We start from the raw sequence: 65,116 nt of genomic DNA, 5'->3' as shown, positions 1-65,116 counted from the left end.
GTCTGTGTTGATGACTGGTAATGACTGGAAGTCTGTCTGAGTTGATGACTGGTAATGACAGGAAGTCAATCTGTTCTGTGTTGATGACTGGTAATGACAGGAAGTCTGTCTGTGTTGATGACTGGTAATGACAGGAAGTCAGTCTGTTCTGTGTTGATGACTGGTAATGACAGGAAGTCAGTCTGTGTTGATGACTGGTAATGTCAGGAAGTCCGTCTGTGTTGATGACTGGTAATGTCAGAAAGTCCGTCTGTGTTGATGACTGGTGATGACAGGAAGTCTGTCTGTGTTGATGACTGGTAATGACAGGAAGTCCATCTGTGTTGATGACTGGTAATGACAGGAAGTCAGTCTGTCTGTGTTGATGACTGGTAATGACAGGAAGTCAGTCTGTTCTGTGTTGATGACTGGTAATGACAGGAAGTCAGTCTGTGTTGATGACTGGTAATGACAGGAAGTCCGTCTGTGTTGATGACTGGTAATGACAGGAAGTCCGGCTGTGTTGATGACTGGTAATGACAGGAAGTCAGTCTGTGTTGATGACTGGTAATGACAGGAAGTCAGTCTGTGTTGATGACTGGTAATAACAGGAAGTCAGTCTGTTCTGTGTTGATGACTGGTAATGACAGGAAGTCAGTCTCTTCTGTGTTGATGACTGGTAATGACTGGAAGTCAGTCTGTGTTGATGACTGGTAATGACAGGAAGTCAGTCTGTGTTGATGACTGGTAATGACAGGAAGTCAGTCTGTTCTGTGTTGATGACTGGTAATGACAGGAAGTCAGTCTGTTCTGTGCTGATGACTGGTAATGACAGGACGTCTGTCTGTGTTGATGACTGGTAATGACTGGAAGTCTGTCTGTGTTGATGACTGGTAATGACAGGAAGTCTGTCTGTGTTGATGACTGGTAATGACTGGAAGTCTGTCTGTGTTGATGACTGGTAATGACAGGAAGTCAGTCTGTGTTGATGACTGGTAATGACAGGAAGTCAATCTGTTCTGTGTTGATGACTGGTAATGACAGGAAGTCAGTCTGTGTTGATGACTGGTAATGACAGGAAGTCAGTCTGTTCTGAGTTGATGACTGGTAATGACAGGAAGTCTATCTGTTTTGTGTTGATGACTGGTAATGACAGGAAGTCTGTCTGTGTTGATGACTGGTAATGACAGGAAGTCAGTCCGTCTGTGTTGATGACTGGTAATGACAGGAAGTCAGTCTGTTCTATGTTGATGACTGGTAATGACAGGAAGTCTGTCTGTGTTGATGACTAGTAATGACAGGAAGTCAGTCTATTCTGTGTTGATGACTGCTAATGACAGGAAGTCCGTCTGTGTTGATGACTGGTAATGACTGGAAGTCTGTCTGTGTTGATGACTGGTAATGACTGGAAGTCTGTCTGTGTTGATGACTGGTAATGACAGGAAGTCTGTCTGTGTTGATGACTCGTAATGACAGGAAGTCAGTCTATTCTGTGTTGATGACTGGTAATGACAGGAAGTCTGTCTGTGTTGATGACTGGTAATGACTGGAAGTATGTCTGTGTTGATGACTGGTAATGACAGGAAGTCTGTCTGTGTTGATGACTGGTAATGACAGGAAGTCCGTCTGTGTTGATGACTGGTAATGACAGGAAGTCCGTCTGTGTTGATGACTGATAATGACAGGAAGTCCGTCTGTGTTGATGACTGGTAATGACAGGAAGTCAGTTCTTTTCTGTGTTGATGACTGGTAATGACAGGAAGTCAGTCTGTTCTGTGTTGATGACTGGTAATGACAGGAAGTCAGTCTGTTATGTGTTGATGACTGGTAATGACTGGAAGTCAGTCTGTGTTGATGACTGGTAATGACAGGAAGTCTGTCTGTGTTGATGACTGGTAATGACAGGAAGTCAGTCTGTTCTGTGTTGATGACTGGTAATGACAGGAAGTCAGTCTGTTCTGTGTTGATGACTGGTAATGACTGGAAGTCTGTCTGTGTTGATGACTGGTAATGACAGGAAGTCTGTCTGTGTTGATGACTGGTAATGACAGGAAGTCAGTCTGTGTTGATGACTGGTAATGACAGGAAGTCAGTCTGTTCTGTGTTGATGACTGGTAATGACAGGAAGTCAGTCTGTTCTATGTTGATGACTGGTAATAACAGGAAGTCTGTCTGTGTTGATGACTGGTAATGACAGGAAGTCAGTCCGTCTGTGTTGATGACTGGTAATGACAGGAAGTCAGTCTGTGTTGATGACTGGTAATGACAGGAAGTCTGTCTGTGTTGATGACTGGTAATGACTGGAAGTCCGTCTGTGTTGATGACTGGTAATGACAGGAAGTCAGTCTGTGTTGATGACTGGTAATGACTGGAAGTCTGTCTGTGTTGATGACTGGTAATGACTGGAAGTCTGTCTGTGTTGATGACTGGTAATGACAGGAAGTCTGTCTGTGTTGATGACTAGTAATGACAGGAAGTCAGTCTATTCTGTGTTGATGACTGCTAATGACAGGAAGTCCGTCTGTGTTGATGACTGGTAATGTCAGGAAGTCAGTCTGTTCTGTGTTGATGACTGCTAATGACAGGAAGTCAGTCTGTTCTGTGTTGATGACTGGTAATGACAGGAAGTCCGTCTGTGTTGATGACTGGTAATGTCAGGAAGTCAGTCTGTTCTGTGTTGATGACTGGTAATGACAGGAAGTCAGTCTGTTCTGTGTTGATGACTGGTAATGACAGGAAGTCTGTCTGTGTTGATGACTGGTAATGACAGGAAGTCAGTCTGTTCTGTGTTGATGACTGGTAATGACAGGAAGTCAGTCTGTCTGTGTTGATGACTGGTAATGACTGGAAGTCTGTCTGTGTTGATGACTGGTAATGACTGGAAGTCTGTCTGTGTTGATGACTGGTAATGACAGGAAGTCTGTCTGTGTTGATGACTAGTAATGACAGGAAGTCAGTCTATTCTGTGTTGATGACTGCTAATGACAGGAAGTCCGTCTGTGTTGATGACTGGTAATGTCAGGAAGTCAGTCTGTTCTGTGTTGATGACTGCTAATGACAGGAAGTCAGTCTGTTCTGTGTTGATGACTGGTAATGACAGGAAGTCCGTCTGTGTTGATGACTGGTAATGTCAGGAAGTCAGTCTGTTCTGTGTTGATGACTGGTAATGACAGGAAGTCAGTCTGTTCTGTGTTGATGACTGGTAATGACAGGAAGTCTGTCTGTGTTGATGACTGGTAATGACAGGAAGTCAGTCTGTTCTGTGTTGATGACTGGTAATGACAGGAAGTCAGTCTGTTCTGTGTTGATGACTGGTAATGATAGGAAGTCAGTCTGTTTGTGTTGATGACTGGTAATGATAGGAAGTCAGTCTGTGTTGATGACTGGTAATGACAGGAAGTCAGTCTGTTCTGTGTTGATGACTGGTAATGACAGGAAGTCAGTCTGTTATGTGTTGATGACTGGTAATGACTGGAAGTCAGTCTGTGTTGATGACTGGTAATGACAGGAAGTCAGTCTGTTCTGTGTTGATGACTGGTAATGACAGGAAGTCAGTCTGTTCTGTGTTGATGACTGGTAATGACTGGAAGTCTGTCTGTGTTGATGACTGGTAATGACAGGAAGTCTGTCTGTGTTGATGACTGGTAATGACAGGAAGTCAGTCTGTTCTGTGTTGATGACTGGTAATGACAGGAAGTCAGTCTGTGTTGATGACTGGTAATGACAGGAAGTCAGTCTGTTCTGTGTTGATGACTGGTAATGACAGGAAGTCAGTCTGTTCTATGTTGATGACTGGTAATGACAGGAAGTCTGTCTGTGTTGATGACTGGTAATGACAGGAAGTCAGTCCGTCTGTGTTGATGACTGGTAATGACAGGAAGTCTGTCTGTGTTGATGACTGGTAATGACAGGAAGTCAGTCCGTCTGTGTTGATGACTGGTAATGACAGGAAGTCAGTCTGTGTTGATGACTGGTAATGACAGGAAGTCTGTCTGTGTTGATGACTGGTAATGACTGGAAGTCCGTCTGTGTTGATGACTGGTAATGACAGGAAGTCAGTCTGTGTTGATGACTGGTAATGACTGGAAGTCTGTCTGTGTTGATGACTGGTAATGACTGGAAGTCTGTCTGTGTTGATGACTGGTAATGACAGGAAGTCTGTCTGTGTTGATGACTAGTAATGACAGGAAGTCAGTCTATTCTGTGTTGATGACTGGTAATGACAGGAAGTCTGTGTTGATGACTGGTAATGACTGGAAGTATGTCTGTGTTGATGACTGGTAATGACAGGAAGTCTGTCTGTGTTGATGACTGGTAATGACAGGAAGTCCGTCTGTGTTGATGACTGGTAATGACAGGAAGTCCGTCTGTGTTGATGACTGATAATGACAGGAAGTCCGTCTGTGTTGATGACTGGTAATGACAGGAAGTCAGTTCTTTTCTGTGTTGATGACTGGTAATGACAGGAAGTCAGTCTGTTCTGTGTTGATGACTGGTAATGATAGGAAGTCAGTCTGTGTTGATGACTGGTAATGACAGGAAGTCAGTCTGTGTTGATGACTGGTAATGTCAGGAAGTCCGTCTGTGTTGATGACTGGTAATGTCAGGAAGTCAGTCTGTTCTGTGTTGATGACTGGTAATGACAGGAAGTCAGTCTGTTCTGTGTTGATGACTGGTAATGACAGGAAGTCCGTCTGTGTTGATGACTGGTAATGTCAGGAAGTCAGTCTGTTCTGTGTTGATGACTGGTAATGACAGGAAGTCAGTCTGTTCTGTGTTGATGACTGGTAATGACAGGAAGTCTGTCTGTGTTGATGACTGGTAATGACAGGAAGTCAGTCTGTTCTGTGTTGATGACTGGTAATGACAGGAAGTCAGTCTGTTCTGTGTTGATGACTGGTAATGACAGGAAGTCAGTCTGTTCTGTGTTGATGACTGGTAATGATAGGAAGTCAGTCTGTGTTGATGACTGGTAATGTCAGGAAGTCCGTCTGTGTTGATGACTGGTAATGTCAGGAAGTCTGTCTGTGTTGATGACTGGTAATAACAGGAAGTCCGTCTGTGTTGATGACTGGTAATAACAGGAAGTCCGTCTGTGTTGATGACTGGTAATGACAGGAAGTCCGTCTGTGTTGATGACTGGTAATGACAGGAAGTCAGTCTGTTCTGTGTTGATGACTGGTAATGACAGGAAGCCAGTCTGTCTGTGTTGATGACTGGTAATGTCAGGAAGTCAGTCTGTGTTGATGACTGGTAATGACAGGAAGTCAGTCTGTGTTGATGACTGGTAATGTCAGGAAGTCCGTCTGTGTTGATGACTGGTAATGTCAGGAAGTCTGTCTGTGTTGATGACTGGTAATAACAGGAAGTCCGTCTGTGTTGATGACTGGTAATGACAGGAAGTCCGTCTGTGTTGATGACTGGTAATGACAGGAAGTCAGTCTGTCTGTGTTGATGACTGGTAATGACAGGAACTCAGTCTGTTCTGTGTTGATGACTGGTAATGACAGGAAGTCTGTCTGTGTTGATGACTGGTAATGACAGGATGTCCGTCTGTTCTGTGTTGATGACTGGTAATGACAGGAAGTCCGTCTGTGTTGATGACTGGTAATGACAGGAAATCAGTCTGTGTTGATGACTGGTAATGACAGGAAGTCAGTCTGTTCTGTGTTGATGACTGGTAATGACAGGAAGTCAGTCTGTTCTGTGTTGATGACTGGAAATGACAGGAAGTCAGTCTGTGTTGATGACTGGTAATGACAGGAAGTCAGTCTGTTCTGTGTTGATGACTGGTAATGACAGGAAGTCCGTCTGTGTTGATGACTGGTAATGACAGGAAGTCTGTCTGTGTTGATGACTGGTAATGACAGAAAGTCAGTCTGTGTTGATGACTGGTAATGACAGGAAGTCAGTCTGTTCTGTGTTGATGACTGGTAATGACAGGAAGTCAGTCTGTTCTGTGTTGATGACTGGAAATGACAGGAAGTCAGTCTGTGTTGATGACTGGTAATGACAGGAAGTCAGTCTGTTCTGTGTTGATGACTGGTAATGACAGGAAGTCTGTCTGTGTTGATGACTGATAATGACAGGAAGTCCATCTGTGTTGATGACTGGTAATTACAGGAAGTCCGTCTGTGTTGATGACCGGTAATGACAGGAAGTCTGTCTGTGTTGATGACCGGTAATGACAGGAAGTCAGTCTGTGTTGATGACCGGTAATGACAGGAAGTCTGTCTGTGTTGTTGACCGGTAATGACAGGAAGTCAGTCTGTGTTGATGACCGGTAATGACAGGAAGTCAGTCTGTGTTGATGACCAGTAATGACAGGAAGTCCGTCTGTGTTGATGACTGGTAATGACAGGAAGTCCGTCTGTATTGATGATGACAGGAAGTTCGTCGCCGTAATGATGGCGGCTGTGTTTTCGATGGATAACAATGATAAGAGAAGGGTGACATTCATCAGTGATCACACATTGGAATTCTTTGAATAGCTCACCCACATCTAGATGTCAGGCTATACACATATTATTGATCTGGTTTTTCAGATAAATTAAAAAAACTAAATGTTGTTGTTTTTTTTTTCTCAGTCTGCAACATGGCGTTATCCGCAAAGGCCTTCGATAACCAAAGCAACGCATGCAGACGCTTCTTACAGTAAACACTAATACAGTGTTTGTACCTCGCGGAACAGATACGATTGTCAAGAAAACTTCCAGAGTTTCAAACTTCTGCTGTTATTTCATAATATCAGAATCAGACAGACTTTATTAAATTCAGTACAATCTGCCTCATGTAGAAACCTTCCCACTCCTGTATGAGTCAGGTCTTCATGGTCTTCATATGAACAGATATGAAGAAATACAAACAAACAGAGCTCTGGGTGGAGTTGTGGTATAGCTTGTTTATTAATGGTATATTTTTGCATAGGGAAACATACTCATTTCCAGTAATGAATGTACCAGCAGCTGCTGATAGTAATGGCTAAATATGGTTAAAATGACATATTAATATCCCCCACAGCAGATGAACAACATTAGGGCAGAAACACTCATTCAGACATCTCAAACAATGAGACATTCAAACAGGAACAGGAAGCCCACTTCAGAATCCAACAGCTCAACCCATGACGTCAGCGTATAGATCAAACTATGCAACATGTTGACATGATATCTTTCCCTGTCTAAGTGCAACACTTGAGAAATAGTTAACATCATGCAAAGAAAGGATGATTATTGAGATCTGTTTCAGCTGAAAAACATCCAAAAGAAAAAAGTACATCAAGCTCTTTGCTAAGCTGCTACAAACTACATCCAGTCCAGAGCTCCAGCCCTTTGCACAGTGAACACCTCAGGCCAAAGATCATCTGGAGCATCATATACATGAAGCACAACTTGATTCTAGCTCCCTGATATTTGGATAACAGGTTGTGCAGTATGTTGTGTCCTATACCTTTAAACAGATGTTTCTAAAAGGCTTTCTGTAGAAAATGACAAAGGTATGATGTTTCAGTTAGAAATGAATGAATTGATTCAGGGTTGTAATCCCATTCCTAAAAGATCGATGTAATGTGCTGATGAACACTGAGAGTGAAAAGGGCTGAGGTCTGTGTGGATCGTAGTCATGCAATAACTGTCGACAGCTGCTCATGCCTAAGCTCTCTCTGATGTAAGGGATATATATTCAGAAGTAAGCAAAGCAATCCTTAACAATAATATCTGAAAGGTTATGGCAAAAAATCTGCATTCAAATGTTGTCTCTCTCGTTCAAACTGTCCTCAGCACTAATAAGTACCCACAGAGACAGACTGGAATCAATATGGCGTCACCGTCACAGGAAAAAACTACAAAATCAGACGTAGGTTGCTAAGAAAGGATTTCAAACTGCGGTGAGTTACAGGGCCATAAAAGAAAACAGAATCCAAGTTACGGCGCACAAAAAACCCCTATTGGAGTCACAACGTTGTCAGGCAACAGAAGAGAGTTGAAGAACATGAAAAGTTTTTTAGAAAAGAGCCCTCTTAAAAAACCTTCTGGGGTAAACTCGCCTGAATGCCCCTTAGTGTTCAGCTCAAGTTATGACCTGACCGACTGCAGCTCTCCAGTCGTACCACAGAGAAAAGGAAAATCTAGATGGAAACTTTACACCAAAACCAACCCAATAAATAACATCATCTGAAAAGAGAGCACATTTTAAATCCAAACATGAACATTTACAGACGTGGACAAGTCTTTCGCTGCATATTTCCACAAAAGTGAGAAAGGTTTGAAACTTATTTCAACCTTTGATCATGTTAGGAAGCTTCAAATGAACTCTGAATCAGTGTTGTTATGTTAAAGTGCACTCTCCAAATAAATGTGTGGTAGAAACATTGAACCATAAAATATACAAAATAAAAGGATTTGATCCATCCCACCTGGTCAGATCCTAACGTCTGCTCTGACAGAAACCTATGAGGTCAGTGGGCTGAAAGGAACAGCTGATGTAGATCTGTAAGGATGTGATCAGGACTGCTGTTACTGCTTTGTGGTAACATTTCACAATATGGTGGACATGTAGTAAAGAGGTATCATTCTCTGGATAGAATGAAAAACATGTCGTCCTGTCTTTCTCCCTTCAACCTCTAAAGTAGGAAAAACACAGCTGTAATCCCTGAATATAATCCCACCTCACTTTCTCCCCTCAACAAACACAAAGGTTCACCGTGTTCCTCTAGATTTTCTTTTACTCTTTGGGTTTTTTTTTAGTTTTTTTTTTATGGCTTGTCATGTTCACCTTCCCAGCTCATCTCGACCATGTGCTGATGATGTGAACAATACTGAGCACCGGTCCCGGGCTGAGGGGCGTCACAAGCACCACCACGTTGTGTTTGTAAAGCCCTGCGTGCAAAAGAACTCTAAAGAAAGGAGCAGTGAACTCATAGGCGATGCTTGTTGAAGTCATTTTTGGTTGTTTCTTTAAGTCTCCGCGTTGTTGACCTGCTGGTTTATTTGAACACTTGAATACTGTAGATCAGTGTGATAGTAAATCTTAAAATGAGCAACTTGATCTCATTCTGACTTCTCTTAAAGGTGGTACTTCCAGACGACGTGTTAGAAGACTTCTGTGCTTTGAATGGTAACTGGGACGCCATGGGAAACTGTGTGATGTTTGAAATGGAGACCTGGGCAGCCAGCGCTCAATCTGCTTCACTTTGTTGAACACTACACAAGCTTTAGCAGAGGCAGGGCAGCTGTCAATCATTCAGAGCACATTCCTCCAATCGGCTGGATGATTGACGTGTCAGAGAGCTACTTGGTTTTCTTAGTGATGAAGAAAGAGTAGGGGGTAATACAGATGAAGAGAATTCCCACTGCATTTTATATTTATCAGAGACTCAGACCTTTCTGTAGAGCTCAGAGCCATCCACCCAAACTGGGAAAACACATCCATTAAACCATCTTCATTTAAATAGTGCAAGTGTCATTAGTACAGGTCAAGATTAAGAATTTAAAAGATGTTTTCTCTTCTGCTCGTCAATATGAAGCAATAGAAAGGACGATGTGCACAGTGATGCTGGTCACAAGGTCAGAGCAGTACTCTGGATCCACTCCATCAACACACACCAGCCCCGTTTACACCAAGCAGTCCGCTTCAGTTCAGTACGTCTAAAGTTGGGAATGGTACCAAAATAAGAGATTGATGTGTTGCTTTGTTTTGAACTAGTGGAGCACCTTGGTACTGCCAGAGGACCCTCTCTCTCTCTCTGTCTGTTTTGGTCGTTTCATACCATTATCAATTTGTTGTTTTAAAAGCATGCATTTTAAATCTCTCTGTTACGTTACTTTGACTGGTAAATTGAACAAATTCACCCATCACCCGCTGAATGCAGGTGATTTACTGCAGTGACGGGTGTTCATTTCCAGCCCTGGTAGGTTACTTATCTTCACCTTCAGGATTGTGTTCCTCTCTCCCACTACTATTTCCCTCACATCGCTGAACTTTAAACAAGCACACTGGTATTATTCCCATTTAATGGGCTACATTTCTCTGACGCTTGTCCATCTTCTTAAGACAAACACACAAACACATTCTGACTTTAGAAGTCCATCTTGTACATGTTTCTTTAAAGTGTACTAAAAGCAACCAGAGAATTACTCAAGAACATAATACAAAACAATAAGATTAAAGCATGCATATCAAATGAACTCTAAATATGGCCTCTTGTGATGTCATATGATTGGTCATGTGGTCATGGTCATCATACGAGCAAATGGACGGTGTTTTAACAGCCAATCAAAGAGCTGCTGAACCTCACACACATACATGATTCTATGACATGGCTAATGCTCGATCAAATATTACCAATAAAACAAATGTGCTAAAGTGCTGTGCTCATGGTGGATTCATGTCGGCTCTGTAATCTAACAAAGAGTCATCAGATCACATTTGTTGTGAATTGGTTCTATAGAAATAAAGATCAATTGACTGAAATGAACTTTCCTGCAGTAAATACTCAGTGGCTGTTCTAGACTCCATTAGGACCCCAGGGGCCCCTCTCACCATCATGTCTGCCAGTGTCCACATGCCTACTCCTCTGCTTTCTCTCCCAGACTGATAACTCCTCTTCAGTTTCCTTTCATTGACAAACTTTGGTTTTCACAGAAACAAAGCATGCAACACTTTGCAGAGCAAGGAGAGGGAGTGCTGTAAGATGGGGCCCCCTTTAGGGAGGTCTCCTACTATCAATGCAACATTTTGCACATTTTAAACCTTTGCTGTTAAGTTTGTCAGCCCACAGGGGGGCCCCTGTTGGCCTGGGGCCCCTATTGGGGGGCCTGGGGCACCGGGCAGCTGCCTTGCCTGTTGAGAAGCAGCGCCTCTGTAAATACTCTGAAATGACTTTGCATGTGTTTAACACTTGGTCTGAAAGCAGGACGTAGACCGAGCCGAGCGGACACTCTGAGGATGTTTTGGGATTTTATTCTGAACATTTAGGACTTTTGGATCCAAAGTAACCAAACTTTAACCAAACGCTAAGTTACAGTATCATTTACAATACATGGAAGTCCGGAGACAAACATCAGGGTTATTAACACTGTTATCCACACACCTCAAAGCAAACCCTTCAGCTCATGAAGAAGAGCCACTAAAGATCTCTGAGTGCAAACACCTGATTATACTGAATGATGCCGTTTAACATCCAAACATCAAGAAACAAGCCAACGATGAGGGAAGTGCTTCTCTTTTCTGTGCAGAATAAAACAACAACACACGGTATTCATGTGTACAGTTCATAGTTTGAGCACTACATCTATTTCCACGTCTGAACATGTTTTCTATATTATTTTTACTGAAATGATCCCAATGAGTGTTGAAGTGTCAGATCATCTCCACAGCAGGAGGTTACGAATAACCTCACTCTTACATGAGTCTGGATGACACACAAAGCGCCTCAGCGACTGCTTGAATGTTTCAGATGGGGATAAAAGCCGGCGGAAAAGTAAATAAGTGAAAGCGTTATATTCAGCAAACTGTCAGAGTGTTTCTCGTGTTCTGCCTTCAGTGAGTGGACTGACACTAAAGCCAGTTTCCCAGCTGGCAGCTTACTCACTTAACTATGTACCTACTCTGGTTAATGCCAAGCAATCACACATGCAGCTTTTTTTTGATTAGTTTTATCTGGTTTGAAGCTTCCAGCTGTACCATGAAAACATGATGACTGTTCTATACTGTATAATTGTTCTTTAACTAAAGGCAAGGCACATAATGTGTTTTATGAAATATCGTGCAAAATAGAAGTTTATCAACAGGGCTATTATTAAAATGTAAAGAAATAGACAACCCTTCCATCTACTACCCTCTGATGGAGTACAGAGTACAGAGGGAGGAAGGGGAGGAGGAGGAAGAGCAGGAAAGAGAGGAAGAGGTATCGTCAGTTTTTAGCCATGCATTCATTAGGTCAGCACAGCGACCAGGGCAGCACCATGCAGTATACATCAGCTTTAAGCTAACTTTAACAAAGCTTTAAACCTCAGCAAACCCAGCTCAATTCAGCACCTTCAGTACAAAATCTGAACCCACAGTAGGCAATGACAGCTGTATCCCCTAAAAGCCTGGAAACAAAGAGTAGAAGACTGACACCAAGAAGCATCTGCACAGCACACAGCGTAAAGAGGAACACAGGTGCTAATGCTAAAGGAGGTAAAAGCACATGATGCAAGTTTAAAATAATCCACACAAGAAATATTCCATAGCTGTTTCACTTTCAAATGTAAAACACAAAAAGACGACCGAGAAAACACTGACAGAAAAATTCAGACTGAATTAGATTTCCTTCTGAATTCCCGATCTTAGCTGTGGTAGTAAAAATCACTCATTCGTTCTCCACACACATGGCTGAGCTGGTGAGCTGGTACATTGTACTGGGTGTTTGGGTAGCCCATTTCAGACCTCACTGAGTCTCTGTGAACATGAAGGGTGAAGACAAACTGTGATCTTTTTCTGCAGCCTGCTGCATCTTCAGAGGAAATCTGAGAGATGTCTGATTTAAAACAGGGAAGAGTTAAACTAATGTAAGAATTCAGCATTTTCATTGGCCATGCCACGCTGCTTCATTCCTGGTTACTGGCATATTAGAGAGCATGGCTTTAATCTGATTCATTGATATTGGCTCCTACTATACTTTATTCTTCCAGGCAGAGAGGAGAAATGACTCCCATGATGAAGAAAAAAAAACACCTTTGACTTTCACCCTTCTGTTTGCACGGGGAACAAATCAACAAAGCAGTTCTGCAGATTTAAACCAGTTCAATAATGTCAAATGTGCTTTCTCATCTCACCTCAACACAGAAATATGCAAACGCTTCAGAACATTGAGGATGAAGAAATGCACACCCAGTCGTTTCATGTTTGAAGAGATGTTTCACAAACATTGAAAGGCCAAGGAGCAAAGGCTTTTACTACTGTTGCATTTGGAGTTTGATTTGAACTTCACGTTAATGTGGAAGTTGTAATCATCCTGACATCTTCACATTCATTGAGTTTCACTTTGAGATCTACAAACTCCCAGAATGTGATCATATGGCTTTTGACATGTTGCCATCTCTGCAGATGAAAATTCAGATTTGGACTTGATCAAATGCTTAACTTCAGGGCAGCTGTAGCTCGGGAGGTAGAGTGGGTCACCTCTCAACCGGCAGATCAAGGGTTCAAGCCCCAGCTCCTGCAGCTACATGTCTGATAGAGATAAGACACTTAACCCCAAGTTGCTCCTGCTGCTACTTTGAGTAGTCAGAAGAAAAGTCCATTTACCATTTAACTTGTCTCATGTTAAGCTTCAAATCAAAGTGAAAATGCAACATGTAGGATTTAAAAAATATTATTTTCTTTTCTTTTTCTTTTCTTTGGCTCCAAAAATCACTTTTTATACACAACATATTGTGTTTGCTGGGCCTTACAAAAAGATCTTTAAATGCTCGACTTCTTGCTTGTTGTCAGCGGTGAACCATCAACAACCCTTTAGGTCAGCACTGTGGATATCCTTCTGTTTCTGTTTGTATCTGTCCCCAGCTGCCTGATCACCCCCCCCCCCCCCCCGTTCCTCTACAGACTCTGGAGGGGGGGTTGAGCTACACGGTGCAGAACCTTACAGAACACCGTCAGATCAGTATTCACATCACCTACTATCAGAAATCAACAACTTCAAGAAAAAGAACAACACAGCCTGCCAGCTGACAAGCTGCATCACTTTCTCACTTTAAGCATAGTGCAACGTCTCTCTTTCTACATCCCTGATATCAAGTCAAAACCTTCAACAACAAACAATCTCCTCACAATGTCTCCTCCAAATAAAGCAGGGATGATATACATTCACACACACACACACACACACACACACACACACACACACACACACACACACACACACACACACACACACACACACACACACACACACAGCTCAACAGCTCCTCGGTGCTGCTGGCTGCAGGTTTCCATGTGTCTTTGCCTTCTCTCAGATCAACTGAGTGTTTCTATGTCTCTGTGTTACAAACTGAATGGTATCTGAAGGGAGAAGTCAGTCTCCTCTGCCTTCCTGATACCACTGGACCTGTTCTCACTGAAGTGAAGCATTGTCCCAGGAGGAGACATGAGTAGCTCTTGTATTCTACACAGTATTCTCATAAAAAGGAAACAGCCCTAAGAAGACGAGCAGAGCGAAATGATGGTGGATGATTGTCACTAAAAAGAAGAAGCCCCTGTCATTAAAGAGAAGATCAAAAATAATATGTTGCTCTAACCCTCAATTTTCTTCAACAACGTATCAAAAGGTGCAAAGAAAAACAAGATAATAATAGGAGGATATCTCTCTCTAGTCAGTCCGGAAGAAAGGGAGGCTTATTTGCATATATTATAAGCAGCACCTGCAGCGGAGAGGGGCATTCTGGGTGTTGAGGGGGGGTGAGGTCTACACCTGTCCCAGGAAGGAGGTCTTATACTAGATGTAGTGAAGAGACCCAGGATGCAGGAATAACAGGCCTCATCCTGGGGTCAGGGTCCAGGCTTCTTAAGATCTGTAGAGTTCTGGTTCTGCAGTTCATCTGAACAAAACAGAAATCTGCATCGCTTCAAAATCCCAGCTCACATCACTCGCCATTCTTGAGAGCCATTCAGCGTCACATGGCGTAGTTCATTCTGGGATATGGCTGAGAGGAAGCAGCATCCATCCAGGCTGGCTCTTCTTCTTGGTGCATACACACACATAAACATATGACTCTGTATATTTAGATGTGTGTATGGCCACGTGTCAGGCTTCTATAAAGCTGAATATATTTTCCCTCTGGCCATGTCTTGACAGTATTGTTTCCTTTCCTCCAGCACTGAAATGTCATGGTGATCACCTTTCCTCCAGAGGTCACTCAGTTCCCCAGATACCAAGACTGGAACAGAGACACACACAAGAGAGGGGGTTAAAATCTCACAGCTCATGATGAGTCATTAACATGACAACGCCTCATGGTTCAATGAAAACATTTATTGCCCCTATGGGAATTTACAGGAGAGCACATAAAACCCCACTAAAGGGACAGGACTGAATGAGGGATTTCAAGAGTTAAATAAAGGTCAGAGGTCATCCTGTATGATCAGAGCTGATTAAGAAGATGAATGATGTGTGGTACAAAGGAGGCCTCTTCTAGTCTTCATCCTGGTCATTCTGTACCTGCACCCTGAAGAGTTCAAACTCAGACCAAAGGGGGGTGCAGAGGGTCTGCTGTGGTCTTGTTGGATAAATTCAGTGTGTACCATCTGTCAGGTTAGAAATGCTGCTTCCCGGTTATCTTGCAGCCTAGTTTAACAACCTCGTCCAGTTTGTTCTTATTTTGTACGGACAATGCTCCTCCCCAAAACTGAAAGGTCAGCACACTTTGAATTAAACTCAGCATGGTGCTGTCCACATGAAAAGTGTCCTCACAACATGGAGGCGCTAAGAACAACCAACTCCCCACCGGATTGTTGATGGACGGTTTGCCTCCCCCCACCCCCTTGCTCTCTATCCCTCTTCCTGCATCTTATCCCATCTCTCCCCCTATCCCTTTCCAAGCCCGGCGCAGTCTAGGCCTGTGAAGACTGTTTCGTCATGAGCCGGGGATCCAGCCGAAGATTTCTGCCTTTTAATAAGGCAGTTTTTTCTTACCACTGTAACTTTTGATGCTTTGCTAAAGTGCTCATGATGGATAGGCTGGATCTTTGTAACATAGCAATAAGTAAGGTCCTTTACCTGCTTTTTGTAACATAAGAATGAGTAAGGTCTTTTTACCTGCTCTTTTGTAAAGTGTCTCGAGATAACACTTGTTATGAGTTGACGCTATACAAATAAAAATTGATTGATTGATTGATTGATTGATTGATTGACATGCTTTGCTGAGCTTGTGGCGAAAATAAAGTGTTCATCTCTTTGCTGATTTTTTTTTTGCTGCATGCGCAGCAGTTTCTGATGAAAAGTCTCATCATAGGACCCCCTTTGAAAATGAGATGATACATCTCTATCCTACTGAATACATTCAATTCAAAATTCAGTTCATGGTTTCCTTCAACCAACATTTCACTTGCCAGGAATCTTTGCAGTGGAACTTGTATTTCAAAAGCCTGAATCCTGAATCTCCTTTCCGCCCCCTGGTGGCAGCAGACATGTGACTACATAACAATCATTGATGTTGTCACTGATCGTCTCCTTTGCCTTTGTAGTTCATAGAGAGGCTCTTTTTAATTTACAGTAAAACAACATGACTCCTCACTGGAGCTAACCTTCAGTGTACTCTGTTTCATCAGTTTGCATTTAAACACGTTCCTATAAATAAACTTTCATGAATATCCCTAACAACCTCGTTGTCATGACAAACCACTTGAAATTATCTCTCCATGTACTTTGACAAACTAGAAACAGACTCTACATAAGGCTTCAGTCACATGAACCATACTGACCTGGGTTTGGTAGAGTCCACCCGGGTCTCGAGAAGTGACTCCAACGAAGGAGGTACGGTTGGCAGGGGGGGTACCAGGGGCCGAGTATGCTGAGGATGTTGGTTTTAACAACATCAGTCACATGTCTATGATAGTTGTAAAGTTGCATTATGCTTCACCTTCACAAAACCTCCAAATATCAAAAGAACTCCAAAATGAAAAAAGTCCCTGAGTCACCTCCTCTGTTCAAACTGTCTGTAAGGCGCCGTGTCCACCTGGCATTTTTTCAGGGCAGACAAGTGCTGGCTTACGCTGTTTGCATGCCCGTCCGTCCTGTCTCCATGACAACAGTCTGCTGACAACAACTGCTGTATATGACCGACACTGCTCTGTTACTTTTTACTGCATGTTTTATATTTGAGGTCGTTTATTTCCCGATCAGACACGGAGCAAAGAGGATGTGAGTACAAGACATGATCTGTAGGCGGAAAAACTACACAACTACTATATCAAACATTTGGAAAAGAACGCCGGTGACGTCAAGAGTGCCTTCCTGAAAAGTTGAAAGATTTTCGGAGCGGTCGCACAAAAACGTGAGAGTGCTCAGATGAAAGGAGGCTGGGCGCTCTGCAGGCGGCCGCTGTCTGCTGAGAACACTCTCTACTCAAACAAGTGGAAAAAAGGCTAGGTGGACACGGGGCCTATGATCACTAAGTTCACTTCACACTTGAACCTAATCTTTTCTCATTTTGCATAAAGGTCCATCTGATAGAAGCAGACGAGCCTCTGAACAGAGTGGTCTGTGTGTCACAGCTTTTAGAAACACAATAAAGAGATGGAGGAATGAAAAGCTGTTCATGTATGAATCTGTTGTCTGTCTCACTCTGTATCTCTAAAGGTTGCCACTAATAAATGCATTTCGAGATAAGTTCTTAGTGGCTTGTATTGACAATACAGTTGTTATTAAGATAATGGGATTATTTCGAATTGATTTATAGGAAAGATCTTATTCCATTCATAAGTTCATCATTATCAGAATAAGTGTTATCTTTAAATCACATACTTGGTGATGTGGGGGAATGTGCCCCCCCATCAGAGGAGGTGGTAGAGGCCTTCGACTCTGCAGGCAGCGTCGGCCGAGGGAGGGAGGATGGAGGCGGAGCCAGGGAGGATGCTGTTCCAGGAGGCGCCAACATCTGAGAGGAGATGTAGTGACTGGACACTTTCACCTGGTTGCTGCCGTTCAGCTGTGAATAATATAAACTCTTATTGAACATGGAAGACAAACGTGCACACACTTGGAAAAACAAACAAACAGAAAAATAGACGAAGCAGTAGAAACTTAAAGGTGTAAACATTTGAATGGCGCCTCAACAGCAGGGGCGTGTCCAGACTTTTTTAACTGGGGGGGGGGCCCACCTGGGACGCTGACTTATGCAGGGCTGGCCTGATGTTTGTGGGCACACGCCCTTTCTATCCCCACTAATGATCTGTACATGTAACAAACACAATTTGCCCAAAAATAAAAGTTCTTAGTTCGATTCTTTCAGAACTGAAAAACAAAGATGTGAAAAGTCACAAGTTTAAGTACTTTGCATTCAAACGCTGTCTGAATCTAAAAAATACATTGATTGGCCATTTGGGGCGGCACATGGTGTGGCAAATCAGATTTCAAGGGGGGTCCATGCCATCCCTGGTCACCCATCTTGACACGCCCCTGCTCAACAGTCACCAGTGTTAGGGTTACCAAAGCCAACGATCCTGAACACCTTCATATCTGCACCCATGGAGAACACTAAACATCAGGATGTTAGTAATCTGCAGCGAGGTGATACTACCACCTGACATCCCTGATGCAGCCCCCCCCTCAGCGGGGGAGGAAGTGTGGACAACAGGAACGAGAGGAATACAAAGGAGAAATCTTTCCTGCAGATTATCACATATACTCTTTAGTAAAGTGTCTCCAGATAACACTTGTTATGAACTGGCGCTTTACAAATAATGATTGATTGATTGATTGATTGATTGATTGATTGATTGATTGATTGATTGATTGATTGATTGATTGATTGATTGATTGATTGATTGATTGATTGATTGATTGATCAGAACGAATGTTCATGGATTCATTGATCTTGGTAATTTTGTGGATATATGATTTACATTTTTCAACCATCTCAGAGTAATTCTTCTTTTAGGTCTGTGAGGATGTAATACATATGTGTAAGAGACCTCACAGCAACAGAGTTATATTTGGATTGGAGCCAAGTGTCTGTCTGTTGTGAGCTGAAAAGGAAATGTGACTCTGAGACTGAAGAAATGTATATGTGTGACATTTACACGTGAAGGTAATGTCTTCTCTCTAAACTATTAGAAGTGTAACCACATGGAGAGGAGTTTATAGGCTGTACCTTCAAACAGAATATCAGTAACACTGTTAACATGAAAACTTTATCAGCCATGTGACTTCTGTTGTCTGACCACGGCTGAATCAATTTTAAGATGATCCACAGTCTGTTTCATGATTTCCATTCAACATTTACAGCAGTTTAATCTTTAGTTTAATATCAGTTTAATAACATTTAAATCTCTGTCAAAACTTTGTTAGCTTGGAGATTGTTTCTGTTGATTTTAAAAATCTTAACACAGAGAATTGTGTTTGACCCAGCAGCCAATGGCTCTGTGAGTTAGTGTCAGGTGGGGGTTTGTTTCTGTATTAAATGTTCAATGATGAAATCATGAAACAGACTGTGGATCATCTTAGGATTTATTCAGCCATGGTCAGACAACACAGAAACACACATGGCTGATAAAGTGCAGAACAAGATCTCACAATCTCTGACAATCATTGACAAAGTCTTCATCTTCACAGTGTTGATGATTTTCTGTTAGAAGGTACAGCCCACAAACTCTTGTCCACTTGGATATATCTCTATAAGTCTAGAAAGAAGACATCACCTTGACTCGTAAATATCAGACATATACATTTCTTCAGTCTCAGAGTCACATTTCCTTCTCTGCTCACAACAGACACTTCAATCCAAATATAACTCTGCTGCTATGAGGTCTCTAACACATATGTATTACAGCTTCACAAACCTAAAAGAAGAATTATTCTGAGATGGTTGATATATCCACAAAATGATCAAGATCAATGAATTCATGAAAATACAGTTTGTCCACTTCAAATGTAACATCTCTCTTTGCTTGTGCATTATTGTAAAACTCACAACCGCCATTTGACAAAACAAAAGATAAAAGTTACAAATCATTGTGCCACAACAACCTGGACTAGCATCACTACAGAGGTGAATATTCAAACCCAAGTGTGATTAAGCTCAGCTTTTAAAATGCAGCGTTAACCATAACGTATTTTGTTTCAATCATTTAAATGGTATAAGTAGTGTTGTAGGCAAGACCACACTAACAGAGACCAAGACATACTCGAGACCAGAGTGCTCCGAGACCGAGACAAGACCAAGACCATAAATATCTCTGAAAAGTCATCAGGCTGAGGCCATAAGCAGGGGACAAAAATCAAGCTACAGATGAATTCATATGTTGTTTTAGAAAGAGGCGTTTTCCTTCTAATCTCAGTCATGACGTGGAAGAATAGCGATCAGTGGTGGTCTTGACCAGTCTTGACTTAAAATCTGGAGTCCGCCCAGTCTGAGACCTAAACCCTTTTCACACATACAGACATCTCCTGAAAAAATCAGGAGATTTAGTCTACCCGGAGGTTCTTTAGGCTATGTGTGAACGCAAACAGCCGCATTTTTTGCGCAGACTTTACCCGGAGTTTCTCCGACCAGACCTCTAGTATTTTATCCTCAGAAAATCCGAGTGAGCTGATGTCTGAACGCGCCCGAATATACTCCGGAGATTTTCAATTTGAGCCAATAGAAAGAGAATGAGGTTTATACAGTGACTGTTTAAAGTGTCTGCACGCGACCACTACGATCTCCGTGCACGTAATTAAACGGCTGCATTCTGTTTTCTATTCGTCAGTATGTTGTTCTCCTCTCTTTTGTGGATGTTGTCATTCCACTGGATCACACATAACATTGATATAAAGGCAAATATTCCCATTATAACGTTGTGTAGCGTACTCTGTTACTTCGGCCGCTACTTCCGCGTTGATTATTTACGTCACGTCTTACCTCAGGAAACCCCCCCCCCCTCCCCTCTGACAGGGAAAGTCCCCCGCTGTGAGGAGCATATGTGAACGGGTAGGTTGGGAGAATCTCCGGAGAAGTCCTCCTGTAAATATCTAGATATTATCCAGAATGCATATGTGAAAACGGCTATAGACGATACCAAGACCTTCAAAAAGTGGTCTCAAGACCACGTCCGATTTTGAGTACTAAAAATAGGTACAAGCAGTCTCTCTTAAGTACAGAGCCCCTCAAGTCCAAAAAGTCAACACAACATGATCCACTTGGGAGAACAACAATCAACTTGTGTGCACAGGATCATTATTTTTTTCCTTTCTGGGACTTCAGGGTCTCTGTAGTTGAGTATTAATTATTTTTGCAGGTAGTTTGTGTCCTGCTGTACTCACTGAGCTGGAGGTTTGATTGGCTGGGTCGCAGGCCAATGAGACCAGGTCTTTGAGGGGATCCTGGGCCAGGTGAGGGGGATAGCGGATTGCTCCATGGGGGAAGTAGGAGGAGGACGGGAAATGAAGAGATGAGGAGGGGTGGGGACTCCGAGACAGACCTGGTCAGAGGGCGAGAGGAAAAGAAAGGACACGTTAATGACCTTCTTTTGTTCCCTTTAAGTTCTGCTGACTCAATCATATGAAAGTGTTGATGCTGACCACTGTGAACAGCTATGACCGGCCGGTGGTGCTGAGTGAAAGAGCCCATCCTGGGTGAGTCTTCTTGAGGTGAGGGACTGTCCATCTCTGTTTTCTTTACAGGTGGAGACAGACCTAACACGCACGCACACACACACACACACACACACACACGTTAGTTTTTCAAGCTGGAGCAAAGAAGCTAAATAAAAGAAGATGAAAGCACAGGACGAGGTGCTGGAACATTTTAACTATTCATGGTGCATCCACCATGACGGGAAATACTACTGTAAGAACAACAATATGTGTACCTCTGTATCCAAACATGGAAATATAGCAGAAAAACAAAGAAGAAAAAAATATGGGAGATAACTACAGACTGTAAATATTCATGGACGAATCAACAGCAGCCTCCATGTTGGAAATGCTGTCTCAGTCTAACTTTCAGTCAACCTAACGACAGACTGAGAGCTGGAGCTGAGGCGGGTTTTAAACCTCCTGACAAACCGTTACACCACGCCCACCTGTCAATCAGGTCAGCTACACGCCTAACTAATACAGTTTTTTCCAATTGCTAACACACTAAAATGACATGCATATCACAATTATTTAAACTGACACACAGAGAGCAAAACCTCTTCTCAAGTCTCCAAAAGTCTAAACACATTTTCTGCTTTACACACATTTTGCAATTCAAAATGGCACTTTTTAAATGAACACGGTTCTCTGCACAAGACACAACAATCTGATATAAAGTCACATGTTTGCCATTTCAAAACACTGCCATTCAAAATGAAACTACGTGAGCTAATTGGCCAATATATGTGCCACCTGACCAAACACCTCAATGGTTAATTGTTATCACTTCAATCAGGAAGTGAGCACTATGAAAAGACCACAAGTGAGCACCTTTTTTTTTTACAACAACACTGGAAGACGTTGCAGAGAGAGGAAGAGGAAGAGGGAGGGTGAGAATGAGAGGGGGAGGAAGAGGAAGAGTGAGATGTAGGGGTAGAGCTGGTAGAGTAATTCATGGCCAAAGAAGAAAACAACTTTCAAATGAAATCAGAGCAACCTTAGTTGATCATGTCATCAACCATGGGCTGACAATGTGAGAGGCTGGACAGAGAGTGCAGCCCAACGTGAGCCGTTTTACTGTACTGGTATATGTAGCACTGACTTGTTTGGTGAAAAATAAAAAAATAAATGTTTTAACAGCATGCGTGTGTATCTGCAAATACACGTGAACAATCTGAAGAATTTTCTACAATTCAAACTATTTTACTATTATGGCAAAGCATACTAAAGATGAGAGTGCTTTTCATTATGCCCAACAGTGTGTAGCTGGTTAGACTAAAATCTGGTAATATGAATGAAGTGTGTGCCATTTGGTGCAAAAGTTTGATTTTGATAATGCTATATGTAGTTTTGGTTGCAGTGCTTCATTTTGCAGGATATATGAGGTATTTTGCAGTTTGGGTGTGTGGTTTTGTGAATTGTGTTAAGTATTTTTGATAAAACCAGCCTAGTTTGCAAAATTGTGTTTTAGCAATTGGAAAAAACTGTAATAGCACGTATCATTTTTAAAGATTTTCAAAATGGAGCCGTTTAAAAAAAATCACCCCCTGTGCAGTGTGTTCTAGAGATGACAATAACTAATCAGACCTATTTCATTTTTTGTACAAGGATGTAAACATGTTAATTTATGCTGTAAAAACGGCTGTTTGCCAGTCATGTGTATGTGACTTCCTGTGTTCCTGGAGCCAGCCTCTAGTGGATACTCGATGAACTGCAGGATTTAGCACTTTGGCATTGGCTTCATTTTTCAAGACCGGAGAGATTACTGAAGGGCGTTGCATTATTTTTGAAATATTACTACGTTACAAAATAAGAGAGTCTATAAAACACTTAAATACAAAACATCCTTCATGAAAGTTAGAAACCTTCAACCTTCAATACACCACTGTGTGCAGAAATCCAAACAGCAGTCCATTCCTTTAAAAATCAACTGTGCGTCAGCAGAGAAGGTGTATCTAAGGTGTTTCTGATGGTGACTTGAACCTCTACCATCAGTGTGTGAATGTGTGTGTATATGTAGGAGGTCAGTCTTTGAGAAGAGTGATCACTTTAAGTCTCTTTGTTGTTACTGTTCATTTTTACCTCCTTCCATGTCATCAGTCCAGTTCCTGGAGCTGCTGGCAGGAGAGGACGGTGAGTGGTAATACTCCCCTCCTGGACTGTCGGCCTCTTCTTCCATAGAGCCAGACTTGTGACGCTTACTCCTGCAGACACACACACACACACACACACACACACAAGACACACAGTGCAATATTCATGAGCTGAACTTAAAAGGATTCACAATAGCACCATTTTTATTTCAGATATTTCAGATTTTATTGTTCAGATTGATGGCAGTAAAACCACCTTGCATATATGTAGTGTGTGTGTGTGTGTGTGTGTGTGTGTGTGTGTGTGTGTGTGTGTGTGTGTGTGTGTGTGTGTGCTTACCCGCTGGATGAGGTGCTGGCCAATGATCGTCTGAGGGTTAATGGCTGGTTGACAGACTGGTTAAGGTCGTATGCCAGATGACCCTGGAGCTCCCCCATGGAGAAACTGGGTCCCACTCCGGTGACTACAGGAGCTGCACACACAACAAGAACACATCATGGTCGTGACCTACACATTGAACATTGATCCTAAGTTTCCCTTTACTGCCCAAAAGCACATTAAGCTAATCAGATATCCAAACGATCCGGGTTGAAGTCACAATATCAGATCAATAAAGTGTGACAAAAAACATCCGCCCATTATCTATTAACCTGTTCAGGGTCCTAAACTTTCTGTATACTTTCAATCAATCCATTAACAGCCAATCAGGATGTAGAACAGTTTCAGTTCAGAGCAGATACCACATGGCTGAATATTTAACTTTAAAATGCTTTATTTTGACTGTCCCACAGATTTCATATTGACCATTAATCTTCAATTAGTTAAAGGGAGCTCAGTGGGTTTTATAAAGGATTGCCCAAGGACACATCAGACATGTGGCCGCCCCGGGATAAGTTACCTCTGATGGTCACTTTACATACAATGCGCTATACAAGCTCAAGTCCATTTACCATATACATCAAATGTTTACATTTAAATTCTTTGAATACGCTGTACAGCTTTGAATTGTCCTTGCATAATATTTTTCAGTCTAAGGCCACCACTGCGATCCCACATGTAACTCCAGCTCAATCAAACTGATGTTAGACAAGCTGAATAATAAGCTTTAAGTAGTAGACTTACTTCTTGAGACCTGGACCAGCTCAGTGACACTGAAAACTCCTGATGTCACAAAACTGTCCTGGAACTCTGGACCGTCTGCAGAAAGACGACAGCAAGGAGACACGAATAAGGTCTGTGTGTGTGTGTGTGTGTGAGCATATATATCCTCTTTTCACTTGTTCACTCTTTGGCAGGAATAAGGGACACTGCTATTCGATATAGATCTGCTTCCAGCGCTGTGTGAGGTGGCCGCCGGTCGCAGCAGCTCCCGTTGTCCGTATTGTTATATCCTATTTTTTGATTAGTTATTATTTGTTTTTACCGTGTGTTTTTTGAGTATTAGTTTAACCTGTGTGGTAATGGCTACTTTCGCTCTTGGAACTTTTTGCGCTGTTTTTCTGTTACTTTGGACACTCTTTCTAACGGAGAGCAGCGCACAGCTGAGTGAGGGCATTGTTTACACACGTGATCAGCTGATGGCACTCTCCAAGGTGCTACTGCCCGGAGCAAGGCCTGTAATTCCGGGGGAGCTGAGGAGGCGACGTCGGGGTTGCAGAGCTGGAGCTAAGAGAAGAGCTAAGAAGAGAAAGCATAAGCCTTCTGTACCAGCGGTGATTATGGGGAACGTGAGGTCTTTGGGCAATAAGATGGACGAACTCGACGCACTTGTTCGGCACCAGTGGGAATACCGGCAGTGCAGTATTATGTGCTTCACGGAGACATGGCTGCACTCGGACATCCCAGACCACAGCGTGGCAGTACCCGGCACTTCAGGACTTTTCGGGCGGACAGGGACGTTATTAAGAGCGGTAAGAAGAAAGGTGGAGGGATTGCACTGTATGTGAGTGAGAGATGGTGTAATCCTGGCCATGTTAGTGTGAAGGAACGTCTCTGCAACCCGGACATTGAACTGTTAGCTGTTGGAATGCGCCCATATTACCTGCCCAGGGAATTCACGTACGCCAATTGTTATAGCTGTTTACATCCCACCGTCAGCTGATGCCGAGTCTGCGAGTGATGCCATTCACTCTACTGTTTCACAGCTTCAAACTAAGCATCCAAATGCTTTTGTAGCCATTACTGGGGACTTTAATCATGTAAAAATGGACAAAACACTACCCACTTTTCATCAATATGTTAGTTGTCCAACTAGAGAAAATAAAACACTGGACCTTCTGTATCCTAACGTTAAGGAAGCATACAGTACCACTGCCCTTCCCCCCCTGGGCAGATCAGACCACAACCTGGTCCTACTGACACCAGAGTATATCCCCCTGGTCCAAAGGCAGCCTGTGACCACAAGGACTGTTAGGAGGTGGACACAGGAGAGCAATGAGGCACTGCAGGACTGCTTTGAGTCCACAGACTGGGATGTATTCTGCGAGCCACATGGTGAGGACATGAACAGTATGACTGACTGCATCACAGAATACATAAAATTCTGTGAAAACACTGCTTTACCGGCCCGGACTGTACGCTGTTTTCCTAACAACAAACCCTGGATCACCAGTGACCTGAAAGCCCTTCTCAACAAAAAGAAACAAGCCTTCAGGTCTGGAAACAGGGAGGAGCTGAGGAGGATGCAGCACGATCTGAGGGAAAAGCTGAGGGAGTGCAAGGACTCATACAGGAGAAAGCTGGAGGCCAAACTCCATCAGAACAACGTGAGGGATGTGTGGACTGGAATGAGGGAAATCACTGGTTTCAAAGGGAGAGAAAGACAACATTCTGGCAGCCTGGAGAGGGGGAATGAGCTAAACCTGTTCTTCAACAGGTTTAGTGCACAGCCTTCATCTGCCTCTCCCACCTCAAACAACACCCCTGTCCTTCACACCTCCCAGCCTCCCTTTATATTTTCTCCCAACCCATGGTGAACTCTTTGGACTCTGGCCCCGCACCACAGGAATGCACTCCCCCCTCTGAGGTGAATTGCTCCATCCCCCCCTGGTTCTAACAACTGGCCAGGTGAAGAGACAGCTGGAGAAACTACACATTAGCAAGGCTCCAGGCCCTTACCGGTGCTGTGGAAAACGTCCTGCTTGGTCCCGGTCACAAAGAAGACGACACCATCTGATCTCAAGGACTATCGACCAGTGGCCACATCTCATGTGATGAAAGTGTTGGAGAGGCTCGTCTTGACCCACCTCAGGCCGCAGGTGAAACCATCCCTTGACCCTCTACAATTTGCCTACCAGCCACACCTGGGAGTGGACGATGCCATCATCTACCTGCTGCAGCGTGCTCACTCACATCTGGAGGGAAACGGCTGCACTGTGAGAATCACTTTTTTTGATTTCTCCAGTGCATTCAACACCATCCAGCCACATCTGCTGGAAGAGAAACTGCAGTTGATGGATGTGGACTCGTCCATCACCTCCTGGATTACTGACTACCTGACAGACAGACCACAGTTTGTCCGACTTGGCAGTGTTCAGTCTGGAATGGTGGAGAGCAGTACAGGAGCTCCACAGGGGACTGTGCTGTTTCCTTTCCTTTTCACCTTGTACACCTCTGACTTTCAGTACAACTCCAGGTCATGCCACTTGCAGAAGTTTTCTGATGACTCTGCGGTGGTGGGGTGTATAAGTGATGGACAAGAGGGGGAGTACAGAGAGCTGGTGGATAACTTTGTGGAGTGGACAGGAAGAAATCACCTGATTCTGAACTTGGATAAGACCAGGGAGATGGTGATCGACTTCAGAAGGAAGAGGACAGAGCCACCACCGCTGTGCATCCTGGGAGAGGATGTGTCTGTGGTGGAGGAGTACAAGTACCTGGGTGTCAACATAGACAACAAACTGAATTGGAAGGCCAACACTCAGGCTGTGTACAAGAAGGGGATGAGCTGACTCTACTTTCTGAGGAAGCTGAGATCCTTCAACATGTGCAGCAAGATGTTGGAGATCTTTTATCAGTCTGTTGTGGCCAGTGCACTGTTCTCTGCTGTGGTCTGCTGGGGGAGCAGCATTGGAGCTGGTGAGACTAAGAGACTGGACAAACTCATTAAGAAGGCCTGCTCTGTGATAGGCTGCAAGCTGGACTCTTTTGTAGTGGTGACAGAGAGGAGGACTCTTAACAAACTGTTATCCATTATGGATAATCCTGATCACCCTCTGCACACCCTACTGGACAAACAGCGGAGCAGCTTCTCCAACAGACTGATCCAACTCCACTGTCACAAGGACAGATACAAGAAATCCTTCTTACCGAAGGCCATAACTCTGTACAACAGCTCACCTCATGCGAGCAGAGAACTGTCATCATGATAATATCTGTCTCTCCATACTGTAATCTGTCCTGCACATGTTAAATTTACAAATTATCCCTGCACTCATGTTCACTTCATTTGGCTGTCTACTCGCCGTTATATTGTATAGTTTCTGCTTATAATATGTCTACACTCCTGCACTTTAACTTATGTCAGTACTGTCCATTTACTACTCTGTTTTTGCACATTTACATTTAATCTTTCATATTTAATTTACAACCATTTACAACTCTGTTCTTGCACATTTACATTTAATCTTTCATATTTCATTTATAACCATCTACGACTCTGTTTTTGCACATTTACATTTAATCTTTCATATTTAATTTACAACCATTTACAACTCTGTTTTTGCACATATACATTCAATCTTCCCTATTTAATCTTCCTATTTAAGACTAGTAATGCTTAGTTAAATCCTGGTTGTATATATTCACATTCTTATTTTTGATATCTTTTAGTACTTATTTACTTTGTAGTTAATATTATATTGTGTTTAGATTGCTAACATTGTGTTTTTTACTCATATTGTGTGTTGGATAACCTGCTGCTGTAACGCCACAATTTCCCAGTTTGGGATCAATAAAGTAATTCTATTCTATTCTATTCATTGGACCCCTATACCCACATTCCTAGTGTTGTGGTACTCGAGACCACTTTTTGAAGGTCTAGGTCTTGTCTTGGTCTCAGACTGGGCGGACTCTGGATTTTAAAACAAAACCGGTGTTAGGGTCTAAGCGAGTGACACGCCCACTGCACAAGATGATGATTTTTCAGATATATTATCAGAACAAGATATGCAATGCCACAGATACAAGAAAAATGTTTTCTGCTTTTAACTCACTGCTTCAACCACCTCCTCCTCCACCCTCCGATCTGTTCACACCAGACATGTTTGCCTCGTATTTTACTGAAAAGGTTGCAACAATCAGTAACCAGTTTTCTGAGCCTGACCAACTCAGCCCAAAGGCACCAACCAAAAGTGCCTCACTCGACTCATTCTCCTCTCTGACTGAGGATGAAATCTCTAATAGTAGAGGAACTTGGGCCCCTAAAAGTTGAGATACCCCTACCCGAGGTAGAACAAAGCACAACCATATTTTTTCATGACTTGAACATGTCTAGTTTATGAAACGGATGGTTGTATAAAAATATTTTACTGCAAAATAACTTTTTTGGGATGTTTTATACGGCTTACCAAAAAACGAAAATAGGTCAAATTAGGGCTTCTCCAAAAGGGACAGCTCTAGCCTTATCACATGTATCTCTGGGAATCAGAATTTCACCAAATTTGGACAGGATGTTCACAGATAGTTATTAGTTACATTTAAGCAAAGTTTTTATCAATACCATTTTCATGGTATTGAGAAGTGTTTATAAGAAGTTTCTTACATTTCACTGCACATCTGTATGAGCATGTGACAAATAAAAAAAATCTTGAATCTTACAAACATGTCTGCATGATTATTATCCTAATTCACCTCACACACATTTACGCCATCATAAGAATTGTTTTGTATCCCAGTTCCATTGGTTGCCTGATAAATCATTCAACAAGAATAGCTATTGTACCTTTTTTTTAACACTTTATCATACTTAGGATATTATAAAAACTATCCCTTCATCCAGTGTATCCTCTGGAGTAACTAGGGTTCTTCTTAAAAGCAGGAGATATGGTGACTACACACCATCTTTATATGACTGAAATACATAAAAAAACTACAACAGGCTGTATGGCCGATATACAAATTGACTATATGAAGTATGTTTAATTTCTAAGAACTCAAGGTTATATAAATCAATACTGTTTATTAGTTCATTAATATTTCACAACCGATGGCAAGACAATGCTTTAATTTTTTAGAATGAAATAGAAACAATGTCATAGGTGACAATATTATTGAAAGCAGTGGGTTAACTCTGAGTGTTATCATATAAATCATATGTAAGATAGAAAATATGAGACAAAATGTATTAGGAATAACTATAAAATGTTTAATTATATATATATATATATATATATATATACATATACATATATATGTATATATATATATACATATATATTACAGAATACAATTATATTGTGGCTTGTTGTTAAGTCTTAATCTATTGTTTGTGGCCACCTCCTCCCACATACACATCCATAGGGCCCCATTGTACCAGGTCGCCCTGAAATCCTGGCTGTACTAGTTTCCTGTTAGGGGCTGGTGACAGCATAGAGTCAAGTGAAAAGTCAAATAACTTACTTTTATGTTAAGATAACAGTCTAAAGAAGATAAAAATTACATATTTTAATGTTTGGTGTCCTTACTTAAAAAATGACAGACTTTGATATACATACCTTTTGAATTTTTGTTTCAATTTTCAATTTCCCGCCCTAATTAAATGTGTGTTTAAGTGTGAAAAATTCAAAAATTGAAAATGGTATTGATAAAAACTTTGCTTAAATGTAACTAATAACTATCTGTGAACATCCTGTCCAAATTTGGTGAAATTCTGATTCTGATTCCCAGAGATACATGTGATGAGGCTAGAGCTGTCCCTTCCGGAGAAGCCCTAATTTGACCTATTTTCGTTTTTTGGTAAGATGCATAAGACATCCAAAAAAAGTAATTTTGCAGTAAAATATTTTTATTCAACCATCCGTTTCATAAACTAGACATGTTCAAGTTATGAAAAAATGTGGTTGTGCTTTGTTCTACCTCGGGTAGGGGTATCTCAAAAACTAAAGCCTTTTTTGGGGGTTTGTTCCTCTACTATAAGCTTGTGCTAGACTCTTGGCCCACCACCTGTCCTCCGGACCCAATACCATCAAGCCTCCTGCAGACCATTTCCTCTCCGCTTAATGCTGCACTTAAGCATATCATCAACTCCTCTCTGTCAACGGGTCTGTTCCCCACCGCATTCAAGTAAGCTCGGGTCACCCCTCTGCTCAAAAAACCCACACTAAACCCAGCCCAGGTTGAAAACTACAGACCGGTTTCTCTTCTGCCCTTTCTGTCAAAAATACTTGAGTGCACAGTCTTTAAGCAAGTCTCTGAGTTCCTGTCCAGAAACGATCTGTTTGACCCAAATCAGTCAGGCTTTAAGCGGGGCCACTCTACTGAAACTGCACTACTGTCAGTAACAGAATCGCTACGAGCTGCCAGGGCTGCAGGTCAGTCCTCAGTTCTATTACTGCTAGACCTGTCTGCTGCCTTTGACACAGTCAACCATCAAATCCTCCTATCCATGCTCTCTGAACTTGGCATCTCAGGATCTGCCCTCTGCTGGTTCGTGTCCTACCTCTCTGGGCGATCCTTTAGAGTGTCGTGGAAGGGAGAAGTGTCCAAAGTGCACAGCTTATCCACAGGGGTACCCCAAGGGTCAGTGCTTGGTCCCCTTCTCTTCTCTATATACACAAGCTCACTTGGTTCAATAATCCGCTCTCATGGCTGCTCATACCACTGCTATGCTGACGATACCCAGCTCTTCCTGTCATTCCCGCCAGACGATGTTACAGTCTCTGCAAGAATCTCATCATGCCTTGCTGATATCTCTAAATGGATGAATGAACGGCACCTTCAACTCAATCTTTCAAAGACTGAGCTCCTTGTCATCCCAGCCAGTCCTTCTATGCAACCACAGATCAATATCCAGCTTGGAACAACCAAATTCATGCCCACAAAGTCTGCCCGGAACCTGGGTGTCATGATTGATGACCAGCTAACTTTTAAGGTTCAAGTAGCCTCAATTGCCCGGTCATGTCGATTTGCCCTGTACAACATCAGGAAGATCAGACCTTACCTGTCAGAACATGCTACACATCTCCTGGTACAGGCTCTTGTGATATCACGCATCAATTATTGCAACTCTCTACTGGCAGGTCTTCCTACATGCACTATCAAACCTCTGCAAATGATACAAAATGCAGCAGCACGACTGGTCTTCAACCTTCCTAAAAGAGCACATGTCACTCCGCTGTTCATCTCCTTACACGGGCTCCCACTTACTGCTCGCATCAAATTTAAAACTCTGCTGCTTGCTTACAAAACAGCAACAAAAAAGGCTCCTCCTTACTTTAACTCTGTCATCCAGGTCTACACTCCCTCCCGCCCACTACGCTCTGCCAATGAAAGGCGTCTGATCCAACCTTCACAACAGGGTCCTAAGTCTCTGACTAGACTCTTCTCCTCTGTTGTATTTTCAGGCCTATATAACTGATTACATCAAGAGTAGAGCAAACTTCCAGCATCTGGAATGAACTTCCAATCTCCATTCGATCTACAGAGTCCCTCTGCACCTTTAAGAAAAAGCTAAAGACCCAGCTCTTTCATGAATACCTACTAACTTAATGATGATGGTTTCGATATCATTGATGATGATGATGATAGTTGTGACGATTGTTTTTGTTTGATAACGATGACTTATAAGATGGTTTCTATACTGATTAGAGCTCTCAAGAACTGCTGTCAATGTTGTGCTTTGCCTCTGGTCACTTCCTGTCAGCACCTGTGTGTCCAATCGGACTCAAAGCTGATCGTTTGCTCTTACTGACATTGTTCCCTTTTTTCTAGATCCTTACTTGTGTTGTTCTTACTCTCTGATGTACGTCGCTTTGGATAAAAGTGTCTGCTAAGTGAATTGTTGTAGAATTGTAGATATTTATAGTCTTGGTCTTGACCCGGTCTCGATTCCTAAATGTCTTGGTCTTGTCTTGGTCTCGGAGCACTCTGGTCTCGGGTATGTCTTGGTCTCGGTTACTGTGGTCTTGACTACAACACTACAAATTACATTACTTTCAATATTCTACTGAAACCAACGTTCACTCCAGTCCAGTTGATGGTGGTACTGCATCACTATTCTTCTAATGAAGAAACAGAAGAAGATATCCACTATCCCATATTTTCTATTTTTACAAGGAGGACCATCAATCTATTATCTTTACTGCTTTCTGAGCCTTCTGAGCCTCTTCACTCAAAAAAACATTGTTTAAAATAAGGGAACATTTGAATTTGATGTAAATAACCATTTATCACAACATAACAGACAGTGAGTAACAAATAATAACAAATCATGGATGTGCTCATCCTACAGAAGAAGTTATTACAAACATAGATGGAGAAAGAAAAGTGAATGTTCCCATGTTTAACAGAAACTCCTTTACGTTACCCATGGTGGCCGTTCGACTGTCCTCCTGATCAGAGCCCACTCCTGTTCGACTGGGACTACTGATGCTCTGCTCGGCCTCTATGGAGAGAGAGAGAGAGAGGGAGAGAGAGAGAGAGAGAGAGAGAGGGAGAGAGAGAGAGAGAGAGAGAGAGAGAGGGAGAGAGAGAGAGAGAGAGAGAGAGGGAGAGAGAGAGGGAGAGAGGGAGAGACAGAGAGAGGGGGAGAGAGAGAGAGAGAGAGAGGGAGAGAGGGAGAGGGAGAGAGAGGGAAAGAGAGAGAGAGAGGGAGAGAGAGAGAGAGGGAGAGAGGGAGAGAGAGAGAGAGGGAGAGAGAGAAAATCAAACAATTAATAAGTCTGTTGAAAAACACAGAAGCAGCAAAACGTCAGGCCAGATTTTAAAATCTGTACTGATGGCGTGATACGCCACTGAAGAAAATACTTTCCCTGATGAATGGATTGAGAGGTCGTGGCGGACAGACGCCATCACATGTGCATGCTGAGTTCAGGTGATTGCTAATTGAGTGTGCTGTTTTAGTGGCGGTTTTTAGAGGGTAAGTATTTATTTTAAAAAATGGAATCTCCTGGAGGTTCCTTCCTGCTACCTCAATGTTTTACATATTTTGTGCCAGCAGAGGGCAGGCCCCAGTACAACATTTAGCTACTGTTACAGTAATAATGGTCTCACTGGTTTCTCAATGGAACAGCCATCAATAATATCAAGGGTTTTCTGATGTGTATTTCCTGTAATGATATTTGCTTTTTGAAAAGACATGTAGGTCTCCACAAGAACGATGTGAGTGTAAAACAACCAGCATGTAAAACAAGTCGTCTCACCACTAGCACAGCAGGAAACTCAGATCTATAGGCACAGTTATGTGCACTCTGTGTTATTTATGCAGGTTCAGAGCTGCACAGGAGTTCAGGGATTGTCCTAGATATCTTTTTCTACACAGAACCATCAATACAACTTTTTTCAGGAGTCATTTTATGTCATATATGACAATTATTTCATTACACTCTAGACTTTTGAGTTGTAGCTGCACAAGGCTGCAAGTCTACTCTGCTTCTTCCCATTTGATTCACAAGACTCACTTTATTTTTGTCAAATATAGAGTAAATGCTAAATGGACTTGAGATTATTGTTCTAGTCTTCTGACTACTCAAAGTGCTTTTACACCGCAGGTCACACCTACACATTCACACACTGATGGTAGAGGCTGCTGTGTAAAGAGTCCATCAGTATTAACTCATCCATTCATACACATTCACACACTGATGGTAGAGGCTGCTGAGTAAAGAGTCCATCAGTATTAACTCATCCATTCATACACATTCACACACTGATGATAGAGGCTGCTGAGTAAAGATTCCATCAGTATTAACTCATCCATTCATACACATTCACACACTGATGGTAGAGGCCGCTGAGTAAAGAGTCCATCAGTATTAACTCATCCATTCATACACATAATATGGCCCCTTTAAATAGATATCCCTTTAGTACATTTATGAATCAAATTCAAAGAGCCTCATGACAAGCATGGGATTAGTTACTTCTGATGGACAAGTCTATTTACCATCAGCTACATACTGGAAACTCTGTTAATATCACTGGTAGTGGAATTGAAGCTATGGAAATGTGAAGATTGAATGAACAGAAACTGTGAGCACAACATCCTGATGTAATTTATCTGTATTGAAGTTTCACTTGGATTTCCCGTCTCCATTCACAAAGGAATGATGAGAATAAAACACACTGATGTTACAATGAGATGGACTGAAGTGTGTGCTGGCACATACCTCTCTCTTGTACATAGTAAGCAAGGTAGAGGTCCAGCTCCTTGACAGAGACAGAGATGTGTCGAGGCTGAACGCAGAGTATTGGATTGGAGCACTGGCCTCCCTTCATCAGCCGCTCTCCATCTGTGCTTTCTAACGGGATTCCTTTGAACAGAATCACCATCACCAGGTCCAACCTCCACACCTTGGGAAGGACAAGACTCAATCATTAATGAACCCAATCTAACTGATATATATCTAATGTTTCTTAGCCTAAGCACTGATTTCCTTAAAGGGGCAGTATGTAACTCTGACCCCTAATGTTTAAAATGGGTACTGCAGTCTAAATTCTAAACATTACAGAGAGCTGTCTCTTCCCCCCCCCCGTCCTCTCAAGAGTCCATGCTCACACAGGTCACCATGTGGTGGACTCTGAAGCTTCAGTGTTTATCCAGCTCTGCATGGGTCTGTAAACCTTTCTGTGTTCTAACCTCTCTCCATTTTTCAAAAGCATCTCCAATATTGATCCTAGTTTGAGCACGTTTCTGCTCGTGGAGCTTATTAGAAACATGCAGAGGCTTTTTAGGTCGGGTACAATCACTTCTATCTGAACCACTTCTCTTGACCGCTTCCATCGCTGCAACACCTGTTGGTTTGACCTGATAACTGCTCTCATATCTGGCAAACCGAGGGGCGTCCAAAACGGCCGTGTGGGGGGTGTCTTAAAACCGTCTACCTTCTCTGGTCCAAACAAATCCAGAGCATTCAGGAGCAGAATCTAAAGTTAGAAGGAGGACATACTGGCTGCTGCATTGTTGTCAGAGAAAACAGCACTTCAACATAGCATGTTTCCTTAATGATCATATAGTAAGGTCAGCTATAGTATTCATGTTCAGTGTCCTCTCCATACATCTGTCTTTCTACTTTTAAAACACATGACATAAAAACATCTTGTTGATCAAATTGTGCCGATCTAAATGTTAAAATTATTCAATTTATTTGAACTTTCAATTTCACAATAGAACTGCAACACAGGGGGGCGCAGGTAGTCTATTGGTGAGTGCGCGCCCCATGTGTGGAGGCTGGAGTCCACCAAGCGGACGGCTTGTCATTCCCCACTCTCTCTTTCAATGATTTCCATCTCTGTGCGCTGTCCTGCCATTTATAAAGCCATAAAAAGCCCAAAAATAAAAGAAGAACTGCAACACAGAATTTCAATCTGAGGTTTGTAAAGTGTAATTCCATCTGCATGTTCATACAACTTTGTGCTTTAAGCTAAATCACCATACTTTACTTGTCCTCCTGGATGCAGACACAACTGTAGACGTAGGGGAAATGACCATGATGAGTATAGTTCACCTTGTCAGCTTGTCGCAGACAGTCTATGCGTCTCATTTTGCCTTTTTGGTCAGGGTTCGACAGGACACAGCACGCAGCTTTCTTCCCGGTGATTGACAGGACAAAGTCTTCCCTGAATTCTGGTCTTATGTCCTTTCTTAGCTTGGCCAAGAGACGACTAGCCCACTTCTGTTTCACCTGCACAAAGAATCACATCATTAAGTTCTTTGTTTCTATAAATATACATGGTATTGTACTGTATAGAGTAAGAAACACAGCGGTTTGTTTACATATAAAGCGTCCTGATTTGAAGTATCATAAGTTAATCATTCCTAAATCAGAGTGAAGTATTCATCTCACCTCTGCCTTCTCTCCCAGCAGTTCATCTTTGACCGCTCTCTCTTCTTCTTTAGTCATCCTTTTCTCATGTTTCTTAAAGTACTTCCTTTTCCTGGCTTGGAGGTTGAACCATGTGTAGGCGAAGGCACGGACTTGGGGTAGCAGCGCTTCAATGAACGGATGAAACTCGTCCTAAAAAAACAAGCAGACAGAGAAACATTAATACAAACTCGGAGAAAACACACAAGTGGCGCCAGTCGCCTAGTGGTTAGTGCTCGCGCCCCGTGTACTGACGCTTAAGTCTCAGAGAGCTGGAGGCCTAGGTTCAAATCCTTACCACTTTCTCTCTCCCCGCTTTCTGACTCTACCCACTGACTTATCTCTGGAAGAAAGGCATAAACTCCAACAAATCAATTATCAGTTTGTTAACCAACTTCAACAAGGAGCTATAAGGCTGGCTCTTTCAGACATTTCCTCCTCTGTGCTTGTTCGCTCTACAGCATCAAGTGTTACAACAACATGGCTAACCATCAACCTTGCTAACATTAGCTCTTTGGAAGCTAACAGTTTTAAAGTCTCGGTCCTATTAAATAAATGCAATGCAGAATGATGATAGTGACAGACGACCATGACCATTCGTTGAATGTCAGTAGAGTTTTCTTTGTTGTTCTTTCTCTTGTCGAGGTTGTTGAGACAGAAACTGTTCATGTTTGTGTTTTCTTTCCTGACATGTCTTGAACATGTGAGACGTTTTACCCTTTAAATAAGTGTAAATGGACTTGAGCTTGTATATTTCTGTTCTAGTTTTCTGACTACTCAAAGCGCTTTTACACCGCAGGTCACACCTACACATTCACACACTGATGGTAGAGGCTGCTGTGTAAAGAGTCCATCAGTATTAACTCATCCATTCATACACATTCACACACCGATGGTAGAGGCTGCTGAGTAAAGATTCCATCAGTATTAACTCATCCATTCATACACATTCACACACTGATGGTAGAGGCTGCTGAGTAAAGATTCCATCAGTATTAACTCATCCATTCATACATTAACACACTGATGGTAGAGGCTGCTGAGTAAAGATTCCATCAGTATTAACTCATCCATTCATACACATTCACACACTGATGGTAGAGGCTGCTGTGTAAAGAGTCCATCAGTATTAACTCATCCATTCATACACATTCACACACTGATGGTAGAGGCTGCTGCGTAAAGAGTCCATCAGTATTAACTCATCCATTCATACATATTCACACAATGATGGTAGAGGCTGCTGAGTAAAGATTTCATCAGTATTAACTCATCCATTCATACACATTCACACACTGATGGTAGAGGCTGCTGTGTAAAGATTCCATCAGTATTAACTCATCCATTCATACACATTCACACACTGATGGTAGAGGCTGCTGTGTAAAGAGTCCATCAGTATTAACTCATCCATTCATACACATTCACACACTGATGGTAGAGGCTGCTGTGTAAAGAGTCCATCAGTATTAAGTCATCCATTCATACACATTCACACACTGATGGTAGAGGCTGCTGTGTAAAGATTCCATCAGTATTAACTCATCCATTCATACACATTCACACACTGATGGTAGAGGCTGCTGTGTAAAGAGTCCATCAGTATTAACTCATCCATGCATACACATTCACACACTGATGGTAGAGGCTGCTGAGTAAAGAGTCCATCAGTATTAACTCATCCATTCATACACATTCACACACTGATGGTAGAGGCTGCTGAGTAAAGAGTCCATCAGTATTCACTCATCCATTCATACACATTCACACACTGATGGTAGAGGCTGCTGTGTAAAGATTCCATCAGTATTAACTCATCCATTCATACACATTCACACACTGATGGTAGAGGCTGCTGTGTAAAGAGTCCATCAGTATTAAGTCATCCATTCATACACATTCACACACTGATTGTAGAGGCTGCTGTGTAAAGAGTCCATCAGTAGCTAAACAGCTGTGTGACTTTCTCCATGACAACAGTTTATTTGAGGAGTTTCAGTCAGGATTTAGAGTCCACCATAGCACTTAGACTGCACTAGTTAGAGTTACAAACGATCTACTTCTAGCTTCAGACAGGGGACTTCTCTCTGTGCTCGTCTTGTTAGATCTTAGTGCTGCTTTTGACACCATTGACCATCAGATCCTGTTATACAGACTAGAACATTTACTTGGAATTACAAGGACTGCTTTAAGTTGGTTTGAATCCTACTTATCAGACCGATCTCAGTTTGTACATGTTAATGATGAGTCCTCTATGCACACTAAAGTTTGCCATGGAGTCCCACAAGGTTCAGTGCTTGGACCAATTCTTTTTACATTATATATGCTTCCTCTGGGAAATATTATGAGGAAACACTCCATACAGTTTCATTGTTATGCAGATGATACTCAGCTTTATGTATCAATGAAGCCCGATGGTACCAGTCAGTTATGTCAGCTAGAAACATGCCTTAAGGACGTTAGGACCTGGACGACCAGAAATGTTTTGCTACTTAACTCAGACAAGACTGAAGTTATTGTGCTAGGACCTAAGAACCTCAGAGAGACTTTTTCTAGTGATGTGACTGTCCTTAATGACATCAGCCTGGCATCTAGCACCACTGTTAGGAATCTAGGAGTTCTTTTTGATCAAGATATGTCTTTTAGCTCTCACATCAGTCAAGTTTCAAGAACAGCCTACTTTCACCTTCGTAATATATCCAAGATCAGGAATATCCTGTCGCAAAGTGATGCAGAAAAACTAGTTCATGCATTTGTTACCTCCAGATTGGATTATTGTAACTCTCTTTTGTCAGGGTGCTCTGGCAAATCTCTAAAGACTCTTCCAACGGGTCCAGAATGCTGCAGCTCGTGTACTGACCAGAACCAGGAAATGGGACCACATTACTCCTGTCCTGGCTTCTCTGCACTGGCTCCCTATACAGTCTAGAATAGAATTCAAGATCCTTCTTCTCACTTACAAAGCTCTAAATGGCCAGGCACCATCTTATCTTAAGGAGCTACTAGTGCCGTACTGTCCCTCGAGAGCGTTGCGGTCCCGGAGTGCAGGCCTGCTGGTGGTACCTACAGTCTCCAAGTGTACTATGGGGGGTAAAGCCTTCAGTTATCGGGCTCCTCTCCTCTGGAACCGCCTTCCAGCCGGGGTCCGGGAGGCAGACACAGTCTGTATTTTTAAGAATAGACTTAAAACTTTCCTTTTTGATAAATTTTATAGTTAGGGCTGGTGCTGGTGTAGACCAGCTCTTAGTTATGCTGCTATAGGCTTAGACTACCGGGGGAACTGGTACCCTGAGCTCCTCTCTCTCTCGCTCTCTCTCTCTGTGCATATACAGTACATCATATTACTGCATGTATCTATCTATAAATCTCAGTCACTAACCACCTACTTTCCTGGGAGCTCTTGAGCTCTCCTATGCTCCTCAAGATCGTCGGTTGACGGCTTGCCAGAACAACCCCCACCCCACCACTACCCCCTCCCCACCGGATCGTGGGTTGGCGGCCTGCCAGAACAACCCCCCCCCCCCCCCCCCCACACACACACACACACACACACACACACACACACACCTCCCCTCCCCACCGGATTGCTGATGGACGGTCTACCTCCCCCCACCCCCTTGCTCTCTATCCCTCTTCCTGCATCTTATCCCATCTCTCCCCCTATCCCTTTCCAAGCCCGGCGCAGTCTAGGCCTGTGAAGACTGTTTCGTCATGAGCCGGGGATCCGGCCGAAGATTTCTGCCTTTTAATAAGGCAGTTTTTTCTTACCACTGTAACTTTTGCTGCTTTGCTAAAGTGCTCATGATGGATAGGCCGGATCTTTGTAACATAACAATGAGTAAGGTCTTTTACCTGCTTTTTGTAACATAACAATGAGTAAGGTCTTTTACCTGCTTTTTGTAACATAACAATGAGTAAGGTCTTTTTACCTGCTTCTTGTAAAGTGTCTCGAGATAACACTTGTTATGAGTTGACGCTATACAAATAAAAGTTGATTGATTGATTGATTGAGTATTAAGTCATCCATTCATACACATTCACACACTGACGGAAGAGGCTGCTGAGTAAAGAGTCCATCAGTATTAAGTCATCCATTCATACACATTCATACACCGCAGCAGGAGCAACTTGGGGTTAAGTGTCTTGCCCAAGGACACATCAGACACACCTGTAGCTGCAGGAGCTGGGGGTTGAACCCTCGACCTTGTGAGACGACCAACTCTACCAACTGAGCCAGAGTGAGAGTGTAGACCAAGACAAAGATCCATCAATTCTGAAATGTGTTCAAGATTCAACAACTAATCGTTTTGGAAGCTTTAACTTCTTGTTCTTCTAATTGCTGTCTTTTCATCATCATGTTGTTTGGACCTCTTTGAAAACCAGACGCTACATCTCAAGGGGCTTATCCTGCTAAATACAACAAATAAACCCTTGCACTTTCTGTAAAAAGTGGACTGGATGTTACTGAATGGCTGTTTTAATCTCTTGCATCATGGTTTTCTGGTTTATAAAAGATGTTGTCTGCAGAACAGGAAACATTCATCATAGCAGAGGTAAATATGAGCAGCACTAAAACAATAAATCATGATAGCAGAATGAGCAGTAAAAGTGACAACAGTATGACAGGCTGAGGAAGCGTTACTATGTATTTCCATCAAGAGGAACATGTTAATAAAGATATTACTGGCCAGCGTCTGAAAGGTCTGACACCTTTACCTGCACAACACAAATAACAAAATCTCACTTCAGTTTTTTAACACTCTCTATTCTTTATGAATGATCTGTGCTGACTAGAGATGCTAATGACCCCCGCTGTCAGGTGGGGGTTTGTTTCTGTATTAAATGTTCAATGATGAAATCATGAAACAGACTGTGGATCATCTTAGGATTTATTCAGCCATGGTCAGACAACACAGAAACACACATGGCTGATAAAGTGCAGAACAAGATCTCACAATCTCTGACAATCATTGACAAAGTCTTCATCTTCACAGTGTTGATGATTTTCTGTTAGAAGGTACAGCCCACAAACTCTTGTCCACTTGGATATATCTCTATAAGTCTAGAAAGAAGACATCACCTTGACTCGTAAATATCAGACATATACATTTCTTCAGTCTCAGAGTCACATTTCCTTCTCTGCTCACAACAGACACTTCAATCCAAATATAACTCTGCTGCTATGAGGTCTCTAACACATATGTATTACAGCTTCACAAACCTAAAAGAAGAATTATTCTGAGATGGTTGATATATCCACAAAATGATCAAGATCAATGAATTCATGAAAATACGTACTAACACCCGCTCTCCTGCTGTTATTTAGCAAAGGTTTATCACATGTTCAATCATTTTAATTTCTTACATTCATATTCTTTAAATGCTTTTGTATTTACCCTGATGGAAAGACTCCAAGCCTCTTGTCCTGTTTGTCCACCTGTTTTTTTCCTTGTGAAGACAAAGACTTTTCCACATTGTGGACAAATAAAGTTATTTTCTATTTAAACCTTTGCAGAAGAAACAAATCTCTGCTTTCTGTCCCACAGAGAAAGCAGAGATACTTGCAAAGCATTTCCTATACTGCAAAGAGAATAAAGAAGAAAAGCACTGTCTGCATGTTTCAACTAAAAGCCCACATGTTAATTCAAGTCCCTGTTGGACAGTGAAGCCTGTTTTATTCAGCTCTCCACTGCTCTCATGTGTGTGAGGATACACCTCATCCACTAAATCACAACAACTGTAGCAAGGCTAGCAGAAATTCTTTAAACAAAGATATTTTTAAAGTATTTCTCTGTCATATAGGCCAACCCTTTGCCTGATCAAATGGACTTCATGTCTGCCTCACTCTCACTGCGCAGAATGAAAAGGTACGGAGAAGCTCAGTTTTACCTGACTCAGAGAGAGAGGAGGAAACATCATTTTGTTGACAGGGGATCAGGATATGCCCTTTTTACATTTCCATCGCGTCCTCATTTGCTTTGCCAGTCTCCTTCTTCTTTTCCTTCTTCCTCGCTGATTCAGTAAAGCAGCTGCACCTCCGGGCAGAGAAAACGCAGCACTTCCTGGCCTGTGTACAGTATGTTTTTTTTTTTTTTTTTAAAGAATCCAGATATGAAGGCTCTGGTCGCTTTAACTCCAGAAATGATGACACCGCAGGAAACTTCAGGACCCGGAATAATGCCCCGTGGAGAGAAAAACACGGAGAAAGTTCGGCATAATCATTCTAGGAAAATATGGCCGGAGGAGGTGTAACGCAGCACGGAGAACTGTGCCATTAGGAGAGGGACGGGGGGATGAGGGGGCGAAGAATAAAAGACAGAGAGTTGATATGACGTTATGACTTCAGCCCATCCCAAACGGCGGGCTTAAAGCCACAGCAGCTCATGTTTTCAGTTCATGTGAGGATCAGCCTCTTAAAACACACACACACACACACACACACACACACACACACACACACACACACCGCCGTCTGCTGCGTCCACACAAACACACTCGGTCACAGTCTTTATTTACACTTTCAATAGTGACTAGAACACCAATATACAGAAAGTCTCCACAGAGCATGCTCCATCTTTGTTTTTAAATATCTATCTTCCGTGTCCGACTTTAAAAACAAAGGAAGCAGTAGGTCAACATTATTTCCACCTTAACACATTCCTACATTTCCACCGTAAGGAGGCAACAAAGATAGACTTATAACATTTATCCAAACATATATAACTCTTCTTCTGCTCTTTAAATCCTATTTGTTTCTAAAAAACTGTTTGTTAATAACTGTATAATCACAGGCTGACATGGCACAGGAGACAATTGATCATCAAGACCACCACAACAGAATAATGCAGTTTTCAATAGGTTATTAGATAGAGCAGGCCTATAGTATAGTAATATACTATAGTATATAACTATACTATATTACTATACTATAGTATAGTAATATAGTATAGTATATAACTATACTATATTACTATACTATAGTATAGTAATATAGTATAGTATATAACTATAGTATAGTAATATACTATAGTATATAACTATACTATATTACTATACTATAGTATAGTTATATACTATAGTATATAACTATACTATATTACTATACTATAGTATATTACTATACTATAGTATATCACTATACTATAGTATATAACTATACTATATTACTATAGTATAGTAATATAGTATAGTATATAACTATACTATATTACTATACTATAGTATAGTTATATACTATACTATATTACTATACTATAGTATATTACTATACTATAGTATATAACTATACTATATTACTATACTATAGTATAGTTATATACTATAGTATATAACTATACTATATTACTATACTATAGTATATTACTATACTATAGTATATCACTATACTATAGTATATAACTATACTATATTACTATAGTATAGTAATATAGTATAGTATATAACTATACTATATTACTATACTATAGTATAGTTATATACTATACTATATTACTATACTATAGTATATTACTATACTATAGTATATAACTATACTATATTACTATACTATAGTATATTACTATACTATATTACTATACTATAGTATAGTAATATAGTATAGTTATATACTATAGTATATAACTATACTATATTACTATACTATAGTATATTACTATACTATAGTATATAACTATACTATATTAATATACTATACTATATTACTATACTTGGTCTACCTGCACTGTTGTTAATTTACTGCTCTGTGTGCCTTTGAATTGCCCCCCGGGGACAAATAAAGTTTTTTTTAATTTGAATTTAATTTAATTGAGTAAAGTATAGGCTATATAGAAAAGGCTATGTTTACAGTATACTGGTGTAAACAGTATGTAGCCACAGATAAAAGCATGTCAACATTAAAAACACACTTTCTATTTAGAATAAACAGTAAAGGATGCTGATGTGTTTTAAAATGATGCTCGGGATAATTACCAAATGTGTGAACAGGTGTGTTCTTAACTGGGCGGCAGTAGCTCAGTCTGTAGAGACTTGGGTTGGGAACCGGAGGGTCACCGGTTCAAGTCACATAGGCTGACATGAACACACACATGCACAAACAGGATCCTATGGACATGGAGAGATGTCAGAGTGATGGTGCAGACCAAATATGGAAGTTGGTCTGGTAGCTGGAGAGGTGCCAGATCACCTCCTGAGCACTGCCAAGGTGCCCTTGAGCAAGGCACCAAACCCCCTCCCCACCAACAGCTCAGGAGCACCCACTGTGGGCAGCTCCATCACTCTGACATCTCTCCATGTCCATAGGATCCTTTTTGTGCATGTGTGTGTTCATGTCAGCCTATGTGTGTGTTCATGACTTACAGAGTGTAAAAACTGAAATTTCCCCTTGCGGGGATCAATAAAGTTAATCTTAACTGGTTTTAGTAATCATCATCAGATTTTATAAAGTCATGAGCAGAGCTTTCCAAAGTTTGTGAGCTAGCCTGGAAAGCTCTATCAGCTCGGCCTTAAGAGGAACAGAGAGCAACCTTTAGTGAGTGTGACCTCATGAATCACCAGATTAAAGAGTCATAATGTCAGGAATAGAGTCAACGTATATGCTGAAATTAGTTGTTTCATTCCTGTCACATCAACAGCAGTCAGATTATTCAGCCTTGTGGACGAGGACAGCTGTGTTCAGAAATCCATTAGACAGTCTATCCTCAAGTTTGATCTGTCACAGATTTATCCTCTACTGTTCATGATGATGGAGGAGCAGAGTGTCCTCTGAGTGTTTCACTTCAAAACTTCTAATCAACAACAATTCGATGAGACTGAGGAAAGAGCTGCAGCTCTTCTTATCCCAGCGGCTCTCCTCCCCAGCTACATGCCGGGACAGGAGGCCCTCTGTCGGCTTTTCACACTAAGTCAGTCGGCTGGCTCTAACTGCGGCCATTTTCTGCTGACTAACACACACACACACACACACACACACACACACACACACACACACACACACACACACACACACACACACACACACACAAACAAGGCAATAGGAGGCTAGAGTGAACTTCAACTTGGCCTTCTGCCGTCCCGCGTGATGAGAGCGGGGGGGGGGGGGGGGGGGGGGGGGGGCAGAGGGGCCTGCCGCTGCACGTTCATCTTCAAAAGACACAAACTGAACAACTTTCCCCCACACACACCACGGCATGTTATCCGCTTCCTGGTGCACCGCCAGGGCTCGGAAAGCACACTGGCCACTGGGATAGAGCCCGTTCCCCGGCATGGAGACGACATGATTCAAAACTCCATTCAGAACTGTACGGCTTTAACGCTGACTGAATGACGTCAGACATACTGAACGTGTGAGAGGACACTTTCAATCATTGCATGCTTAATAATATGTTGACTTATTCGGCCATCATCTTTAACACCAAAAGTGCTTTAATTCAACTAAACGTCAAGTTTTATGAACGTTTCCAACTGCTGACTTCCGCCCTGAACAGTGTTTTCGCCGGAAAACGTCAGTTCAGAGAACAGGTAACCCAAATGTGAAATGCATAACTACTAAAGCTGCAAGGTGTTCTGCTTGTCTTATATGTGCCGAATTTAAGGCTGGCTGTCGACAAATCAAAATTGTTTACAAGTAGTGTTGTACCACGTTAGTGCACTTGCTGGCGTGCATGTGATTTTTAGTTGTTAGATTTGTCTATGATATTTTGTGTCAAATTCTCTTCATAGGCAAACGTTTTAATTCGGAATACAGTGCAGCCTAATGTTTGGTTGCTTTAACATAGTAAAAGAGAGACAGAGCATAGAGGCTTCATGGCATTAAGAGACATGGATGCCTCTTTCTGCTCCACTTTCAGCTGCGTGACTCCTCGCATTGCGTCTTTTTTGGAAAACACGGAACAGCACGCCAACCGGAGCGGACACTTCACTACATTATTGTACCGAAACGGATTGTTTCCCTACCATATCGAAGCTGTGCCGCCACCGGGGGAAGTTAAAGCTGATCTCAGCGCCTGTCCATCTTGCGTTGTCTGGTGTTTTCATTCCATATTTATGTCCATCATCGTGCGCGTGCCAGGTGGAGTAATCCGCGGTGCTCGAGACCAGAAACGTCCCGCGTCAAGCTTCGGGCTCAACGGCAGTAACACCCCACTCCCCCCCCCCCCCCCACACACACACACACACGCACACGCACGCGCGCACACACACACACACACGCACGCACACACACACACACACACACACACACACACACACACCGGCCCGGTAGGCTGCGGCAGAATAGAATAGTGCTACCTATATTTCTTTTATTGTCTGCTCCTTCTACAACTCTGAGTATTCCTGCCCATTCTAGTCCCGTTTTCTTCTGCACTTTATATTTCACCGTTTTCCTCCCCCACTGTTTCAGTTTGGCTTTGCCTCTCATCTGTCCTTACTGAAGGCTACTTTTTAGTGTTTACGGTGCTTTCTTTATATTTGGTTAATAGCCTGCCTACACATCCCACCCCCATATATCTGGATACTCTTCATTTTGAAGCCATATCGACTGAAAATAGCCCAAACAAACTAGAGGGAAAGCTCTAGATTCTGTTTGGTACTATCGCCTTTCTGAGAATTTTTCCTGTCACAATTTTGCTGTTGTAAAGATAGAAGTTGATCTTGCAATAAATCCACAAGTTATCCCAGTAGCACAGTCTCACAGACAATAAGAACATTAAGAATTAGATTAAGCCTAACTAATATTATACAAACATGTTTTGTTATAATGAAGAAGTGAGGGATTTGCTGTGGCTTCTCATTTTCTTGAAGGTTGTCATTTTATGCCTCCAAATGGGAAATGGACTAGTGCTTTTCTAGTCTTCTGACTACTCAAAGCTCTTTTACACCGCAGGTCTCACCTACACATTCACACACTGATGGTAGAGGCTGCTGAGTAAAGAGACCATCAGTATTAACTCATCCATTCATACACATTCACACACTGATGGTAGAGGCTGCTGAGTAAAGAGACCATCAGTATTAACTTGTCCATTCATACACATTCACACACTGATGGTAGAGGCTGCTGAGTAAAGAGTCCATCAGTATTAACTCCTCCATTCATACGCATTCACACATTGATGGTAGAGGCTGCTGCGTAAAGAGTCCATCAGTATTAACTCGTCCATTCATACGCATTCACACACCGATGGTAGAGGCTGCTGCGTAAAGAGACCATCAGTATTAACTCGTCCATTCATACGCATTCACACACCGATGGTAGAGGCTGCTGAGTAAAGAGTCCATCAGTATTAACTTGTCCATTCATACGCATTCACACACCGATGGTAGAGGCTGCTGTGTAAAGATTCCATCAGTATTAACTCCTCCATTCATACACATTCACACACTGATGGTAGAGGCTGCTGCGTAAAGAGTCCATCAGTATTAACTCGTCCATTCATACACATTCACACACCGATGGTAGAGGCTGCTGCGTAAAGAGTCCATCAGTATTAACTCGTCCATTCATACACATTCACACATCGATGGTAGAGGCTGCTGCGTAAAGAGTCCATCAGTATTAACTCCTCCATTCATACACATTCACACACCGATGGTAGAGGCTGCTGAGTAAAGAGTCCATCAGTATTAACTCCTCCATTCATACACATTCACACACCGATGGTAGAGGCTGCTGTGTAAAGAGTCCATCAGTATTAACTCCTCCATTCATACACATTCACACACCGATGGTAGAGGCTGCTGCGTAAAGAGTCCATCAGTATTAACTCATCCATTCATACACATTCACACACCGATGGTAGAGGCTGCTGCGTAAAGAGTCCATCAGTATTAACTCGTCCATTCATACACATTCACACACCGATGGTAGAGGCTGCTGAGTAAAGAGTCCATCAGTATTAACTCATCCATTCATACACATTCACACACCGATGGTAGAGGCTGCTGAGTAAAGAGTCCATCAGTATTAACTCATCCATTCACACACTGATGGAAGAGGCTGCTGAGTAAAGAGTCCATCAGTATTAACTCATCCATTCATACACATTCACACACTGATGGTAGAGGCTGCTGAGTAAAGAGTCCATCAGTATTAACTCATCCCACTCGTACATCGCTGAAGAAGCAGCGATAGAAACTTGGGGTTAAGTGTCTTGCCCAAAGACACATCAGACATGTAGCTGCAGGAGCTGGGGATCAAACCCCAAACCCTCTGGTTGAGAGACGACCGACTACGTGATCCACAGCCGCAGAAAAATAGAAAATTTCATGGCAAATAAATATAAATATATAAATATATTTTATCCATGTGGTTGAATGAAGAGGTTTGACTTCATTCTTTTAGAAATGCATTACACGAAGACTTCAAGTTCAATTACTTTAATATATTTTATATCTATTTTATGAGTATACAGCCCAGTTAGTTTTCCATTTTCAGTTAACACTTGGCATTTTGTTCCTATATTGTGAGCCTATTTTTGTCATTGTGTGAAGAAAAAAAAAACCTTACTCAAGGCCCATCTCTTTTGCCTTTTGCTGCAGCTTTCTCCACAGCCTGCAGTTTTCATCGGTGGATGCAATCGTTTGCTCTTTTGTCAACACAAAACTTGGAGCTACATCAAACTGGGAATCCCTTATGTTGCTGTACTGTCCTGAGAGGTAAGTTCTTCACTTCATGTAGATGTAGGTCAAACTTGTTGTCGCTGAGGACAAGACGAGTTATTACATGAACTGCTATAGAGCCATCAGAGCCTCTTATTTATTCATATCTCACCTTGCATTTTTAACAATTGCATAACTATTATGTTTTAAGTTTTTGTCAATTAGTTTACTCTGATATGTCATAGTGATGTGGGCGACAGGTAAAATGAGTGCCCCCCCAATACTGAGAAATGCTCACCTGCAGGTGTGCAATGCTTCAACTTGAGGGAGTAAAAAGCCATCGTTAAGAAGTGGCGCTCAGTTGTGCAGCTCTATCTCCAGGGGACAACCTGGATGCTATATGGCCTAAACTGCAAAGCCCAAGTTCCCAGGGACACTGCATCCTTTCAGATGCTTTATCAGGATGGAGGGAAGTTAGCTGCACCTTCTTACAGAGGGAAACGATAGATTTTTGTTGGCTGAAAATGAACCTGACCACGATGGGGTACAGTCCTGAGTCCCGGGGAAAACTGAACATTCAGTGAAATATCAAAACATTTCCCATTGAAAGAAATGACTGGCCTTGAATTTGCCATAGCAAAAGACTATGGTCTTGGTGGTGAGGTTGCAGTAATTACCTAATGGGCAATGAGTATGAGGAGAATATTTCAAACAACTGCAAATGTAGTTCTTTGTCCCAAAACGTTTTCTGCAAAAAGCAGAATCATTAGTGGAGGGTTATTGCAGCACCCCTCACATCTCTGAACCCAGGAGGAGCCCAAACCAAACCAATCAACCTGCTATCAATGTTTTAATAGAGTTGCACTGGAGACACTTAATCTGCCCTGATGCAGCACATCTTTGGATGTGAAGCAATGAAGGAATGTTCTACAACTTATTGCTGCAGTGATGAAGTTTTTAAAGAAGAAAGCATTCAAAGGAAGGAAATATTTGGGAATATATCTCAACATGTTAACCCTTTCTGGCTGGACGGAATATAAAACATAGCCTTACTGTATGTCTGATACAACTAAATATCATGACTATTACCTTTTTTATTTTTAACACTAATGAATTGTACGATCATCTAGACTGCGCTGCTCTTTTCATAGTGACTGGCGACCACCTGCCTGGGGCCCCAGCCCACTTAAGGGCCCCTGAGGGCTGACAAACTTTAAACCAAAGCAGTACCTCAAAATGCACACATTTTGCAATGGCACAAGGAAACCTCCCTAATGGGGCCCTAAATGACAGCACTCACCCTCATTGCCCTACTTAACATATCATGAATTACTATCAAACTTGTCCTTGGCTCGAGCTGCAATCACCTGTGGCCTGCGTTGTTGTGTTAGCATGCTAATGTTAGCGCTCTTTTGTTAGCTCTTAGCTCCACATTGCGTTTAATTTAACAGAGAATGACCGTGATCTAAAAACATGACATCCAAATAATCAGTGACTATGTTCTTCTTCTTCTCTCTAGTCCTTGACTAAAACAGATTTATACTCAAGGCCCTCCCGTCCATGTAAACATGATATACACACGGCTCAGACGACTAGCTGCCTTTAATGACTTTAATGATTCTGTTTTTGATAATGGACGGACAGATGATGCATTCACCATTTACAAACCAATTACAACATCCATTACAAACCCGTTATAAAGGAGTTGTCAGGGGTTCATAGGATCAATTATAAAGTGTAAGTAAAGAATTAAAAAACTATTTTAAAGTATGATTTTGAATCATTTACACAGAAACCGATTGAAACACAAAGTAAGGGTTGGCCCACATATGTGTTAGATTAGTTGTAAACAGACAAATACAATCACACACACACACACACACACACACTCACATACATACACACACACACACACATACATACACACGCATATGCACTCACACACACAAACAATTGAATGAAAATGAATCATAGAAATGTCCTTGTCACTCAAGGATTAAGGATTGCTTTATTATTCCCAAGGGGCAATTTGCTTTTTTACAAACCATCACACTTTTAACACTAATTTATTTCTGCGTGTGTGTGTGTACTTGGGTCCACATTTGATAGACCAATGGATAAACCAGGAATAATGATCAGTACGCAGTGTGTGTCCTAGAACAAAAGAGAAGCAGTTGCTGACTCAGCCTCCTTCAATCTGCATATTGACTCCCCCTGGAGGCCTCCATGTTCACACATACACCAACAGACAGAATCACTGCCTGAAGCTTGTTCTAAAAACAGAAGTTAAAAAGTGGTTGCAGTGCTGAGTAGTGATGGGAATTCTAGGTCTTATTAGTGATCATTGAGCTTAGCTCAGCAATAAGAAGCAACTCTTTCAGCTCCCACACAGCTCACTATTAACCCTAACACCTTATGGGGCCCAGAATTAAAGTTTCTTCCTGCTCGCTGGCTAAATTACTTTCTTGTTTATGGCAAGTAATAAAGTAAGGAAAATAATGATCACCTGAAGAAGACCTCTGGTGGAAACGTTGGGATTGTGATTAAACTTTTTTGTGGCATTTGAGCGAGTGTGCGGGCGTATCTTCTTCCTCAGTCTGCTGTTTTTGCTCTGCCCTGCACATATGTATACTACCTCCTTTTTCTAAAAAAAACAAACCTGCAACATTCTTCACCTACATTGAAATATTAAACTATATGGTTGGCCCAAAATGGGACATGTCAAGAATAACCATCCTGCTTGAAACAAGAAAATACCCTTTGATATTAGATAGAGTTGATAAAAACCTACACACCCCCATGGAGACATTTGTGTCTTCATTTAATCAGTATCAGGGTGAACATAACAGGGGCGGCTGTGGATCAGTTTCTCAACAGGAAGGTCGAGGGTTCGATCCCCAGCTCCTGCAGCAACGTGTCCTTAGGCAAGACACCTGAAGGGCAAGACACTTAAAGGCAAAATATATATTAATATTTTTTTGATCCAGCAGATGTCGCCCTTGAAACCAAAACAACTCGCGCTGCATTGTTGTGTTAGCATGCTAATGCTAGCAAGCTTTATTATGCTCGTATCTTCACACTGCATGTAAATTTACCTGAAATGAGCGTGATCTAGAAACACAGTTAAGCAGTGAGTACAGTATGTTATTCTTCTTTTCTCTAGTCCCTCAATTAAACAACTTTTATACTTGAGGTGATGAGCCGGCTGGCCGGCCGTCCCGCGGATGTAAACAAAGCGTATCTACAGCTAAGAAAACTCTGAAAACATCACAGAAAGTGGGACTCAGGTGTTACACCCATTGTAGATAGTCATGACTCACAGAGTTATTTTCAGAGGATATACTTGATTTCTATTACATTTAAGTGTGAAAAATCACATATAAAGCCTTTAACCCTGAATTGCTCCCACTGCTTGGTCTGAGGCGTATAAATGTATATGAATGGATGAGTTAATACTGATGGACTCTTTACACAGCAGCCTCTACCATCAGTGTGTGAATGTGTATGAATGGATGAGTTAAAGGTCCCATATTATGTTTTTTCTGGTTTTATATGCTCTTTAGTGTGTTTTCCATGTATCCTATGCATGTTTAGGCACATCTATTTGAAAAAATTCAAAGTCTGCGGAAACGCGGCTTCTCCTACCTCCTCCTGTTAGCTGCAGCATTAGCTGCATGTAACGCTCGGTTCTAGCCCCCCTCGACAAAAATGTGTCAGTCTGACGTCATTGTCAGTGTGAGATCACTGATCTAAGCCCATTGGCTCGTTGTGGCAAGCCCAGCAGCTCATGTTGCACGCCCGTTAACTTCTGTAGCACGCCCACGATATGCCGTAGCCTGCGGTAGCACAGTAGTGCTAAGGTGCTAATGTTTATGCTACCCTCGGACGGAGCCAGTGGCTGCATTCCCAATATGGTAAAAGAGGCGGGACATTTCCGAGAACCGTGCTGAGCAACTGACCAATAACGACAGGGTCTAACAGTGGGGGCTCAGCAGAGCGTAGCTGACGGACTCAGAGCGTAGAGGGAGCAAGGAGGAGCAGTACATGAAAACAGACACTTTTTTCGGACTTTAGCTATTGTGAACGTACAAAAGTAGGTACATAGATTAAATATACGAACCCCAAAAAGGGCATAATATGGGCTCTTTACACAGCGGCCTCTGTCATCAGTGTGTGAATGTGTATGAATGGATGAGTTAATACTGATGGACTCTTTACTCAGCAGCCTCTACCATCAGTGTGTGAATGTGTATGAATGGATGAGTTAATACTGATGGACTCTTTACTCAGCGGCCTCTGCCATCAGTGTGTGAATGTGTATGAATGGATGAGTTAATACTGATGTGATGGACTCTTTACTCAGCAGCCTCTACCATCAGTGTGTGAATGTGTATGAATGGATGAGTTAATACTGATGGACTCTTTACACAGCAGCCTCTACCATCAGTGTGTGAATGTGTATGAATGGATGAGTTAATACTGATGGACTCTTTACACAGCAGCCTCTACCATCAGTGTGTGAATTTGTAATTTATTTCAAGGATAGCCCCTTGAGATGCATCATCTCATTTTCAAGGGGGTCCTTACAAAACATAAATTAATCATCATAATACAAAATCAAAATAAAAGGTAAATCCAAAACATAATACCAAACATTTAAACACAGAGACACCCACACCACAAACACACACACACACACACACACACACACACACACACACACTCACATTCACTCACATTTAATGCTCCCCCAAGCCTAGCCACCCACCAACCAGCCAGTATTACACAATCAGAAAAAAATCTGAAAAAAAAAAAATATATATATATAAAGAAAATCAAAAGCAAGAGCAGGATGTTTGACAATGAGTAAGTAGAGATGATTTAAAGATATGGAAAGAGGTGATAGATCTAAGTGAGCGAGGTAGGTTATTCCAGTCTGATGGAGCTTTAAATTTAAATGCACGCAAACCAATTTCTTTCCTGATTCTTGGTGTGAGGAAAAATAGATGATCAGTATGCCTTAGGCTATACTGTGAACTGAAAGGGATTAGAAATTGTTTCAAGTACGGGGGGAAATTAAAATAGATACATTTAAAAGTAAATAGCGACCAATGAAATGTCCTTCTGGACTTGGGAGCCAGCCAATTCAAGGACTCATACATTAGGCAGTGATGGGTCCTATATGGACACCTCAGAACAAATCTACATAGACTGTTGTATAATGTAGTGAGAGGTCGAAGATTTGTCTCTGAGGTGTTCCCATAGATAACAACAGCATAATCAAGGATTGGCAGCACCAATTGTGTCACGATTCTTCTCCGGACTTGCAGTGAAAAACATTCAAAAGAACGATAAAGTGATTTTAGACGGGCATATATTTTTTTAGAAATTGAGTTGATATGAGGTTTGAAAGATAACTGGGAATCTAGCCAAAGGCCCAAATATTTAAATTCATCTACTTTTTCTAATACAGTTCCATCCAGGAAATTAATATGCCAGTTTTTTGTTAAGGGCAAAGAATCTGGTCGAGTGCAGAACAACATAAAATATGATTTTTCAGAAGAAGTTTATTGACAGAGAACCATTTTTGGACTAGATTAAAATCAGATTGTATTGAGTATTGAATTTGTGAAATGTCCGAACTGGAGGAGTATATTACAGTGTCATCTGCATATAAATGAATTAGACAGTCAGAACAGACTTGTGAGAGGTCATTGATGAAGATGGAGAATAATAGAGGACCTAAAGATGAACCTTGAGGCACACCTTTATCAATAATCTTGAAGTCTGGCTGGCTGCCCTGAAAAAAAACACACTGACTTCTATAATGAAGAAAAGAGTTGAAAAACAACAAAGAGTCAGTAGAGAGACCAATAGCATGTAGTTTATCTAAAAGGAGATAGTGATCAACCATGTCAAATACTTTAGCAAGGTCAATAAATATAGCACCTGTAGACATATTGCTGTCAGATGCTGACTGTATGTCATTGGTGAATTTTAGTAGAGCAGTGGTGGTCGAGTGGTTTGGTCTAAAACCAGATTGGTGTGTTGATAATAAGTTGTGATCATTAAGATATTTCGATAATTGATTAAAGATGAGTTTTTCAAATATTTTTGCAATGCTATTAATAATTGAAATAGGTCTATTATTATTGATGTCCGTGGGGTCACCCCCTTTATGAAGAGGGGTTACTCTGGCACATTTCCAGGATGAGGGAGTTTTACCAGTTGCAAGAGATAAATTAAATAAATCAGCCAGGGGAAATGATAAAATATGAGAGGCAAGTTTAAAGAACTTAATCTCCAGACCATCTGGACCAGCACTGCATCCAGAGCTTAGACCATCAGTGACCTGTTGGACATCAGTTGGTGTGATAGTTCTGAAGGAAAAGGAACTGCCACATCTGTTCTGAGTCGGGGTAAAGTCAGAGTGAGAATAACCAGACAGGGAGCTACCAATTGTAGAGAAGTGTTGGCTAAATGCCTCTGCAATTAATGATGGTTCACTGACAGTTTCATTGTTTATTCTGATACGAGTAGTAGGATTTGTTGAGGGTTTATTGGTTATACTATTGATTCTCTTCCAAAATTGCTTTGGGTTCTTAAAATCAGTTGACAGACAGTCTTTGTAATAATTTGACTTAGCATTTCTAGTATTGGTTTTACATTTATTCCTCAGCTCTTTATAAGCATTCCAGTCAGAGGAATTATTTGTTACACGGTATTTTTTCCAAGCCTTGTCTCTTTGTTTGAATAAGTGTATAAGATCTCCTTTTATCCAAGGTAAGTGTCGACCCTTGACTTTAATTGTTGTCCAGGGAGCATGTTTATTAATTATCTCAACAAGCTCAGTATAAAAGTAATTCCAGGCATCTTCAACGAATGGTATTAGTTGAAATCGTTCCCAGTTGATGTTTAAGATATCTTTAATATAAAGTTCAGGGTTAATATTATTAGTTTTCCTTACTTTGATGAATTTAGGAGGAAGATGAGGCATTTCAATTTTCCAAACACAAAAAACAATAGAATGGTCACTGAAAGAGTCAGGTAATACCCCAGATTGTATGATTCTGTCGGGATGGGAAACTAGGATCCAATCAAGTAGAGAAGACGAACTGGGACCAACTCTGGTAGGTTCACTTATAAGTTGGGTTAAATTTATACTGTTGAAGAGATTGCGATCATTACGAGATGAGCAATCTGCCCAATTAGAGATGAAATCACCTAATATGATTTTTTCACTAGTGCAGTCTAAAGAATTAATGGTTGATAGGATACATTCAGTTGTTTCAGCAGGAGCATTGGGAGGTTTATAGATATTTCCTATGATAAGTCGTTTGTTCTAATGTAAAATAATTTTAACAAAAAGGCAATCAAAATGCGAGGGATTCTCAGTTGGTAAAATAAGTTCTGCAGTCAAATTTGAGGATACATATGTCAACAGACCCCCTCCTCTTGAGCCCCTGTCTTTTCTATAAAGGACATAGTTATCAATTGTGACTTCATCATCAGAAATATTGCTGTTTAACCAGGTTTCAGAAAGAGTAATTACATGAGGTTTATTATAGGTGAGCCAGGCTCTCAATAAGTAAATTTTAGGTGACAAACTCCTAATGTTCAAGTGAATAACATGCATACCTTTAATAGAGTTCATTATTCCGAGATGATGTGAAAATAAATATGCAAGTAAGGTGGCAGCAAAAATGCACACCGATCATCATCACAAATAGCAATATGTAATAAGCAGGGGCAAGTGAAGAGAGAAGCAGGAGAGCAACACACACACACACACACACTCACATACACACACATAAAATAATAAGAGTAAGAATAGGTACATGGCTCATGTTCATAGCTCAGTCTGCATAGCTCGTTATTATTAGATTAAAAAAAACAGAGGTAAGTTTATTAATACTAAATGATATAGTAGGCCTTTATGAAGTCATCTGATGACATACTAGAAAATAATAAAATAATAGAAACATCAGATGCTTCATAATTAATTTACTTCATCATTCAGAGTTTTCACTGATTGTAGTAAATTATTGTAAGGGTCTATCCCTTCCCATCAACTTAAAATAGCCGAACTCTTTTAGTGTTACACAGTTTTACGGCATTTGCAACACATTTTACGGCAAACAGTAGTAAAGCAGCATCCATCACAGCAGCCCAACGCCCACTTTGTACATCAAAACAGAAAACACAAACAAACAAAAAAAAAACTTGCTGGTCCAATGGTAAAATAATTAGAAGAAGGGAAATAGACAAAATATTTCACCTGATGGTAAAAATAAAAATAGAAAGGGAAAATAAACAAAAAAGTTCATCAGCCTCTTTTCAGAGTTCTGTGCTAACATTAGCACTAGCCACTAGCGTTAAGCTGTCATGTCAGAGTCAATCGAGGAATCAATGGAGGAAAGTTCACCAAAAAATGTCTCAGCTTCATCAGGTGTGCGAAGAAAAAGTGTCTTACCGGCATGGACAACTCTCAACGTGCAGGGAAAGATCAAGGCGTATTTGATGTCTCTGTCACGGAGCTTTTTCTTAACCGCATCAAAACCCCGGCGTCTCTGGATCAGAGCAGCGGAGAAGTCCGGGTAGATATAAACTCGAGCTCCTTTGTACTGAGCCATGGTTCGACCTGGGAGAGACACAGCCAAAAGTGATCTCCCCCGAACACACAGAAACTCTGGTACTCTGATGGACTCTTTACTCAGCAGCCTCTACCATCAGTGTGTGAATGTGTATGAATGGATGAGTTAATACTGATGGACACTTTACTCAGCAGCCTCTACCATCAGTGTGTGAATGTGTATGAATGGATGAGTTAATACTGATGGACACTTTACTCAGCAGCCTCTACCATCAGTGTGTGAATGTGTATGAATGGATGAGTTAATACTGATGGACACTTTACTCAGCAGCCTCTACCATCAGTGTGTGAATGTGTGAATGGATGAGTTAATACTGATGGACACTTTACTCAGCAGCCTCTACCATCAGTGTGTGAATGTGTATGAATGGATGAGTTAATACTGATGGTCTCTTTACTCAGCAGCCTCTACCATCAGTGTGTGAATGTGTATGAATGGATGAGTTAATACTGATGGACTCTTTACTCAGCAGCCTCTACCATCAGTGTGTGAATGTGTATGAATGGATGAGTTAATACTGATGGACTCTTTACACAGCAGCCTCTACCATCAGTGTGTGAATGTGTAGGTGTGAAAGCACTTTGAGGAGTCAGAAGACTAGAAAAAAACTAAACACGCTCAATTCCACTTACCATTTAACTATCAAAGATAGAAAGATTCGAGTGGCAATAGTGCAAATGTATAAAAACAGTCAAAAAGATTAATATAAATACAGAGGTAAAAAAAAGCAGTCCACCATCCATCCCCGATGACAACCAAAGTATATTTAAACATGCACAGGGAGCAACATGGTGTGATGAAGATTCAAACAGGAGTATCTACAGTCTGTAGTTTTAAATCTGTTTTTAAATATATGAAACCATGTGTTAGTACAAATGTTCATGGATTCATTGATCTTGGTAATTTTATGGATATATGATTTACATTTTTCAACCATCTCAGAGTAATTCTTCTTTTAGGTCTGTGAGGATGTAATACATATGTGTAAGAGACCTCACAGCAACAGAGTTATATTTGGATTGGAGCCAAGTGTCTGTCTGTTGTGAGCTGAAAAGGAAATGTGACTCTGAGACTGAAGAAATGTATATGTGTGACATTTACACGTGAAGGTAATGTCTTCTCTCTAAACTATTAGAAGTGTAACCACATGGAGAGGAGTTTATAGGCTGTACCTTCAAACAGAATATCAGTAACACTGTTAACATGAAAACTTTATCAGCCATGTGACTTCTGTTGTCTGACCACGGCTGAATCAATCCTAAAAGACCATTTCGCGATTTCATACTTTTACTACAGAAACCCCCCGCCCGCCCAACACCATGGCAGTGTTGCACAAGGATCCTTCATTGCAAAGGGCCCTCACCAAAACCATCATAATCCTAAATGTTCATTCTCTCTCATTCAACAGTCACCATGCTGTTTGAGTAAAAAGACTTGCGCGCCCTGATCATCAGAATAGCTCTGATGGATCCTGATTCTCAACACATTCTCATCATGTTGGATTTTTGAAGGGGAGATTAGGGTCACTGAGGATGCTCAAGGCTTTACTCAGAATGAATGCTTGAGGCAACTGAGCTGCCAAAACACCGTCACAACCGATGATCCTTCTCACCCTCTTGTTCATGCTGTTACTGTTTAAATATGAGGTCAAAATGCTCCAGCAACACTTTAATAAAGTTGATCTTCATACTACAAACCCTGCACTGTTTAAATATGAACCTTATCTTGGCTCTTATAGTTATATAATAAATATGTCAAAAGGTTCCGTTCTGTTTTAAATCATTTAAAAAAGTGACTTAAAAATATTTGTATACACAACTTTTAGCGACTAAGCCAATCTGGCAATCCTCCTCCTCTGTGATCCACTCAAACTACTGGACTGCCAAAGACATCTGGGTGAGTAAAGGGTGGAGGACTTGGGGATGTTAGTGTTGAAGGCAGAGCTAGAGTTTCATGAACCAACCTGGTGAGATGAGATGTTGCAATGCATGCTCCAAACTGCTACATGATCTGTTTGCCTGGTATGCAAGGTGAAAGGGTTAGCCTGCTTTCCTCCAGGACTCTGAACTGTGACACATGCAGTGTTGTTGTCTAAAAAATGTTTTTAAGTGAAGATGCTCTATACTACTCTGTGCAAGGCAAGGCACGTTTATTTGTACAGCACATTTCAACAACAAGGCAATTCAAAGTGCTTCACACAAGAAAAAAGCATCATGACAGAGGAAAGAAAAGAAACATTAAAATAGAACATTTAAAAATCACTGAAATGATTAAATCTGAAAATATGTTCAAATAAAAATCATTAAAGGTTCTATATGTAACTTTTTACATGTCTCTGTCTCATCTGTGTTGCCTGTATAAAAAGTTTCTCCGGGTCGTATTTTCCGCGAAAGCTCCAGGAAGTGACATTTTCTGCACGTTCTCAACGTCCTCCTCACTCCGCTCCACTTACAGAGATCAACAGTACAAACTCATCACACACTCCTGGTCTTCACCTCCACAGTCAGAGGCCGTCTTCCACACACTTCTATCAAACTCATCACACACTCCCGGTCTTCACCTCCACAGCCAGAGGCCGTCTTCCACACACTTCTATCCACTCTAAGAGCTCTCAAAGGCGGACAAACTCATCACACACTCCTGCTCTCAGCCAGTGCCTGCAGAGACTGTCGTTTGTAGGATGGAGAATGAATACAGACACACAGACTTTCACATGTGTATGACCATTTACCTCCTCTGTAAACATTATGCCGGTAAATATCCAGTGTTTGGCGGCCGATGATGATGCTCGTTTGTGTACGTACGAACACGTATGACGAGCACGTATGACGAGCACGTGAGGGAGAGCAAGCAACAGGTTACTGGTGCAGTTCACGTAACGGCGCTACAAACACAGTATTTTTGAAAGTTACATATAACCCCTTTAAAATGAAATTAATTCAAATAAAGTAAAAATATAAAAGAGTTAAAAGTTACAGTGCAGAGTTAAAGTTTAAAATCATACTTAAATTGTTTCATTGAATTGTGCGGCTGTGGATCAGTTGGTAAGGTCGGGGGTTTGATCCCAAGCCCCTGCAGCCACATGTCCGACGTGTCCTTTGCCAAGATGCTCCAGCTTTACGTAGCAGCCTCTACCATCAGTGTGTGAATGTGTAGGTGTGAAATATACAAGCTCAAATCCATTTAGCATTTCATTCTCTTATCACCTTTGACATTGTGTTTCTGGGCTGACTCTTCAAAGTCAGGACCCACTTTTAAAGACTTTCTCTTGGACCCACAAAAGCTTTGTGCAGAAGGTTTTGGTAAGAACCCCCACACTGGCGGACTCAGGATGCTTGAGGAGCAGGGGCGGAAATAATAAAAAGGGCCCCTGATCCATACGGTTGGGCACCAGTGCAGAAAAAGCTGCAAGCTGGAGGGCACTTTATCCCATTTTGTCCACTAACAGGACACCTCATCCTGTTTTATCTACCACAGGGGCATCCAAGAGGGCCCTCCCCTGTGTTTTTTTTTTTTGTTTGTTTGTTTTTTGGGGGGGGGGGGGCTTTGGGGCACCATCCCACTCCCGCAGTCCACCAATACACCCACAGTGTCAGTGAGTTCATCTATGTCGGTAGCTTCTGTCTCAAACACATCCAAACTGTGTAATCAACGCAGGCCCTTAATTCCAGCTTTGCCGATTGTTGGTCCATCGCCTCAAACTCCCCCTAAAGGCTTAAAAGATTTTGGTCCCACTGGACGTACACATGCAGTGGGACTGGTTATATTCTTTCACACATTTATTCAATTTCTTCATCAATTTAGCCCCTCCCTCTCCACCACTTCCACTATCTCCCTGCTCTGGTGATCACATGATTTGGGGCGTTAACTTGTAAATTATAATCCAACCCCTCTCAACCAATCATCCTGCTGCGGTCACATTTTAAAACCTGTTCTCTCTCTTCCTCAGTCACTTTGTCATTTCACTGTGACCCTCCTCCTCCACCCCGGTCACCTCCACTCCAGCTCAGCAGAGTTCAGATTCAGGTTCAGAAACCCACTCCTCATCACATCCTGCATTCTTCTATCACCACCACCCCCAGGGTCTAGACTCCATAGGGGGGTATCACCACCACCACCACCAGAGTCTAGACTCCATAGGGGGTATCATCACCACCACCAGGGTCTAGACTCCATAGGGGGGCATCACCACCACCACCACCAGGGTCTAGACTCTATAGGGGGGTATCACCACCACCACCACCACGAGGGTCTAGACTCTATAGGGGGGTATCATCACCACCACCACCACCACCACCAGGTTCTAGACTCTATAGGGGGGTATCACCACCACCACCACCAGGGTCTAGACTCCATAAGGGGGTATCATCACCACTACCACCACCACCAGGGTCTAGACTCTATAGGGGGGTATCACCACCACCACGAGGGTCTAGACTCTATAGGGGGGTATCATCACCACCACCACCACCACCAGGTTCTAGACTCTATAGGGGGGTATCACCACCACCACCACCACCACCACCACCACCACCACTAGGTTCTAGACTCTATAGGGGGGTATCACCACCACCACCACCAGGGTCTAGACTCCATAGGGGGGTATCACCACCACCACCAGGGTCTAGACTCCATAGGGGGGTATCATCACCACCACCACCACCACCAGGGTCTAGACTCTATAGGGGGGTATCACCACCACCACCAGGGTCTAGACTCCATAGGGGGGTATCATCACCACCACCACCAGGGTCTAGACTCCATAGGGGGGTATGACCACCACCAGGGTCTAGACTCCATAGGGGGTATCCTATCCTGCTGTCGGCTCCTTACCCTCAGAGTACATGAAGTCTGATGGAGTCTAATCCATGAAGACTTTGCACATTTAATTCCTAAATTATTAAATAAATAATTGTTCTAATAATGAAGTCTCTCCTGATTGAACTGTGTGATGTATTCAAGCTGAAACAATCACAAACCCTGGATAGTTCTAATATCAGTGTCAAAAACATTCAGTCAGCTGTTAAATATTGAGAGAGTCACATAAAGGTCACTTAATGTTATAAAATGTTTTACAGCCTATATGACACAACATCACATGTTGTACTCTGCAGGGCAGAAGGGCCACTGAGGTGTTGTTGTTTTTTTTTTAATTATTAAATTATTTGAGACATTTATTTGGGAATGAAGTGGAAAACCTTCTTCCATTCACTCTGCATCAGGACATTTTCTCTTTTACTCTCTGTACGTTTCAGACACATCTGATGTTGCTCAATCAGAATAGAAACAAAATTCACTTTATCAAGATTTAAACTCTTGACTCTTGCAAGGTCAAAAGGTTTACCAAATGGTAATTACGATTTAAAGCCCTGAAACACAGCACGCCGGCTTCTTGTGCAGAAGTTCAAATACAAAAGCTGTTATTTTGTAAGCTGTAGTGGTGATAAAGTGCACATAGATATTGGATGTATTGGGCTTTTTTTTACTCTCTCTCTCTTACATTTTCTATGTTGGTTGTTGCTGCTAGAGGGCAGCCTTTACCTACACATGGTGGATGACAGCAGAGCTTCATGGAGCTGTGATCAGGAGGAGAGAGGAGCCCCGTGTTTCATCCAGAGGAGGAATTATCTGCTTTAAGGCCGATCAGCCAGACTTAGAGCTCAGCCTCACACCACCACAGTACTAGTGTTTGATTAGATTTCCTGTGCCAACAACATCTGTTCTTGACTCAGACTTCAATGTCTTTTTGACCGTCTTGGTCAGTTACTGACAGCTTTAGCAGTAGCAGCGAATGTGAGTACACCAACAAACAGCATTTTGTCATTTAAACATTTAACTTTACAAAATGAATCTGGATTATAAAATGAGATTCATTCTTCCAGTGATCACGTCTGGTTTCAGTGGAAACCAAATAGTTATAATGTGTGCAGTTAATAAAGGAAAAAGAAAGCTAACCCAGAACATGACCAGTCCAGATGCACTTCCTGCTGCAGGAAGATTAGAATTCAATATTAGACAATAAGGCAATAATAAACAGCTCCAGAGATACAACTGTGTTATCCTGCTGACTCCCTAACACCAAAAGATGACAACTCAGGAAGTTCTGTTTGCAAAATGGTTAAGCTTGTAAAGCGCTTTTCTAGTCCTCTGACTACTCAAAGCACTTTTACACTGCAGGTCACACCTACACATTCACACACTGATGGTAGAGGCTGCTGAGTAAAGAGTCCGTCAGTATTAACTCATCCATTCATACACATTCACACACTGATGGTAGAGGCCGCTGAGTAAAGAGTCCATCAGTATTAACTCATCCATTCATACACATTCACACACTGATGGTAGAGGCTGCTGTGTAAAGAGTCCATCAGTATTAACTCATCCATTCATACACATTCACACACTGATGGTAGAGACTGCTGAGTAAAGACTCCATCAGTATTAACTCATCCATTCATACACATACCGGTCTCTCTGTCTACACATCTAGGACCCTGAGGCACAGGTACGATTGGGGTGGCCCCTCCCTTCCGAGCTAAAAACTCTTTGAGACACTCCTCGTTCAGGAGAACAGAGTAAAAAAGGCAAAACCCCCAAACTCCACCATCAATCAGCCAATTTGATTTCACGTCTAAGTTTGCAGTGCATTGACGCATGCTGGATAACATTCACATTCCTACATAAATACAACTTGTACAACCTTTGTGAATATGTTTTCATTGATCTAATCTTTTTTGTGTCAGATGATAAAATTATGTTTAAAAAAATTATGTGTTAATGACAACAGTTATGAATTGGCTTAGACCAGATCAGCCAGACACTGACACATTGGAGCACACATTAGAAAATCATTATTGCAAGGTTGTGACAAGGAGAGATTTTCCTCTTTTTGATTACCCAGCGGCTAGGAGATGCTTTTTCTCTTTAGGCTGGAGGCTTTAAGTATTTTTCCAGAATTGAAGCTCCTCACCCTCTCCGGATGTATCCATGTCCCTCTCTCTGTGACCCCTCCTGCCCCCCTCATTATAAAGATCATTACCGCCTGCTGCCTCCTACACATCGCTTACCACCCAGCGAGTTGTTTAAGCCTAAATGGGGTGTGATTGGAGGCGCTGGGCATTTGGTTCAAAAAATGAAACAAAGCTAAACAATTCTTCTCCTGGGAGTAAACACTCAAATCATGATGTTCTTGGTGTCATCTAACAGACCTTTTTAAAATGTAATGATAAAACAATCTAAGGTGTCTGTCATTTTGTCAAAACATTTCTGTACTTGTGAACTGTGACAGAAACTGAAAAGTTTAGTTTAAGTCCTACTCAATAATGAAATGAAGGCAGCACACAGCCACAAAAACCTAAAGCCTAAAGTCTGGATAATTGATGCCTCGTGATCAGAAGATGTCACCTGAACAGAGCCAGAGGTGAAACATGCCCAACTGCAAGAGAACTGGACTTTTATTT

General features: G+C 41.8%; 1 protein-coding gene across 4 annotated transcripts; it reads right to left on the bottom strand.

Moving 5' to 3' along the window:
• Nucleotides 1-6,860: 6,860 nt before the first annotated feature.
• Nucleotides 6,861-46,543, bottom strand: nfic (nuclear factor I/C). 4 transcript variants are annotated; one of them, XM_061034880.1, is made up of 13 exons: nucleotides 46,360-46,542; nucleotides 36,391-36,561; nucleotides 36,052-36,228; nucleotides 34,714-34,897; nucleotides 32,913-32,990; nucleotides 24,512-24,586; nucleotides 23,729-23,861; nucleotides 23,378-23,499; nucleotides 21,239-21,352; nucleotides 20,981-21,138; nucleotides 17,483-17,666; nucleotides 16,441-16,529; nucleotides 6,861-14,897 (listed from the first exon to the last, which is right to left on the bottom strand). In XM_061034880.1, the coding sequence occupies exons 1-13, from the start codon at nucleotides 46,438-46,440 to the stop codon at nucleotides 14,877-14,879; spliced, it is 1,587 nt and encodes a 528-aa protein (XP_060890863.1). In that variant the 5' UTR covers nucleotides 46,441-46,542; the 3' UTR covers nucleotides 6,861-14,876. The 4 variants fall into 4 exon arrangements, with proteins under 4 accessions (XP_060890863.1, XP_060890865.1, XP_060890862.1 ...); XM_061034882.1 differs by lacking the exon at nucleotides 46,360-46,542 and adding an exon at nucleotides 42,298-42,836; XM_061034879.1 differs by lacking the exon at nucleotides 16,441-16,529 and having other exon boundaries at nucleotides 46,360-46,543.
• Nucleotides 46,544-65,116: the final 18,573 nt, after the last annotated feature.

Source organism: Labrus mixtus, chromosome 3 (assembly GCF_963584025.1).
Source record: "Labrus mixtus chromosome 3, fLabMix1.1, whole genome shotgun sequence".
NCBI lineage: Eukaryota > Metazoa > Chordata > Actinopteri > Labriformes > Labridae > Labrus > Labrus mixtus.
The sequence above is the reverse complement of the archived record's forward strand: the minus strand, read 5'-3'. Positions and strand labels throughout refer to the sequence as shown.

Bases quoted from the DNA above. Each gene is read 5' to 3' on its own strand.
- nfic (XM_061034879.1), bottom strand. From the start codon at position 46,440: ATGAAAACACCAGACAACGCAAGATGGACAGGCGCTGAGATCAGCTTT. The intron at 34,898-36,051 runs GTGAACTATACT...GTCCTTCCCAAG, and splicing joins GTCTGCGACAAGCTGACAAG to GTGTGGAGGTTGGACCTGGT. The intron at 21,139-21,238 runs GTCAGCATCAAC...CCCTCTGACCAG, and splicing joins GGTCATAGCTGTTCACAGTG to GTCTGTCTCGGAGTCCCCAC.